We start from the raw sequence: 71,928 nt of genomic DNA, 5'->3' as shown, positions 1-71,928 counted from the left end.
CACTCTCAGTGCCATCACTGGGGCCCCAATTTCGAGGCAGCGTGGGCTCAAGGACCAGCTGCTTTGGGGAAAGTGCAGGGACCCCCTATGCAGCTGGGGCCCCTGGGCAGTGCCCAGGTGTGCCCTCTCATTAAGACAGCCCTGTATATAGACCCCTGACATCTCCCCTTTGAGACAGAGAAAGACTGAGGACACAGATTCCCCAGTCCCTTTCTCAGCACTGAAGATGAATGAAGAGGAGACAGAGGCTGTTCATTCATAAACTGAGCAGAGTCTGCTCAGTTATCACAGGACACAGGAGCGATCTCGTTCACTATGTCCAATTCCTGACAGATCCCCCGCAGCTGGTGGGAGAGCAGGGGGAGGGGGATCTGGCTGTGGGGGATGAGGGGGGCGGAGGAGGAGGACAGGAGGAGAACACGGGGGGCGGAGGGGAACAGGGGTAGGGCGGAGAAGGACACAGAGTGGGCCGAAGGAGAACAGGGGGTAGGAGAAGGACACAGAGGAGCACACAGAACAGCTGGGAATGATCGGTGCGGCGGAAGGGACAGCTGTGAACACAGATCTCCCTGTATAGCTTTTTAGCTGACAGCCGTTTCTCCTTCTCTCCCTCCGGCGGCTGTCATCTAATAAAACTATACAGGGAGATCGGTGCTCACAGCTGTCCCTCCCGCCGCACCGATCATTCCCAAGAGATTGGGAGGTGCTTGCAGGTGCCACAGCAGAAATGTTGGGGACTCCTGCACCTCGCGGGAGACTTGGGATGTCCGGGTTTACCATTACAGGCAGCCCATCAAAGACGATTGTAGCTTTGTTGGGATGCCCAGCCATCCGGCGGGCATGCAGGCTGGTTCGCTCGGGTCGCCCGGTGGGACATGAGACCCAGAGAGACCGCATTATGCGGCTGGGGGGGAATTACCCTTCCGCTGCTTGAATTAGCAATCGAGCAGCTGGTTAGGCTCCAAAAACTGGTACTGTGTCGAAGCTGCAGGCATCACCCTGGTACAATCGCTTGAAGCACGATGGCGTACCAGGTATGTGATTGTGCGGCAAGGACTTTAAAACTGAGAATAATGCAAACTAATATTTCTAACTTTAGCACAGATGTAACACAATGAGATTAATGCAATCAGCTACAATCACCTACTCCCCCTTGTGGGCTGCGGTGAACATAATAGCTTTATAATCATTGCACTCATTCATACTGCGTCTCCTCTGCACTGCGCAGTAATCGATGATTAACCCCAGCTTATCGAAGGCATTTTTTACAAAGTTCTCACTGTATTTAAAAGAATGAAACCGTTCCCCGCTGACAATCATGTAACTTTTATCTATTGACGAAAAAAGTAACAGTTGGCCTCCGGGTTTTAGCAGCTGTATGATCTTTTCCAGGTTCTTCATATATTCATCTTCATTTTTACAGATATTATCCAGTAGCAAACCACTGACAACGCAGTCAGCGAGCGGTAACTCCACCGGGGAGGTTATGTTTTCCTGTTCAAAGTTACATTTCAAAACCTGCCTGATGGACGACTTCAGGCGCATTTCTATGTTCTGATGTTGGTCTCTAAAAACATAATACAGGCATTACAGGGAGAGTTTCCAGTATGCTGCAAGTGAAAAACAATTTTTGTAGTTAATATAGCACAGCCTTTATCAAAGAAAGCCCCGACTACAATTATACAATTATATGAGAGGCCCCTGCTGTCCATAAGATCAGATTTATTCTCTGCTGAAAAGGTCTGCTCTGTAGAGGACACTGCTCCTTCCTCTATCCATCCAACTTTTTTTTCCTGAAATACTCTGCACTTCTGGAGGACTCTGCTATTTTTGCTTTCTATAGCTATATGATAAGCATAGCAATTTAACCACTTGACAACCGGGATAAAGCCGAATGACGGCTACAGCACGGCCAACTTGTTCTGGGAGGCCGTCATAGGATGGCCTCCCGTGCTCACGCAGCTAAGAGTGTCCGTGATGGCTGGGTCCTAGGGTAAGGTGACCAGATTTTTTAAATAAAATCCAGGGAGATTTTTTACTAGTAATGGCAGCAATCAGCGACTCATATAGGGACTGCAATATTGCGGTGGACAAATCGGACACTAATGACACTTTGTGGGAGCAAGTGACACTAATACAGTGATCAGTGCTAAAAATATGCACTGTCGCTGTACTAATAACACTGGCTGGGAAGGGGATAACATCTAGAGCAATCAAAGGGTTAAACGTGTGCCTAACAAGTGTTTTTTTCACTGTGGGGCGGTGCTTTTACTAAGGGAAGGCATAGATCCCTGTACCTGCTTTGCAGGAACACAGGATCAATGTATTCCATACTGACAGAACGGCAATCTGCCTTGTTTACATGGGCAGACCACAGTTCTGTCTTTGAACATAATGATCAGCGGGTACCGGTGGATATCGAGTCCGCCTGAGCCGCTGATTGGCTCCCATACCCAGAAATGCAGGATTACATATATACTGTACGTGATCCTGCGCATCGCGGCAGTCCTGTAGTAGTAAATCTGCTATCAGGCAATCAGCAACTGGTTAACATCATCAGCATTATGATAACTCACAGGCAGCAGGCACTCTATCTTAGCTCTGGCTGGCTCTGTCACTAGTGTGTCACTTAACATGGCTTCTGGATGCTGATACATATGACCAATAAGTTACCAAAATCAACACCCAGCAGACATGTTATGTGACACATATAGAAAACAAGCTGTGCAAATGAACGTGAAAATATCCAAGAAAAACAATATAACCAGGTAGGTGAATGCATATATGGTCGATATTCCTGATATCATAACACAAAACAGGTATCCCTATTTGCAATAAATTCTAATGTGTCCAAATAAAAAGTGAACAAGTGAATGTTCTATTTTTCAAAAAAACACATCAGATGACGATAAAAAAAAAAAAAGGCTAAAGATGTACAGTCCTCCCATAGGTAAGTTGGTGACTTCAAACCAGAGCAGACCAAGGAAAAGTGATGTAATAGGAAAGAAATCCTCCACCTTCTATATAACTGCCTCTTACCGAAGATGAAGATCCCAACTAGAGATATTCTGTAGATGTATGGCCTATAACCCGGCCTAAGGGTCTATGCGACTGGATGTTGTTTCTTCGGCAATTAATTGTTCCCCAACCACTCACAAGCAGTCATGTATGATCACAACCAGGTGAGGAAGGAAAGAAAGGCCAACATAGCGTAATCCAGTAAACATTTAATATAAAAATTGGTTAAAATTACACTTACAGTGTAAAGATGAAAAATTGCATGTCAAAATTGTATAGCTGGCCGACTAACACAGCCCGTTCCCTTCCGGGACTATCTTGTGTAGTGATGACGTCAGCACGTTGCTTCTCCCTACGCCGTTTCGTCAAAACTGCCCCAGGACGAAGTCAGTTTTGACGAAACGGCGTAGGGAGAAGCAGCGTGCTGACGTCATCACTACACAAGATAGTCCCGGAGTGAACAGGCTGTGTTAGCCGGCCATACAATTTTCACATGCGATTTTTTATCTTCACACTGTAAGTGTAATATTAACCAATTTTTATATTAAATGTTTACTGGATTACGCTATGTTGGCCTTTCTTTCCTTCCTCACCTGGCTGTGATCATACATGACTGCTTGTGAGTGGTTGGGGAACGATTTATTGCCGAAGAAACAACATCCAGTCGCATAGACCCTTAGGCCGGGTTATAGGCCATACATCTACAGAAGATCTCAAGTTGGGATCTTCATCTTCGGTAAGAGGCAGCTATATAGAAGGTGTAGGATTTCTTTCCTATTACATCACTTTTCCTTGGTCTGCTCTGGTTTGAAGTCACCAACTTACCTATAGGAGGACTGTACATCTTTAGCCTTTTTTTTTTTTTATCGTCATCTGATGTGTTTTTTTGAAAAATAGAACATTCACTTGTTCACTTTGTATTTGGACACATTAGAATTTATTGCAAATAAAGTTAGTCTGGAGAGTAATATAAGGAATAATGTTAGTCAATGAGGAAACTTGGCTCGCCGAGATCCTCGGCGGCTTCACAAGGAACTCGACGAGCAAAACAATGTGTTTTGCCCGTCGAGTTACTCGGACGTGTGTACGGGGCCTTAGATCTGACAGGCGACCATCATTGAGCCTCTCAGAGTATGGTGCATCCTTCGATGAAGTTTCCAGGCCTTCTCCCAAGATACCAGCCTCTTGCATGGTCCTCTCCAGGATAGGACCTCCCCTGGCTTCCTTCATGAAGTGGCTTCCTCCCGCAGGACGGACAGCACAGGATCACCTTGCAAATGCAGGCCCAGTCTGACTACTGGGCCTACTAAGCAAAGCCGCAACCCCGGACCAACGTGGTCCCGGAGTCAGGATTCAGGAACATGCACCCCAGGCCAGGCGGGCCATGAGGCGTGAACAACGGGCCTCCGCCAATGGCGTCTGTCCCTTAAGTACCCCTCACCAGCATGCACAGTGGGTCGACCACTCCCAGTCATTCGCCGCCGAGGGGGACACCCAATACACCCTGACTCTGCTGCTGCCACCCTTGGCCTGGGATAGTAACAACACCCCCAGGCGGGCAACGACTCAGACCCCCTCTAAATCTACAGCAGGCCGCTACACCTTTAAAACCAAACACATATTAATTACACATGTTCTGTGGCTGATTAACGTGGTAATTAAACTTAGTTGGTGCCTTATCTGCATTAAATTAGCCTCAGAATCTGTATAATTCATATGTGTTCAGATTTAAAGGGATGAGGTGGTAAAACCTTGACTCAGCTACCTGTTTCCCACCCTTCCTTTTCTGCAGGTGTGAGGGATCCTCTATAAATACACATGGCGTGGTTTAAAAAAAATAGACAAGTACTGAACAATAAAGCCAACAATTGTGGAACCATTAAGGGACATGTTACCTCTTATCTTCTAACTCAGCAACAACAGTTGATGCATGCTTCCAATCATATGCTCCGGTACGGTCATGTAGCCATCTGCTCAGTTCCATGATACATTTCTCATTGGATTTTAGTACAACCATTTCTTTGAAGAAATTGGATGCAGAATAGAGATGGTGGATGAAGGAACCAATGCTGAGGTCAATTAAAAAATTACCCATAGCTTGACCTGTAGGAATATTACAAAACCAGATGTTATGTAGATTATAATCACAATAATTCCATTCATCCAATTAACCCTGGTGCATGAGACTCTGGTGCCTAGCTGCATCTGGAGGGCAGAGGTGAACTTTCCAGCCCACCGGTTGGCAGCCATTTAAACTTTATGACAGTCTGACAACTGTTGTGACTAGACGGGGCTGGGAGGTGCATCCAGCAGTATGTACGTTTAGGGCTGTATGCATCCAGGGATAAATGCCCAGAAGCATACTACTCTAAATGAAAGTACTACTGAGTACACCACCCAGCCCTGTTCACAGTAGTGTATTTAGGTTTTGTGCTGCCCTAGGCCTGACTAAGCTTGTGCACCCCCTAATTTAAATATGACCCACCCCATCCTGTCAAGGTCACACCCCTGAAAATTTCGAGCTGGGACACTAGTTCTGAGGGCTTTGGGGGGGGGGGGCAATGGAGTCCTTTAATTTGCATAGATTTCCTCTCACTTCCTGTTTGGCTATGGGGCAGGAAGTAAAGGGAAATCTATGCAATGGGACAGGGATGGTAAAAAATAAACTGACTGGGGCTATAACCCCTTACTCTGTCCAAAATGGAAAAAAAAAGTGTTGCCTATAGTTCTACTTTAAGCACAAATTTGTGATAATTTGATGGAGAGGACTAAGAAGATATAACCATGTCAATGGTGCAGAAGAAAACACATAGCTCCCAACTGTCCCTGATTTGGAGCAATGTCCCTCTGTCCCTCATTCCTCCTCATTTTGGTCTGATCTATATAGATGTATATAAAATGCACCTTTTATCTGTTCAAAAAGAGAGGCACAGAGCAAACAGAGTTAGGGGAGGGCCGGCAAGACAGGGTGGACTGGCCGTAGGTGATAGGCTCTGCTAGTGGGGGAGGAGATAGGATGTTGCGTGGGGTGGGGGCAGCAGGAGTGGCTAGCCCGGAGGAAGTGACGTTTTGTCACTCCTCCATTTTTTACACAAGGGAAGAAGCTGCCCACCCACCCTCCCTGGTTTTAGGCTTTGTGTAGGCGGTTTTGGGTCCCTGTAAGACAGGAGAAGTCTGGAAGTTGGGTGTGAAAAAGGTTGTACCCATACGTGGTATGGGGGTTATTGGGTACCTTTCTGTTGACGTGGGTTAACCAGGAAGGGGTTAAAAGTGTTATGTCACTGAGGACGGTAATGCTGCCTCTGAGTCGGTGTCTCGCGACTAGGCCTAGTTAATAAATGTTGTCCCAGTGTCCAATCTGAGAGGTGTGGTCTTCAGACCACTAGGTGTTAAAATGTGTATATAGTTATTTAAAAGTTATTTATGTTAAAATTTTATATTTTAAATAAAGAGGCCTGAAGGCCAATTTTACTCCATAACGTGGGCCCTGGTATTATTGGGTTTGTGGGGTAAGGTGCAGAGGTGGTTTTTGGGGGGTATGGTAGATAGTGGGTAATGGTCACTAGGATCAGTCCTTCACATGTCAAGTGTTTTCCAGTGCTTAACCTTTAATCTTATTTCTAAATTGCTGCATTTGTAAATTCCAAAACCCAATATAAATGAATAGCACTGGTAAAAAAAGCACTTGTAGGTTTAACCAATCTTGGTTTTTTTTTGTACAATTCTACTTTAAGGGGGCGTAGCAAGGGATGTGTCCTATGCCTGCATACTTTTGCTGATAGGTGTCCCTCGCTCCCATCTCAAAAAGTTGGGAGTAAAATTAGAAGCACCACCCCCCCCCCCACCCCACAGTCTCAGAATGCCGGTCGCCTGCATAACGGAAGTAGTGCGGATGATTTATGGGGGTGGGTGCTAGACAAATTTGCCACTCTGCCCAGTCCACCCCATAAGACTGGCGCTACACTAACAGTTTAGCGCAAGAAGGCAGGGACTCTTTCCGTGCTGCCCCCCTGCAAAGTGCTGCCCTTTTTGGCCTAGGCCAGGATACAGCATTGCCCGTTCACACTATAATAGAGTTTGACAGACTGCTGGAAGTAGGGCTGGACAGTTCACCTTTGCCCTCCAGCCACAGCTACATACCAGAACCATGCATGCCAAGTGTGCATCATGCCTTAAAATTAACATGTTAAAGCAGAGTTTCACTGCCGGCTGTATCACAGGATTACGGGAGTGTGTGATGGGCTGGGGTATCACTTGAAAGACAAAACAGGCACCCCATAGCCTACATTCATTTATTTTTATTGTTATTTTTTGATATCCTGCTATTCTATAAAACAACCAGTAGATGGCAGAGAGGGTACCCGAACAGAGTCTATATAAGGCCACATGCACCATGTGACTTAGTGAAACTCATTTCACATCATAAAGAAGCATGGTCATATATTCTCCTGTTCGTGTATTTTTGTAGGTATGTACTTTAAACCTTTCTCATTCTTACTAAACTGTACTAGAACGATTCCTAAACATCTAGAGCAGATGCAGGAGAAAGTTTAAGTAGATTTTGTGCAATAGTTTGGCTGTAATTAGACTTTCAAAGCAACATGTGTTGAGAGCAGTGAAAATAGCGAAAAACCCTAGGACTATTGTATTGGTCGGAGCAACTGTTTATTGCAAGCACTAGACTGTTATATATGGGTATATTTCAACCTGATTTATGCAAAGTTATATATATTAGAAGCACATGGTAAAATGATATAGGATTAATAGCCACATGGACAGGTTATACACTGCTTGTACATTTATGCAAGATGCGCCATCTAGTGGTCAAAAGAGAGAATTGCTTCAGGATTTATATTTATAAGCAATGCAGTGTAATTCTCATTGTGACACAGCTAAAGTGTGCTATAGAGATAAAGATAAGTATCTATAACACAGAAAAAAAGGAAAATGGATGTTTATTAAAATATAATGGTATTCATTGTTGCAGCTATGTTTTAAAAGTATTTCAGTCCAATCTGTACTGTTGTTATGTTAGCGATTATAAACATGTAACTATAAAAAAACTGTATGTATTGTTATGTAAAAGTGAAACTCATTTCACATCATAAAGAAGCATGGTCATATATTCTCCTGTTCGTGTATTTTTGTAGTACCCGCCGAGATGATCACATCACATCAGTACGTCTACAATCATCGGTTCCCTTAATCTATATTTTGGGACCGGTAAAATTTTGGGGGCTCGTCCGGGATTCGTTGTGTACCAGTGAGAGGGAAACGCGAGACGAGTGTGAGTCGACTGCAGAGCTACAAGGAGAGTCGCGAGTGTCGTCTGCCGTGTGAGTGCAAGTTGTCAGAGTGCAACAGAGATGGCGTCCCCTCGTCGTGCGCTGATGTGGGATATCCGGAAACAAATTCATCTGCTGAGTAAAGAACAGCTGTATAGCTATTACGCTGGATGATGAAAGAGACGTGGACATTCCATCAGTGACTGGTGCAAGCGAAATGGAATTCGTTGAATTTATTGTAGACTACATGAGAAGTGATCAGCTGGCGAAGTTAGAAGATCAAGGCATGTCTTACCTGCTCATCATCCAAGACAAGATCGATGAACTAAAACTCAATAAGGAAAGTACACCAACTGTGAACATTGCAACCACTGCTAAAGAAATGAGTAGTGGGACTGCAAGGACTGAACAGGGATCGGAGGTGGTGAGATTAACTGATGTTGTTGCTTTATTGCCACGTAGGGAATTGAAAATGCATGGTGGTGTAATTTCAGATCATGGTTCGGACATGAGTTACAGTAGCGTGTGCCGTCAGATTGACGAGGGTCTAAGTGAACAATTCCCTGAATCTGAAATTATACGCACAGTGTTGAGGATAATCAAACCTGGTCATTTTAAAGATATGTTGACTGACAAAGAGGATTTTACTGTTGTTGAATTGAAAAAGTTTTTGAAGTCACATATGAGAGGACGAAGTGGTACTGAGTTATTTCAGGAACTTAGCAATGCTACACAGCAAGAAAAAGAGACAGCACAACAATTTGTTTACAGGCTAGCAGGGTTAAAACAAAAAATTCTGTCTACATCACAACATGATAGGCTAGAGTTTAACTATGACAAAAAGCTAGTACAAGGCGTATTCCTCCATACACTGTATCAGGGACTAAACGAGAAAAATTCTAATGTCAGACAAGATATCAAGCCTTACGTGTCTGATTTGACAGTAACCGATGACTTTGTCATAGAGCAGGTCACCAGATCAGTTGATGAAGAAACAGAAAGGCAAGGACGCTTAAACAGTGCACCTAAACATAAACATCTTACTGTTCATTCGTCACAGACACCAGGGAATAGTGAAAAAGAAACAGTGCAAAAGAGAGTTGAGGGAGATGCTAGAGCAAATCACACTGCACTAATGGAACTAACAACACAGGTTTCGGCTCTCACGAAGAACCTGGAGAAGATGATGAAGCAAACTCCTGTTGTGGAAAACCGAATGACTAAGCCACTAACCAATGTTCAAGTTCCAGATACAGCTCACTGCAAGCCCAGGTGTGATGATTGCATCAAACGAGAGAGTCAGAACTGCTACCATTGTTTCTACTGTGGTTGGACAGGACACAGAGCAGTTGATTGCTTGAAGAAAAGAAGGCAGTCGGGAAACGACAGACGGTCACTGGGAAAGGGACAACCAGTGACCACCTCAAAATATCTGTCCCATGCTAAGATAAATAGGGTATTCACCCACCAGTCAACTAGAACACTCCCAAAAGAGAATGGATGCTCCAAACAACGCGTAGCACAATTAATTGGAGGAAAATGCCTATTGTCTTGTCGGATGAATGGTGTTCCTGTTGACATGTTGATGGACACAGGAGCTCAGGTCAGCATTGTCGGGAAGGCATGGTTAGAAAAGTTTCTACCCGGTGTCTCTATTAGACACATACAAGATTTACTTTGTGATGACAACTTATCCATTACAGCTGCAAATGGTTCTATCATTCCATTCATTGGATGGATTGAAGTCCTCCTGGAATTCGAAAGTAGTGGACATGGAAACTCAGCCATCCATGTGCCAATACTGGTGAGCGACTGCTGTAACGACAATCCACTCCTTGGATTTAATGTTATCGAAGAATTGATTAGAGAAAACCGTGACCGATCAAACAGCACCCAAAACCTGACTATCTTGCTAAGTGAGGCCATGAAAGTAAGACAGAGTGTAGCGAATAACATTGTCAATGCTGTCAGTCAAGCAACTGAACCAGGAGAAATATCCGATAGTCGTGTGGTCAAAGTGGGGAAGAAAGGACTCCAGATCAAAGGAGGCGAGCTTGGTGAAGTCAAATGCAGAATTAGAGCATGGCCGAAAGGAGGAATCATGCCATTTGAACCACTTCCAGAATATCCAGTTGAAGAAGGACTTGAACTATTTCCTTCAGTGGTAGATGTACCAAACGGTTTCTCTAAACTAGTGAAGATACCCATACTAAACCGTGCTGAACATGATATCTACCTTCCGCCCAGAACAGTATTGGGTACCATTTCTCCAGCAGCTGAGATTCTACCGTTTTCTCCAAATAAAGACGATGAAAAGGGAATTGACCAGAAGGAAAGAATGTTTCATGTAAACCAGTTGAATCAAGTGAACGCTGAAAATCAGCTACCCACTAACGAATTTGTTAAGTGGCACCCACCTGTCAATTTGGATAATCTCGCAGAAGAAGAACAGGAGATAGCGAGACAAATGTTATATGACGAATCAGATGTCTTTGCTCGAGATGAGGGAGACATAGGAAGCATTCCAAACCTGAAACTGAAGATAAATCTGAAAGATGAAACTCCTGTCCAGAAACGCTACAATTCGATACCGAAACCCCTATATCAGGAAGTGAAAGAATATGTCCAAAACCTTCTTGACCAAGGTTGGGTAACGAAATCTTCTTCTGCATACTCGTCACCAGTTGTCTGTGTTCGGAAGAAGGACAGGAGCCTACGACTATGTGTGGACTTTAGGGAGTTAAACCGGAAGACTATTCCAGATCGACATCCACTACCTAGAATACAAGATCTGCTGGATAGCTTAGGAGGATTTACATGGTTCTCAATCCTGGACCAGGGTAGTGCGTATCATCAAGGCTTTGTGCACGAAGACTCCAGACACCTGACAGCTTTCAGCACCCCCTGGGGACTCCTGGAGTGGAATCGCATTCCGTTCGGATTAACTAATGCCCCAGCAGCTTTTCAGAGATGCATGGAGAATGTACTAGAGGGCATCAGAGACAAATGTTGTTCTCCATACCTGGATGACGTACTTTGCTACTCCAAAACTTTTCAGGAGCATGTCGATGATCTTAGGCAAGTGCTTAGTCGAATGCGCGAGCATGGTATCAAACTTAGACCGAAGAAGTGTGAACTCTTTAAACGACAGATTCGATACCTTGGGCGAATGGTGTCAGAAGAAGGCATAAAAATTGACCCAAGTGATCTTGAAGCAGTATTGCAGTTGAAAAGGAAAGAACCAAAAACAGTTGGAGAAGTCAGAACTTTGTTAGGATTCCTGAGCTACTACAGGTCCTTCATTCAAGATTTCTCTCGACTTGCTAAACCACTGTACGAACTTTTGCAGAACACTGAGAAAGAATCTGCTACATCCATCACCAAAAACCGGTGCGGGGAACCTACAAAGAGAGACGGGAATAAAACACAAGTGCCATCTAAAACACCGATCCAATGGACACCCAAACATCAAGCTGTGGTAGTCAGATTGGTGGACATGCTAACCAATCCACCGATACTAGCATACCCTGATTTTGACTTACCCTTCGTCTTACACACTGATGCTTCCAATGAAGGCCTAGGTGCTGTACTGTACCAACGACAAGGAGAACACCTTCGTGTTATTGGATTTGGCTCCAGAACATTGACCCCAGCGGAACGCAATTACCATCTCCACTCTGGTAAACTTGAGTTTTTAGCTCTGAAGTGGGCAATCTGTGACAAATTCAGAGATTACCTGTATTACGCTCCAACACTCACAGTCTATACAGACAACAACCCATTGACATACGTCTTGAGTACCGCCAAACTGAATGCTGTGGGTCATCGCTGGGTTGGTGAGCTGGCCGATTTCCACTTCGATATCAAGTACAGGCCAGGTAAACAGAATGCTGACGCGGATACACTGTCACGATTTCCGGTGGAACTCACTGAGAATCTGAGTGAGTACACAGAGCTTGTACCATTCGAGGTTGTGTCAGCTATGTGGCAAGGGAGCAAAGCTGTCAACGAAGAAGAGGCACCATGGGTGGCCTCATTGACTCTTCACTCAGAAAGTGATGTGGCAGAAGAATTGCTGAAAGGACGGACAATCTGCCCAATGACTCAGGAGAATATCAGAGCATTACAAGAAGACGATACCAACATTAGAGAAGTGGTCTGGCTTAAGGAGAACAATTGGACTCCAAACCACAAAGAAAAGGAGAGTATGACCAGTAAAACAAGACGTTTGATACACGAATGGAACAAACTCATAGTGGAGGAAGGAATCCTATATCGACACTCTGGAACCCGAAAACAGCTAGTTCTACCAGAAAAGCTAAAACCATTGGTCTTAAGAAGCCTTCACGATGACATGGGTCACATTGGCACTGACAAGGTAATCCACCTAGCACGTGAACGGTTTTACTGGCCATTTATGCAAAGAGACATTGATGAATATGTGCTGAAGACGTGTAACTGCATCAAACAAAAGCGTCCAAATATCCCAGAAAGAGCACCTATGGGTGGGATTACTACCAGTTCACCCTTGGAGCTAGTATCCATTGATTACCTCCACTTGGAGAGAAGCAAAGGAGGATATGAGTATATACTCGTAATGGTAGACCATTTCACACGCTTTGCACAAGCGTATCCAACTAAGAACAAATCTGGAAAAACGGCAGCAGAAAAGATTTTTCAAGATTTCATACCACGTTTTGGATATCCAGAGAAACTCCACCATGATCAAGGAAGAGAATTTGAAAACAACTTGTTTCAGACATTGCAACGATTGGCAGGGATTTCTCATTCAAGAACTACCCCATACCATCCACAGGGTAACCCAGTGGAGAGACTGAACCGTACTTTGTTACAGATGCTTCGTACCTTAGAGGAAGAGAAAAAGTCAGATTGGAAAGAACATCTTCCACACATGGTTCATGCATACAATTGCACCAGGCATGAAGCCACTGGATACTCGCCATTCTTTCTATTGTATGGGAGATCTCCTCGTTTGCCGATTGACCTAATGCTCAATCTAAATTTGGAAAAGGAATCAGAAAGTCAACCAACATTTACTCAGAAATGGGCATCCAGAATGCAAGAAGCTTACAAGATCGCATCCGAGAATAGCCAAAAATCATCTGCAAAAGGGAAGAAGTACTATGACAAGAAGATAAAAGGAGCACCTCTCCAACCGGGTGATCGGGTCTTAGTACGAAATCTCTCTGAAAGAGGAGGTCCTGGTAAACTTCGTTCATACTGGGAAGAATCAGTACACAAAGTAGTAGAAAGAATCAAAGATGGGCCTGTGTACAAAATTCAGCCTGAAAGTGGTAAAAAGACTATTCGAGTACTGCACAGAAATCTGTTACTACCAGTAAATGACCTACCCATTGAAAGACACATTCCAAGAGTACCGATGAATAAAAGACAATCAAGTAACAGGAAAGAGACTAGCATGGATCTGAACCAGGAGAAGGAAGGTTCCGATGATGAAAGATGGTATTATTCTTGTGTACCAGAGACTACAGAAAGTCATGATCACGTTGTGCCTCAACAAAACTCTCAGAACGTACAGAAACCGCCATTAAGAATTTCTGCTCCAGAGTTCTATCCTACAACTACCACACCCAATCTTGAACAAGAACAAAATGATGGAACAGTAGTTGGTGACCAAGTTTGGGCTTCAGACATGGTGGAACTAGACACTGCAGAATTACACCCATTAAGTCAAGACTTACCGGTGAGCCAAGATATGCTAAGAGAGAATGATGTTGATGGAGAAGACTCAACTCCTGTAAGAAGATCTACCAGGCAAACTAAGTCTAAAGAGATCTTTACATATGATACACTAGGTCAGCCAACCTACAGACCAAGTCAGATTCACACCGTACAAACTCCTACAATGCTAGCTACTCCCATGACATACCAGGTAGTTAACATAGCTCCGTGGTGGCAGCAAGTACCTATTTGGGTTTCTTAAATCACTCAATAGAGTTCAGAGTACAATTCAGTGTAATGTCAGGAGCCATTAACTAAAGGAGGGGAGAGTGTGACGGGCTGGGGTATCACTTGAAAGACAAAACAGGCACCCCATAGCCTACATTCATTTATTTTTATTGTTATTTTTTGATATCCTGCTATTCTATAAAACAACCAGTAGATGGCAGAGAGGGTACCCGAACAGAGTCTATATAAGGCCACATGCACCATGTGACTTAGTGAAACTCATTTCACATCATAAAGAAGCATGGTCATATATTCTCCTGTTCGTGTATTTTTGTAGGTATGTACTTTAAACCTTTCTCATTCTTACTAAACTGTACTAGAACGATTCCTAAACATCTAGAGCAGATGCAGGAGAAAGTTTAAGTAGATTTTGTGCAATAGTTTGGCTGTAATTAGACTTTCAAAGCAACATGTGTTGAGAGCAGTGAAAATAGCGAAAAACCCTAGGACTATTGTATTGGTCGGAGCAACTGTTTATTGCAAGCACTAGACTGTTATATATGGGTATATTTCAACCTGATTTATGCAAAGTTATATATATTAGAAGCACATGGTAAAATGATATAGGATTAATAGCCACATGGACAGGTTATACACTGCTTGTACATTTATGCAAGATGCGCCATCTAGTGGTCAAAAGAGAGAATTGCTTCAGGATTTATATTTATAAGCAATGCAGTGTAATTCTCATTGTGACACAGCTAAAGTGTGATAAAGATAAGTGTCTATAACACAGAAAAAAAGGAAAATGGATGTTTATTAAAATATAATGGTATTCATTGTTGCAGCTATGTTTTAAAAGTATTTCAGTCCAATCTGTACTGTTGTTATGTTAGCGATTATAAACATGTAACTATAAAAAAACTGTATGTATTGTTATGTAAAAGTGAAACTCATTTCACATCATAAAGAAGCATGGTCATATATTCTCCTGTTCGTGTATTTTTGTAGTACCCGCCGAGATGATCACATCACATCAGTACGTCTACAATCATCGGTTCCCTTAATCTATATTTTGGGACCGGTAACAAGTGCGCCCGCAAGCACTCAACACCATGCAAGCTCGCTCGCATTAAGGTGTTGAGTCCTTGCGGGGGGAGCCGAAACAGCCACCAAGGGACCCCAGAAGACCAGGTTCGGGCCACTCTGTGCAAAATGAGCTGCACAGTGGAGGTAAGTATAACATGTTTGTTATTTATGTAGCGCTCACCCCCGCAGGAGCCGCTGGTTAGATTGGGTCGGCATGTTATGTTACCTCTGTGATGTGTCTAGGGATGATGATGATGATGATGATGATGATGAGAGCAATGACAGAATGTCCAAACAGCAGGGTGTCGTTTTCTGTGCTTTTATTTTTGCCCAGCACGGCAAACAATTGACTTGAGGTTGATAGAGATAGGTTGGTGAAAGGAGAACTTGCAGATTCAGGCCTATGGATGACGGAAACAATCCTGCTTCCAATAGGACTCTAATTCCTCGTCGCCACTCCAGCCGTAGTGGGTATAGTGTACCTGGACAGGCCTCTCACACCGACCTGGCAGCCAGGGTATCACTCGGAACTTGAAAAGGAACAAGTCTCTGCCACAGACTTGGCTCAAATAGAAATAAGAGTGGAACCTCTGCCACAGGCCCGTGCTCTGGAGCGTAGATGATAGAGCGAATCCTTCTCAATAAATGCGAATTTGCCTGAATCTCCCTCAGGTAGTCTCTCAAATGGTCACCGACTGACAGGTTGCCATCAAACAAACTGTCAGTGTCCGGTCACCTCGATCCCCGATGGATTGTCTAGGCCCTGTTGGATCACCTGCCTCCGGGCTCACCTCAGACTGACTCCCCATCGAACAGCACAACTCACTTGGGATCTTCTTCAGAATTTTGGGGACCCAGTGGATGACTGGGGCCCCGCCACATCTTCAGTTGCTCTGGGCCATCGTGGTCCCAGAACCAAGGACACCGCGTAGCACGTGCGCCCCGGGTAGGCCATATCGCCGGGGCCAGTGATGTGCGCACACCCTGAAGGTGGGTGCAGCACCCGGAACCAGGAACAGAACACATACAAGATGGCGTTCGCTCTAGAAGTACCCTCCCCCACCATGCCCCGCGAGGGAGAAACTCCTCTGATTGGCTGCTGGCAAGAGGCGCTTCAGACTGAGCTCCACTGCTGCCACCTGTCGCCCAGAGATGGAACGGTATCTCTGGAACACAAAATGAACTGGAAGTACAGCCCAGCTAGAGTAGAGGCCTAATTTACATAAATTAGCTGGATGAGAGTAAACTAACTCTCTCATCCCCCTTTAAGATAGCACCTGGACTGAAAGTACACAGGCACTACATTTAAAAAAAAAAATACTTTATAACCCCTTTAACCTTTTGTGGACTCACATTAAGTCCCAGGTCCTTGTAAGGGAAACGCTTCCTTGCTATATGCAGCTGTGTGACACTGAGGCCCTGTACACACGAGGAGACATGTCCGATGAAAACGGTCCGCGGACCGTTTTCATCGGACATGTCTCCTGGGATATTTTGGTCTGATGTGTGTACACACCATCAGACCAAAATCCCCGCGGACAGAGAATGCGGTGACGTGGCGGTGACGGTGACGCAGCGACGTGCGTAAACCAGGAAGTTCAATGCTTCCACGCATGCGTCAAATCAATTTGACGCATGCGCGGGATTTCAGTCCGCTGGTTAGACGTACTAACCAGCGGACATGTCCAACGGACAGGTTTCCAGCGGACCAGTTTCTAAGCATGCTAAGAAACTTTTGTCCGCTGGAAACCTGTCTGCTAAGCCGTACACACGGTCGGACATGTCCGCGGAAACTGGTCCGGCGTATCTAAGGAAGTTGTGCTGGTGTGGTTGTGAGCATGCGCATAGGGGTGCAGTGCATGCGTTCGTGTCACTGCGCATGCGCTGTTCATGATACGCCGGGCGTAAAACATTGCACCACGCTCGGACCATCATTTGCATGGGGTCACACCCACTTCCACCTACGCCGGCCTGCGCCTTCGAAATCTACGCCACGCCGACGCAGCTTTGGGAGCACTGGCTTCCTGAATTCCATGCTTGCCTGTCTGCGCTGCGTCGGCGTAGCGTATATTGAGATGCGCTACGGCGGCATAAATGTGCGCCGCTGTCTGTGAATTTCGGGCCAATAACTTTACTAAGCTCTGTCTCTGTGAAATACTTATAGTGACTGAGGGAACATGGAATAACTTTGAGGGTCTTGCCAGGATTGAACAAACTAGCACTAAAACGGAGGGGAGGAAAGGGGGAGAACCCAAAATCACATAGTAAACACTTTTTGTAATGGCCCAAAAAACTTCAACATACTACAAAACAATAATAATCTGAGGCAGTTCAATACAACACAGAAAAAAAAAATACATACAAATGGGCCCTAACAGTAAAAGCCCAAACTTCAGTTTTTTCAATGATTAATTATAGTTTTATTCTACTTTAGCATTATGTTCTATTTTGTGTTCATTGGTGGTATACAAACTCAGTCAAATATATATTTTTTTTCTAGAGAAACAAATGAATTCTCTGATAAGAAATAGAGCATATTCTATTAACATTATTTACATTGGAGCTATGGGGACTTCCATTTCCAACTGGCTCCTCTAGGTAGCCACAATACCAGGCAGATGTACAAGTGTTTATGTATACGACTGATACTCTTATGCCGCGTACACACGACCGTTTTTTCATGACGAGAAAAATGCAATTTTTTTAATTGGTCGTGAAAAACAGTCGTGTGTAGGCTCCAGAGCATTTTTCTCTACGTTTTTCACATTGTCGTTTTTCTCGTCGTTAAAAAACGGTTGTGTCTACGCTTTAGCGAGGGGGAAAAAATGCTCAGATGCAAGTTCTTAGAAGTGAAATTTGCATAATCAGCCCAAAGGGTGGTGCCATTCGAATTCGAACGTGCCGTCGTACGTGTTGTACGTTACCGCGCTTTGCTCGAGCATTTCATTTATCACGATCGTGTGTATGCAAGGCAGGCTTGAGAGGAATCACGTCGAGAAAAACTTTGTTTTTTTCCATGACATGAATAACTGTCGTGTGTACGCGGCATTAGGGCTGGTTAAAATTGGTGGTCAAGGGAAGGGGGAAGGGCTTGAGAAGGTAAAAACAGGGGGTTGAGCTGCTATTTTACTGCCCCCTGTATGCCCACCTAAATACAGATATGCATTTGCTCAAGGCTGTACACATACCACGATCACAATGCTTTGCTTCACAGCCATGGCAACAATTAAACCCCCTAATGTTTTTTTTTGTCATTATGCACTTCAAGTAAATGTGGCTGCACCGCAACAGCCCTATAACCGCTTGCAATTAGGTAGATTCAGGTACGTTGGCGTAACTTTGCGGCGGCGTAGCTTAAGGAATTTAAGCTACGCCGCCGTAAGTTAGTGAGGCAAGTGCATGATTCACAATGTACTTGCCTGCTAAGTTACGTCGGCGTAGCCTGAATCGGCGGGCGTAAGGGCGCCTAATTCAAATGTGTTTAAGGGGGGCGTATTTTATGTTAATGGCGCTTGACCTCACGTTTTTTACGTTTTTTTTTACTGCGCATGCGCCGGGCGCCTACATTTCCCAGTGTGCATTGCGGCTAAGTACGCCGCACGGGCCTATTGATTTTGACGTGGACGTAAACGACGTAAATCCCGATTCACGGACGACTTATGCAAACGACGTAAAAAAATCGAATTTCAACGCGGGAACAGTGGCCATACTTGACATTATTATTCCAATAGGGCCTAGCTCTAACTTTACGCGGCCTATCTCTTACGTAAACGGCGTAAAAGTACTGCGTCGGCCGGGCGTACGTTCGTGAATCGGTGTATCTTCTCATTTACATATTCTACGCCGACCGCAATGGAAGCGCCACCTAGCGGCCATCCAAAATATTGCAATCTAAGATAGGACGGCGCAAGCCGTCGTATCTTAGATATGTTTAAGCATATCTCTGTTTGAGCATACGCTTAAACATAAGTCGGCGTAGATTCTGAGTTAGGTCGGCTTATCTACTGATAAGTCGGCCTAACTCTTACTGAATCTACCTAAATGTATGTGTTTGTGGCGCAATGAGTCCTCATTTTGAGGGTTAAAACAGGCAGTGAGGAGGTGACATATCACTTCCTCACTGCCTGTCAAATCCCCTCTGAAAAGCAGTCCAATGCAGAGGGGCAGCAATAATAGCCACATGTGTGAACAAGCCCCTATTTTTTTTAATATAAAGATGTCTTGTATATTTAATCTACTGATATAAATTATACATACCTCGGCAGAACCAGTAGTGGAGATTCATGATCGGAAATCTCAAAGAATCATCTGCAAAGGCCATGTCTTCTTTGTCAGAGTAATATATATCTAAATAATCTCTGGTATCCATTCCATGTATATGATAGAATTTAGGTGATGAGGAATCCATTGTCCTACAATGCTGAACAGACCTTATTTCACCTCTTTGGTATCTACTTTCTATTATACAATCCTAATGCTGACTTTCAATTTATAGTAATCTGGAATAAACCAGCATATTCATTAGCATGCCATTCAATATTATCAAATAACTGTTATTTATTTTCCCAGGCCAGAACAGTCATGTAGATGCACCTGACTGAGGGATGATCTCCACATGGGTTCAAATATGATTCTTTTCCAATATGTTTAATATGTTTATTTGTCAATATAATATCTGCAAGTTTAAAATGTTTGTAAGAATTAAAAAATAAATCAGTCAAAATAAAAATACAAGAGGAAAGACTAAAGTAAAAATGTGTTGACCAATGTAACTAGACACCACCTCAACCGAGGACTGTAGTCCCTGACCTGCATTCATGTCCTAAATAATAAAACAAAGACGAGGATGACAGGTAGATGTACCCACAATGATAGAAAGTTAGGTATGCAAGTTTGCAATGAGGCATAGAGACAAGGAACAGGTGAATGTAAAAGTCCTAATTATTATAACAACAGCACATTTTACAGATGTTCAGTGTCAATAAAACAAATTAGGGGAGGTAAAAGACACCAAAGGAAAAAGAGAAAGGTACATTAGGTCTAGGACTGTTCAACCTTAGTGGTAAAGAACTTACAACAAATTAAATTGCTGTCCTAGACAAGGGTCTCAAATTTGCTCCCCCGCACAAATTGAGCAAGTTTGACACCTTTATAGATGTTAAAAAATGTGTCCGGAAACTTAACCACTTACCCCCCGGACCATATTGCTGCCCAAAGACCAGAGTACTTTTTGCGATTCGGGACTCTGTCGCTTTAACAGACAATTGCGCGGTCGTGCGACGTGGCTCCCAAACAAAATTGGCGTCCTTTTTTTTCCACAAATAGAGCTTTCTTTTGGTGGTATTTGATCACCTCTGCGGTTTTTATTTTTTGCGCTATAAACAAAAATAGAGCGACAATTTTTAAAAAAATGAATATTTTTTACATTTTGCTATAATAAATATCCCCCAAAAATATATAAAAAAACATTTTTTTTCCTCAGTTTAGGCCGATACGTTTTCTTCTACATATTTTTCGTAAAAAAAAATCGCAATAAGCGTTTATTGATTGGTTTGCGCAAAAGTTATAGCGTTTACAAAATAGGGGGTAGTTTTATGTCATTTTTATTATATTTTTTTTACTAGTAATGGCGGCGATCAGCGATTTTTTTTTCGGTACTGCGACATTATGGCGGACATTTCGGACACTTTTGACACATTTTTGGGACCATTGGCATTTTTATAGCGATCAGTGCTATAAAAATGCATTGGATTACTATAAAAATGCCACTGGCAGTGAAGGGGTTAACACTAGGGGGCGGGGAAGGGGTTAAGTATGCCTGGGTGTGTTCTTACTGTGGGGGGGGGGTGGCCTCACTAGGGGAAACACTGATCCTCGGTTCATACAGTGTATGAACCAAAGATCAGCATTTCCCCTGCTGACAGGCCTGGGAGCTGTGTGTTTACACACACAGCTCCCGTTCCCCGCTCTGTACCGAGCGATCGCGTGTGCCCGGCGGCGATCGCTGGGAGAGAGGACGTCATATTACGTGCTCTCGCCCAGCAGAGCCACCTTGTGGACGTATTTCGACGGTGCGGCGACGGCAAGTGGTTAATATCCAGCGACATTTCATTTCAGACACAACACCCTATATGGAGCGAGCTGCAACATCAGGGACTGTGCATTCAGGTCTTTCTAACCCCTCACTGTTTAACCCTGCTGTTCCAGTTTCTTCCTCAGTCAATGTGTTTAAAGACTTGGTCCTCAAAGACTTGGAAGCTTTGTCTGTCAAAAAAGTTTATACACATCCTTTACCGAAGGAGGGTTTCCTTTCTTTGTGTAATCGTAAGGACCTTGTCGTGCGTCCTGCCGATAAAGGAGGAGGTATAGTTGTTATGAACAAAACTGACTACATTGCAGAGATGAATCGCATCTTAGGGGATTCAGAAACTTATCAGGTTTTACCCAATAATCCCACCAATACTTTTAAAAAGGAATTGGCAAATTTAGTATCCAGAGGCTACAGTTCATTTATTTTGAATAAAAAAGAAAAAGCCTTTTTGGTACCCATTGCTCCAAGAATCCCAACCATATACCATCTACCTAAGATCCACAAGGATCCATTGAATCCACCTGGCAGACCTATCGTGAGTGGAATCGATTCGATTACGTCACGTATAGGTCGATACATTGATTTCTACTTGCAACCTTTAGTCAAACTAACCCCTTCATATCTTAAGGATACAACCTCCACCATTAAACTCCTGGAGAGTAATGAGATAAAAGGCGACTCTCTTCTTGCGACTGCCGACGTGGCGTCCTTATACACTTGCATCCCCCAACACCTTGGGGTTGAAGCGGTTAAGCATTTTTTGAGTTGTGAACATTCTATTAGGGACGAGCAGAAATCTTTTATCCATGAGCTGCTTGAGTTCGCAACAACTCATAACTATTTTTGGTTTGACCAGAGATTCTTCCTTCAGAGGCGTGGCGTGGCTATGGGGGCTAAGTTTGCCCCCAGCCTCGCTAACCTCTTCATGGCCAAGTGGGAGGAGGACGTTGTCTATTGTGATAGACCTCCCTCCCTCGTTTTATGGGCTAGGTACATAGACAACGTCCTCCTCCTATGGGATGGCTGCACAGTATTTGTGCAGCGATTTTTCAAACACAATTTGTTTGGGAAAATACACTTTTTTAATTTTTAATGCACAAAAACATAATAGATTGTCCACTTGTTTGATAAAGTATAAAAAATTACCTTACGCTGAGAAAATTGATACCAAACAAGACATGCTTTACAATTGTACAGGAGAAACAGGAAGTGAGAAATCCAGACAAAGAAAAAAAATATTTAGAAGGCAAAGCGAAGGAAAAGGTAAGTGAACCAACAATGCACTAGCTTAAAGGAACCTATTTAGAAAATAAAAAACAAACCTTTACCAGCGTAACAGCATAACGTCATTATTTTCTTGTTCATAAAAGGGAAAACCATGCATTTTAAAACTGATTTGAAGAGCGTATTATATATACATAAGACAGATATAAAAGCACATAGGTCTATACTATATATCTTCCATTCTTGACTCCTCTCCAGACTCCCTCAGAGACTGCAGACATGATATAAGACAAGATGGTCAGAGGTTGCAGACATGATACAGGAGATGTCAGAGGCTGCGGGCATAGTACAGGAGATGTCAGAGGCTGCGGGCATGGTACAGGAGATGTCAGAGGCTGCGGGCATGGTACAGGAGATGTCGGAGGCTGCGGGCATGGTACAGGAGATGTCGGAGGCTGCGGGCATGTTTCAGGAGATCAATGCAGCCTCAACAGTGCCCATGAATGCAGCCTCACTGTGCCCATCAATGCAGCCTCTCTGCCAGTCCACGCAGTCTCACTGTGCCCATCAATGCAGCCTCACTGTGCCCATCAATGCAGCCTCACTGTGCCCATCATGGCAGCCTCACTGTGCCCATCATGGCAGCCTCACTGTGCCCATTATGGCAGCCTCACTGTGCCCATCATGGCAGCCTCACTGTGTCCATCATTGCAGCCTCACTGCCCATCATTGCAGCCTCACTGCCCATCAATGCAGCCTCTCTGTGCCCACCATTGCAGCCTCACTGTGCCCACCATTGCAGCCTTACTGTGCCCATCATTGCAGTCTCACTTTACCCATCAATGCAGTCTCACTGTGCCCATTATTGCAGCCTCACAATGCCCATCATTGCAGCCTTGCTGTGCCCATTATTGCAGCCCCACTGTGCCCATAATTGCAGCCTCACCATGTCCATCATTGCAGCCTGACCGTGCATCATCATTGCAGCCTCGCCGTGCCCATAATTGCAGCCTCGCCGTGCCCATAATTGCAGCCTCGCCGTACCCATAATTGCAGCAAAAAAAATTGGCAAAAAAATAAATAAATATTCCATAGTTTGTAGACACTATAACTTATGCGCAAACCAATTAATTTATGCTTTTTGTAATTTTGTTTACCAAAAATATGTAGCAGAATACATTATTGGCCTAAATTGATGAAGACATTTTTTGTTGTTATGTTTTATAGCAGAAAGTAAAGAATTATGTTTTTTTACAAAATTGTCGCTCTTTTTTTTGCTTATAGCGCAAAAAATAAAAACTGTAGTGGTGATCAAATACCACCAAAAGAAAGCTCAATTTGTGCAAAAAAAGGGCGTCAATTTTGTTTGGAAACAGAGTCGCACGATCGCTTAATTCCATTTTCTCCATCAGTTCATTCCCCAGTAATTACCTTTTGTATCACCTGAATGCATCCGCTTGTCAGAGCACCAGCAAACCCCCGCCCCCTCCCTCCCTGCACACAGACTCGCCCACCTATGGGCCAGATTCTCAAAGGCGTTACGACGGCGCAACACCATTAGCGCCGTCGTAACTCCTAATCTGGCCCAGGGTATCTATGCGACTGATTCTTAGAATCAGTTGCGCATAGATACCCATTAGATCTGACATGCGTAAGGCTGTTACGCTGTCAGATCTTAAAAGTATTTTTTTTTCCCGCCGCTAGGTGTCGCATCGTCGTTTTCCCCGTCATCTATGCAAATGAGGTAAGTACGCGAGATTCCCGAACCTACGCGCGTCCGACGCTGAGAATTTACGTAGTTTCCGTAGCGTACGCGACGCGTAAGGTTGCCCCTGCTATTAGCAGGGGCAACCAACGTTAACTATGGCCGTCGTTCCCGCGTCGAAGTTTAAAAAAAATACGTTGTTTGCGTAAGACGTCCGTGAATGGCGCTGGACGCCATTTACGTAAACGTCTAAGCAAATGACGTCGGGGCGACGTCATTTAGCGCAATGCACGTCGGGTAATTTACCCGACGGAGTATGCGCAGTACGCTCGGCGCGGGAGCGCGCCTAATTTAAATGGTGCCCGCCCGATTTGAATTGGGCGGGCTTGCGCCGAGCGAATTAACGATACACCGCCGCAAGTTTACAGGTAAGTGTTCTGAGAATCAGGATGTAAACCTGTAAACCTGCGGCGGTGTAGCGTACAGCACATACATTACGCTGCCCAGGAGCAACGTTAATGTATGAGAATCTGGCCCATTGTGTCTACACAGCCACCTTCACCTGCTTCCCATCACTGGAGTGCCCACATAGGCAGTGGCGGTGCTGCGCATGAATTGTATAATAATTGTCCTGTCTGCCCTCATTGGTGTAAAGTGCTGCGCAAACTGTTGATGAAATTATAAATCCTGTACAGTAAATAAAGTGATTGTTTAATAAAGTGTGTGTGCGGACACCCCACGTTCCTTTCATCGGTGTACTACACAGACAGTTGCGTTTGTCCTTAGCAAAATAAATCTATACATAAATAAATAAAAAGAAATACATACAAAAATAAATAAATAAATACACACATAAATAAATAAAAGTCACACATAAATAAATCCAAATAAATACATACAAAAATAAATAAATACACACATAAATATATAATAATAAAATAAAAAAAATAAAAATATCTCATGAACAAGCCAATCTCTGAACGACTTGCACTTGCACTTCCACCTTTGGCAAGTAAATATTGCCCCCTAATTAAGAATAATAATTAGTAAATAAATAATCTAAAATCCCATGCAATTTCCATGCACTAAGTGCATGACAAAATACAACATCAAAAATGTGCAGCACTAAGGTGCATGATATTTGTGCTAATCAGGTGCATCCATACATTGAAAATAAATTCAAGCAAACGGCACTGGATGTGCAAAATGAGTCCAATATAAACAATAAAAATAAATATCTTCATGCAATTGTGCAAAAACGCATTAAAGGTGCAAAATTCCAAAATTCCGGATCAATTAAATAAGTGCTAATCAGGTGCATCCATACATTGAAACTAAATTCAGCAAACGGCACTGGATGTGCAAAATGAGTCCAATATAAACAATAAAAATAAATATCTTCATGCAATTGTGCAAAAACGCATTGAAAGTGCAAAAAAAAAAAGGGATCAAAAATCCAAACATGCAAAAAAAGATGCAAAAAGTCCACAACGTTTTCCAAATGTGCAGTGCTCAGAACTAGCTCAGAAAGTGCTTCACTCCCCAAGTGCCCAGTCTCACCAGCCTCTTACCTCTAAGAGGCTTAAAATAAGCCTTATGTGAATTTCCAATGGCAGCTCCTCTTTCCCTCCAAATGCAGCAGCGTTGCAGATCAACTTCACTCCACAAAGGCAGCGCTTAGCCAGTGTACAAGTCCCTCTTCATTTGAATCAATGACTCCCCATAAGGCACATATGGAAGGAATAACGCTCACAATAGTGTAAAAACGTCAGCATAATTTTAATATAGACATAGTAAACACTCACATTTCAGTTAAGGATCTCAAACATCAGACATCAAACACAGTAGTATCTCCACTCCCAGCCGAGAGCAGAGACGACGTCACCAACGGCTCACTTCCCTCACGCGTATCGTGGCTGTGCACGCCACTTAATCATACCCTATGATTAAGTGGCGTGCACAGCCACGATACGATACGATATAGGTTTTGTTTTCTTTGTCTGAATTGTTCACTTCCTGTTCCTCCTCAGTAAGCTGTTCTGGCTGACTAACCCCCAGCCAGAACGGCTCAGATGATGGGGCAAGCTTACTGAGGAGAAACAGGAAGTGAGAAATTCAGACAAAGAAAAAAAACATTTAGAAGGAAAATCGAAAGAAAAGGTAAGTGAACCAACAATGCATTAGCTTAAAGGAACCTATTTAGAAAATTAAAAACAAACATTTACAACCCCTTTAATAGAGGTAAGTTTGCCATTGCAATGAAAGAAACCAGATACCTGGGGAATGAGAGGCTAGTCATGATTGGCACCATCACATCACAAAGAAACAGGTTTGAGAATTCCTGGGTATAGTTAGGTACTACTGTCTGTGCCCCTGTTACTGATAGGGGTTATAACCCTTTGTTACTATACTGTTGACATAACATTTGTACATATTCATGAGCTGTGGGTCCCCCCACCACCATTTTGCTGCCACTTTATTGAACTTTTATTTGAAATTAAATAATCTTAACTGCCCCAAATCCCCCCATTTAAAAATAAAAAGACAGAGGGAGTAGACTTTTTTTATTGCAAGCAAATTACAAAGTTTATTGAGCAACATTTACATTTAAGATATTTGTTTGCTATCAACAAAATCAATTTCATTGAAATACTCTGCTCATCTCTAGTATTGTGTATGTATAATTAGGTAATACAAATAAGTAACATACAAATAGTAATTTATCGGTTGTACTATTGTAAAACAAAAAGTCATCCATTTTGTTTTTTCTACACAAAATTATTCAATTAACTGTATGTTATTATTATCTCCTTATAAACTACTAGGAATTTTTATGCATTGAATCATATGTTATTTTTTAATGTGTAATACATATATTAAATCTGATGTTAATTGTTATAATTTAATTATTTTTATTTATCTCAAGAAGGGAAAACAGTAATAGATGTGCTCACACAGGAGCCACAGTGTCAGATAGAGCAGGGGTTCACGACCCCTGGGCCATGGCCCACTGCCGATCCGAAGCCTGTTGGGGCAGGGGGATGGCGGAAGCTCGATCTCTATTGGTGGCCGCTTTAATTGCTGCCCAGGGCTACGTCTCTTGTTGGTCGGCAACAGGGGACCTGTATGTGTTTGCTTTTCCTCTGGGGCATCAAAAGAAGGAGAGCAGCAGCCATTTACTAGAAGGGGCGGAGCTTCACTCCCTTACCTGCCGCTCATTCCCTGCTGTGTGGCAATTGTATATAATAGCCCTTCATTGTAGCCGCACAGCAGGGGATGAGCGGCGGGCAGGCAAGTGAAGCTCCGCCCCCTGTCAATAAGTGTCAGGTGCTCTCCTCCTTCTGACGCCCCAGGACACAGCAAACACATGGATGCATGAGCCTGGTGATCTGATGTGCTCAGTGAGCTCTGTGCAGTGATCCACTCACTGATAGTGTTTCCATAGGAGTCTCTGTGCAGTCAAACCTCTCTGCTAATGATCTGTAAATACTGTACATCATACATACAATTTGACTGCACAGAAATTCCTGTTAAAACCCTACCAGTGAGTGGCAACAATATCACCCAGCCCCTATCATCACCAACCACAGTCGCCCCCCAAACCCTCCCCGGGTCCCTGGAAAATTTGGCCACACAATACCAGTCCCCGGCAGTGAAAAGGTTGGAGACCGCTGATGATAGAGCATATAAACATTTCTAAGAGTAAAAACGCACAGATATGAAAATCATAATCCACTCCCAAAGCAGTATATTATGGTAAAGGACTTCTGGGTCACCAATTGTCAGCTCAAAATTCAGGAATAGGTTCATAAGTTGAAGACAATTAAAAAAGTCTAGGAAGAAGAACAAAATGGACTGAGAGAGAGGAGGGGGAAAAAGGGGGTAAAATTCCCACCAATGCCATATTTTAATACCATCTTAATCCATGGTCCTCATGAAGAGGACCCCGCAAATGCTTCAATGAGCATTGGCTATAGATAGATGCATACATGTGTTTGATCCTTAAAGTGTAAGTTCAGCTTTACAGAAAAGCACAGCAGCAGTTGGGACCTGCACCCAGGGCCGGATTCCAGACAAGGCCAACAAGGCCAGACCTCGGGGCGGCAGTGGGTGCAGGGGCGGCACTGCAGCTGACAGGAGAGGACACTTTCATTTCCCCCCCTGTAATGTCACAGATGGTGAGAGGAAAGAAAACAGAGGGAAGAGGATGTGAGATGGTTTTCAATGTAATTTTCAGCAGCAGCACCCCCCCCAATGATCAATGTAATTTTTGGCAGCAACATCCCCCCTCCAGTTCTCAATGTCATTTTCGGCAGCAGCATCCCCCCTGCTTCCCAGTGTCCTGCCGAAAAAGTCCCCCGGCGGATAATGTCCCCCCCCTGTACTGCGCAGGCGGGGGCGGCATTGAAGGACCCGGCCTTGGGGCGGCAAAGGGAGTAAATCCGGGCCTGCCTGCACCCCCTAAGTGGCATAGGAGGGAGCGCTGTCCCATTTATTGGGCCACACATGAGCACTGTGTACTCTTTCCTGATGCAGCTGCAAAGCTCATTATAGGAGAGAGGAGACCAGTGGCGGCTGGTGCACCATTTTATGGTGGAGGGGGCAATCAAACCCTTCCCCCAACAGGTGTGCACTTACCCAGTGGTGACTGTCTCACGGGAGATGGATGGCAGCAACTCCCCCCTCCCCCCCGCGAGACAGACGTGAATGTGCCAATCAGATGCCCTACCTTAGGAGGTCACTCTGACCACTTCTCCCGGCCAGCCTTCAAAGACATCGTCTGCCTTGTGGGGTGTCTGTGCATGATGCAGCACACACAGAGACATTCTCCTCCTGGCTGAACAGGAAATGTGACCAGGCCAATTGGGGATTCCTGATTGGCCAGGAGGAGAATCAGGAAGACAATAGTGAAAAAGTGCAGAAGAGGGATTTGGGGGTCTTATAGATCCCAGATCTCTCCATAAAGAATACCAGTGACATACCTATTGCTGTCACAAGGATGCTTACTTTGCTTGTGACAGCAAAAAAAAAAATGAAAGCAACAGTGTAGAGAAAAAAGAAATTAAAGTGCCCCCCTCCTCCCGTGCCGGTCCTACACGCACGCAAACAGTGGTCGCCCCACACATGTGAGGTATCACTGCGAACGTCAGATCATGGGCAGTAATTCTATATATGATACTTGGACGAATCATGTCTCGGGGTCTAAAAAAAAAAGCCACAGTTGTTCACTGTGAATGGCTGGCTGCAGCTTCCTCATCAGACCCTGAGACAAGAACGGTACACATCGGCTGGGGTGGGACAACTATAGTCTTGCCTAGGGCAGCACAAAATCAAATACACCACTGCCCATGGCTCCTGCACCCCCCCTCCCTGCAGTCTAGGTGTCTTGTCAGGTGGACTGTTCCTGATGTCATCACGACCCATAGACCTGCTCTGGACGTGAAGACATCAGGAAAAGCCCACTGCATTTGAAGGGTGCTGGTAGGCTGCATTGATGGGGACTGGTAGGATGCATTGATGGGCGCTTGTGAGGCTGCATTGATGGGCGTTTTGTTAAAGAGGTGGGGTAAACATGGACAAGGCAAAGAGGGTGGAGTCAGGGGTGGAGCCAGGGGGGGCGGCAAAATGAGGTTTCGCCTAGGGTGTCAAAAATCCTTGCACCAGCCCTGGTTACCTGCAGATACTGTAGTATAATGAGATGAATGCTGTCGACTACTATCAGCTACTCCCCCTTGTGGGCTGCGATGAACATAACAGCTTTATAATTGGTGAGATCGCTCACATTGCGTCTCTTCTGCCAGGAAAAGTAATCGATGGCTAACCCCAGCTTATCCAAGCTGTTCCTTACAAGGCTCTCATCATGTTTTAAAAAATTGAACCGTTCCCCCCCAACAGTCATGTAAGTTTTATTTATTACTGAAAGAAGTAACAGGTGGCCTCCGGGTTTCAGAAGCTTTACGATCTTTTCCATGTTCTTCATATATTCCTCTTCATTTTTACTTATAGCATCCAGTAGGAAACAACTGACCACACAGTCAGCGAGCGGTAACTCCACCGGGGAGGTTATGTTTTCCTGTTCAAAGTTACATTTCAAAACCTGCTTCATGGACGACTTTAGGCGCATTTCTATGTCCTCATGTTGGTCGCTAAAAAACAAAATACGGGCATTACAGGGAGAGTTTCCAGTATGCTGCAGACATAGAACTATTTTCTTAGCTCATATAGCACAGCCTTCATCGAAGAAAGCCCAGACTACAATTATCCAATTATATGAAAAGCCCCTGCTGTGCTGCCCATAAAATTAGCACTTTTCTCTTCTGAAATACTTTGCACTCCTGGAAGACAGCTACTTCCACTAACTCTCCTCTCCTGAAATACTCTGCTCTGCTGGAGGACTCTGCTCCTTCCTCTATCCAACTCTCCTCTCCTGAAATACTCTGCACTGTTGGATGACTTTGCTCTTCCTCTTCCTCTATCTACCTCTTCTCTCTTGAAATACTGTACTCTGCTCTGCTGGAGGACTCTGCTCCTTCCTCTATCTAACTCTCCTCTCTTGAAATACTCTGCTCCAGGGGCGCACTGACCATTCGAGCACTCGGGCACCGACCCAAGGGCCCCATGTCACTAGGGGGCCCCATCAGGGTTGCCAGCCTCAGTAAAACCAGGGACAGTATGTAAAAATCTATGGTCTAAAAATCCCAAGATTAAAGCTGCCCCGCCTCTCCAGTACCTTTTCAGTGTGTGCATGTGTATTCTGTGTGTGTGTGTATACTGTGTGTGTATATTGTGTGTCTGTGTGTGAATACTGTGTGTGTATACTGTCTGTGTGTGTGTGTATTCTGTGTGGCCCCATAATCTATTACCTGGGGGCCCCATAATCTCCTATTCCCCGGGGGCCCCATGAGTTGTCAGTCCGCCCCTGCTCTGCTCCTTTCTCTATCTAACTCCCCTCTCCTGAATTAGTAGAATCCCTCGATCAAGCATGTAAGCATGTTGAATTTTTATGATGCTTTCATTGCCAGTTAGGGTGACCACGTGTCCCGGATTGCCCGGGACAGTCCCGCATTTTGCAGGTCTGTCCCGGGCACCTTCATTCCAGAACAATACAGTGTCCCGGAATGAAACTGACACGACTACCCCCCGGGCCAATCTGATGCCCCCAAAAAAGGCCGCCACATCACCGCTTTACTCACTGACAGTACTTGTCCTGGCCAGGAATGCCTGGAGGAGCACAATCCCCGTCCCCTGCTTGTGATTGGAGAAATCATAAATCCCACCTCTTGTGTCCAATCACTGTGCTGTGATTCGTTACAGCACAAGCTGATTTTTGGAAAGGGGGGTGTCCCTGAATGGTAGTTTAAAAATGTGGTCACCCTATTGCCAGTGTCTGTAGCCCCTAATCACTGTGCTCTCCAGAGTACCATACAAGTACTTAAAACGAACGGCGCATGCGCCGTCCCGTGGACGTATCCCAGTGCGCATGCTCAGAATCACGTTGGAACTACTCCCTAAGATACGATGGATCACTGCCTACGACGTGAACGTAACCTACGCCAGCCCTATTCACGTACTACGTAAACGACATAAAATACGACGGCTGTGTTCCCTGGTCCATACCTTAGCATGAGTTGCGCCTCATATATGGGGAATAACTTTACGCCGGACGTACGACTTACGCAAACCGCATATATTATGCGCCGGGCGCAAGTACGTTCGTGAATCGACGTATCTCCCTCATTTCCATATTTGAATAGGAAATAAATGGGAGCGCCACTTGCGGCCAGCGTAACTATGCGCCCGCGATACGCCAGCGTAGGAAAGTTACGTCGGTGGGATGAAGCCTATTTTCAGGCGTATCTCAGTTTATGGGCATGGCGCATAGATACGACGGCGCATATTTACACTTAGGCCCCGTACACACGAGAGGATTTATCCGCAGATACGGTCCAGCGGACCGTTTCCACTGATAAATCCTCTCAAAGATTTCCGCTGATTTCGATGGGATGGAGTGTACACACCATCGCATTGAAATCCGCGCGGAAATCCTCTGCCGATGACGTGTCGCGCCGTCGCCGCGATTATGACGCGGCGACGGGCGCGACGCTGTCATATAAGGAATTCCACGCATGCGTCAAATCATTACGACGCGTGCGGGGAATCCCTTTGGACGAATGGATCCGGTAAGTCTGTACAGACGAGCGGATCCATCCGTTGGAATGGATTCCAGCAGATGGATTTGTTGTGCAGCACAGCAAATATCCGATCTGCTGGAATCCATCCCAGAGGAGATTTCTCCGCGGAAACAGATCCGCTGGCGTGTACACACCATAGGATCTATCCGCAGAAACCCATTTGCTGGGATTTATCTGCGGATGGATTCTATCGTGTGTACGGGGCCTTACGCGCCGTATCTCGAGAAATCCGGGCCTAAGTGTGTACGTTTTCTACTCATTTTTGGTGGTTTTCTATTTTTTTTTTTTTTTTTTAATGATGACAATTACACGTATTAGACTCGGGGGTCTATTTATAAATGTATTCATGCAACTTTCACAACTGTTTTTTTTTTTATTGTCAAATAGCAATTTTATATTGTGGGACCGTGTTGCAACTACAAGCCAAGCATTTAGCTCATGGTTGAGGTGCAGCCCCATTAATAGCATAGGGCGAGTATGACAGATGGCGCAACCTGTGAAACTCTGAATTAAAATGGTCACAGCCATGAATCAAAGCATCAAGTTATGCGGCATGTGTACAGCTCTATCAGGCTGTAATGCTAAAATTCCATTAGGTTATTGGGGCGCGGTAAACCGCGTAGCACAGCCTCATGTTTTTACCGCCACAGCTGCCAATGTGAAAGAACCCTTATTGCCCGTTCACACTACCGCGACTTGGGATCCGACTTGTGTTGCCCCAAGTCGCGGGACATGAGAAATTACATTAAAGTGAATGAGAGCCGTCTTAATGTACACTACTAAAGTCGCTCCGACTTCAGAAAAGGTTCCTGTACTACTTCAAGGCGACTTCTAGGCAGGGCTGGACTGGGACAAAAATTTGGCCCTGGACTTCATCCAGACTGGCCCACTTTGACAGGTCTCTCCCATGGCGGCCAGACAACTCCCGCACCCCCCCTCCCCCGGGCCACCCAAGCCCCCTCTCCCCCTTCACTAGCCACTAGCCGTTCTATTTATTAGAATAGAACGGCTGGTACTGGTACTCTTATAGGCAGTACCAGTGGGGAAGCTAGACATTATTTCACCCGGGGCAAGGAATCAGTTCGGTGCCCCCCCTTATGGGACAAGATTAGGCAGAAGTAAGAAACTCCCAGGCCATAGCTGTTGAGTCAGCTGTCTGTCCCCTCCCCCATGCTCCTCTGTTGTCCCCCCTGCTCCTCTGGTCCTCCCCCTGCTTCTCTGTTCCCCCCAGGTGAGTGCTGCGGGGAGGGAGAGGAGGTGAGCGCTGCGGGAAGGGAGAGATAGAGGAGCGGAGGGGGGGGGCGGCGGTCCGCTGTCACTGAAGCCGGCCCACTGAGCCATCGGCCCACCGGGAAACTCCCTGTAGTTCCAATGGCCAGTCCATCCCTGCTTCTAGGCAACTTGTACCCATTGATTTCAATGGAAGTTGCCTCCAAAGTCGGATCAGTGTCTTAACTGAAGCAACTTTACAAGAAAGAGAAAATAGTTTTCTCAGGCAAACCCCTCTCCAGTCTCCAACAGAGCTGATTATTGTTTAATTGGCCACTGGCAAAGTCACCTGCCCTGGAGGCGACTTGAAGTTGCCTCGAAGTTGCCTCAAGTTGCCTCACAAAGTCGTGCCGACTTTCATGTCGCTGTAATGTGAACCGGTACTTATGAATAGAAAAAAAATAAACAGACAAGAGCTGACAAATAAAGCCAACAAGTGTAGAACCATTAAAGGACACGTCACCTCTTTCCTTCTAACCCGGCAACGAAACCTGAGGCATGCTTCCAATCAAACGCTCCGGTGCAGTTGTGTAGCCATCTGCTCACTTCCATGATACATTGCTCATTGAATTTTAATATAGCAATTTCTTTGAAGAATTCGGACACAGAATAGAGATGGTGGACGATGGAACCAAGGCTGGCGTCAATCAAAAGATTACCCCTAATGTGATCTGCAAGGATATTACAGAATTGAGTATCATGTACATTCTAATTAAAATAATTCCATTAAGGCTTCATGCACACTGAACAGTTTAAAAAAAAAAAAAAAACTTTAACCCTTTTCCCCTTTTTTCGCTACCAGAGCTGTTTTTGCATTTTTTGCAGACATGTTTAAAAAAATCACTTTCGGCCTGAAGATTACATAAAACCCCCCAAACATATACATTTTCTGACAGCAGATACCCTAGAAAATAAAATAGTGGTAGTCACATGATACTACCACAAAGGTCTAGGAAACGTAAAATTTCTGTAAAAAACACACTTAAGTGAATTTAAAGGGAAACAAATGCAGTAAATGACCCACATTATTGGTAAAATATAAAAGATGAATGAATAGATACCCAACATGTCAAACCCTAAATGTGTGTGCGCCCATGAAATTGCGACAAACTTCAGTACCCTGTATTTTCTATAGGTGACACTTCAAAGGCCCCCTATAGGTCATCAGTTAAGTGTTAGGAAGGAGGTCTGGTGCTAGAAATATTGCTCTCATTCAGGCGATATGTAACATGTATCGCAATTCACGTTTTCAAGTGTATGCACCCCTGATCAGTGTGTTTGCATTCATACATGCGTATATGTGGGGGGTAAGGGTTCCTCTAAGAAAAAATGTGCTTTTGTGTAACTTAAAGGTTTCTTTAAAATAATAATAGCACCTCCACTGTGCTGTTTGTTTTGCACAGAGTGGCCCCGATCCACGTCTTCTGGGGTCCCTCGGCGGCTGTCTCTGGTCCTCCTCGCAAGAACTCATCACATTCATGCGAGAGAGCTCGCATGGTGATGAGTCTTTGCAGGCGCGCTCCCGTGATACAGCAAGTGGCCATTGCCGCTCACTGTATCACTCGGCCCCGCCCCTCGGCGCGTCACTGGATGTGATTGACAGCAGCGCCCATCGCCTCAGGATGAGCGGCGAAGAGGTTCTCGGGACCGAGTGCGGGACTTTCGAGGGGTCAGGTAAGTAAAACGGGGGCTGGGGGGGGGGGGCGGCATCATCAGATGTTTTTTAACTCCTTTAATTTTTTTGCATTTTTTTTTCTTTTTTCTTTGTCGGAAAGCTACACTTGTCTGCCTCCTGGTTTTGACAGGCACTCACATCCACTTCTGGCTGAGTTCGCCTCAAACCCCACCCCACCCCCCGCGCAGCTGGCCCATTATTTAGATTGTAAGCTCTAATGAGCAGGGCCCTCTGATTCCTCTTGTACCAAACTGCAATGTAACTGTAATGTCTCCCTTTATTTTGTTAAGCGATGCGCAAACTGTTGGCGCTATATAAAACCTGTATAATAATAAATACAGAACGGAGATGCTGTTCACTACATGTGTTATTTTATCCAATGGGCTGTTGCTGAATTAACAAAGAGAGAGTTAATTCCACCCAGGAGTGATCAGCAGGTGCTGTACATAGTGAACCAAGTTTGTGCAGGAGGAGGCTGGGTTCACACTGGTCCGACAAACGCTCCGACATTGGGAGCTCATGTCGCATGACGTGTGAAAATCAATGTTTCCCTATGAGAGCCGTCTTAACTGGTCCGACACAAGTCGGTCCGACATTGAAAATGCTCCCTGTACTACTTTGGTCTGACTTTGATCCTACTTTAGCCCATTGAATATCATTGAAGTCGGATCAAAGTAGGATCCTTGTCTTAACCATCCGACTTTGGACATCCGACATGGTGATTACAGCAGCAGTAAAAGGAATTTATTTCACACTGGGATTGTTTTGATTGGTCAAAGGACAAGTTAGACTATCACAAAGTTGGATCAGAGTAGTATCCTGTTCATGAAAGTCGGATGGAAGTAGGACCGATGTAGGACTGATGTCGCAGAGCAAAGTAGGATGAAAGTCGTATAACTGTCGTGTCGTATCATTGTGAACCCAGCCTGGACGGAAGAAGATAATTTCTTTGTAAATAGGGAGGAAGTTGTCCCCTGTTTTGTTCTATGTTCTGAACATTTTCAAGTTGGACATCCCATAATTCTGTAGCGCCGGGTTACTTTCAAAGTAACCGGTGCTGTCAAAATTTAAGGGGTAAGCAGAGTGTAAGGACTCTGAGTTCAATTTGCAGTGTTTAGGTGGGGTCTCTGTTTCGGCTTGACTGTGCTGTGGGCTCATTCTGTTGTTGTTGGGGTGTTATCCCACCCCGGTACGACAGGTGGCACCGGTGGAGTTGAGGTTTGGGCGCTTTCTTCCAGCAGCCAATCAGGAGGGAGTGCTCTCGCTGGGCATGCTGGGAGAGGGTACTTCTGGAACAGAAGCCATTGAGGCAGGGTCTTTTTCCCAGTGCGGCACCTATCTTTAGGGTGACTGCACCACGGCCCCCCGGCGTTATGGCCTACCTTGCCGGGGTGCGCGTGCCACGCGGTGCTCCTGGTTCTGGGACCACGTTGGTTCGGAGCCGTGGCTGGGCCCCAGTGATCCACTGGGTCCCCAATCCTGAGAAGATCCCAAGCCTTTGTTCCTTTGAGAGGAGGCTGTTCGGTGGGGAGTCCACCTGAGGAGAGCCAAGAGAGGCTGGCGATCCAATAGGGTTTCGACGATCCACCAGGGATCAAGGTAACCGGACACTGAGAGACTGGACGTTGGTCACCTATCAGTCGGTAACCTAGCTGCAAACTACCTGAAGGAGATCCAGGCACAAAAATCTATTAAGGAGGATTGTCTCTGTGATCTAAATTCTAGGGAGGGTCTGTGGCAGAGACTTTCTTCCCTTAGAGTTCCGAGTGATACTCTGGCTGCCAGGTCGGTGGGAGAGGCCTGTCCAGGTACACTAAACCCACTCTGGCGGGAGTGGCGAAGAAAACAAAGGGCTCGATTGAGGTAAGGGCGCGCATTTTAACGGCGGCGCAGCGTATCGTATTTATGCTACGCCGCCGCAACTTACAGGAGCAAGTGCAGTATTCACAAAGCACTTGCTATGTAAGTTGCGGCGGCGTAGCGTAAATGGGGCCGGCGTAAGCGCTCGTAATTCAAATGTGGAAGGGGGGCGTGTTTTATGTTAATGTGTGATGACCTGACGTGATTGACGTTTTTTACAAAAGGCCGTCCGTGTACATTTCCCAGTTTGCATTGCTCCCAAGTACGCCGCAACAACGTATTGGTTTCGACGTGAACGTAAATTACGTCCAGCCCTATTCGCGAACGACTTACGCAAACGACGTAAAAAATTCAAAAATCGAAGCGGGAACGACGTCCATACTTAACATTGCGTGCGCCTCATAGAAGCAGGAGCAACGTTACGCCGAAAAAGCCTTACGCAAACGACGTAAAAAACTACCGCCGGGCGCACGTACGTTTGTGAATCGGCGTAACTATGTAATTTGCATACTCTAAGCCGAAAACAACGGAAGCACCCCTAGCGGCCAGCGTAAAAATGCACACAATTATACGCCGCCGCATTCAAGTTACGTCGGCGGAGGCAGCCTATTTTTTCGACGTATCTGCCTTGGAGAATCGACGTAAAGATACGCCAGCGCAGATTTGAAATTACGGCGGCGTATCTGGAGATACGCCGCCGTAACTGCTACCTGAATCTAGCCCAGTATGTTGTTGGAAGCGAGACTGTTTCCTTATTGTTACGCCTGAATCTGCTGTTTTTCCTCCTACTGCATCTTTGCTCTTCACCGCAAGTTTTATTGTTTCTACCTCGTTGGGTAAATAAAAGCACAAGAAAAAGACACCTGCTGTGTGGACATTCCATTACTACGGCTCTCATCAACTATCCTAGACGGCGGAGTCACAGAGGTAACATGCCGCCCAAAAAAAAAACAACCAGTAGCTCCTTCGCTGGTGAGTGCTACAATTCTCTACCCCACCCAAATTATCATTCCCTAATAAAACAACAAAAACAAACCAAGGACTGTTTACTGCGTTTGCATGAATGAAGGAAATGCTGTTTGACTGGGTGTGCAGCAGTGGGAACCCGGAAATCAGCGACCCCCTACTGGGGTAGTGCTACATATACACTATATTACCAAAAGTATTGGGACGCTTGCCTTTACACGCACATGAACTTCAATGGCATCCCAGTCTAAGGCCCCATACACACCATAGAATCCATCCGCTGAAAAATCCCAGCAAATGGGTTTCAGCGGATAGATCCTATGGTGTGTACACTCCAGCGGATCTGTTTCCGCAGATATTTCTCCCCTGGGATGGATTCCAGCAGATCGGATATTCGCTGACATGCCAAACAAATCCATCTGCTGGAATCCATCCCAACGGATGGATCCGCTGGTCTGTATAGACTCACCGGATCCATCCGTCCGAAGGGATCCCCCGCATGCGTCGTAATGATTCGACGCATGCGTGGAATTCCTTATTTGACAGCGTCGCGCACGTCGGCGCGACACATCATCGCCAGGGGATTTTGGCGCGGATTTCAATGCGATGGTGTGTACACGCCATCGCATAGAAATCCGCGGAAATCCTCGAGAGGATTTATCCGTGGAAACGGTCCGCTGGACCGTATCCGCGGATAAATCCTCCCGTGTGTATGGGGCCTTAGTCTGTAGGGTTCAATATTGAGTTGGCCCACCCTTTGTAGCTTTAACAGCTTCAACTCTTCTGTGAAGGCTTTCCACAAGGTTTAGGGGTGTGTCTATGGGAATGTTTGACTATTCTTCCATAAGCGCATTTGTGAGGTCAGGCACTGATGTGGATAAGAAGGCCTTTTTTTGCAGTCTCCACCAGCGGCTTCTGAGGGGGTAGCGCTACAGTGTTATATATTAGATCTACTGATAAATATTATACATACCGCTGATCAAACAATAGTGAAGATTCGCCATTGGAAATTTCAAGCAATCATCTCCAAAGACCATGTCCTCCTTGCCAGAGAAAAATGAATCCAAGTGATTTCTGGAGTGCATTCCATCTATGTGATACAATTTGTGTGTCGAGGAATCCATCTTTCTACTGACTAGGCCTCACTTCAGCTCTTTGACTTCCACCTTCCACTGTACTTCACTATGATCAGAGTTCCATTTATATTCATCTGGGATGAGCTCGGTAAATTCATTAGCATGCAATTCAATATTCGCAAATAACTGCTGTTTATTTTCCCAGAACAGTCATGAGGATGCACCTGACTGAGAGATAATATCCACATGGGTTCAAATATGATTCTTTTCCAATATAATATCTGTATGATTTTTTTTAAAGCAGAACTCTGGGATTTTCAGAAAATCCCCCATTAGTACACCCCCCCCTCCTCCACACACGCACAACACTAAACAGTTATTACATTTGTGAAAGTGTTTCAGCTAGGGTGGAGGCTTTGCTGGATGCCGAAAAAGCCGTTGACTCGGTGGAGTGGGAATATTAGTCAGAAGTTTGGTCTAGGGCCTAACTTTATCTCCCGGCTTCGGATGCTTTATTCGGCCATCTCAGACAGCGTTCGGATGAATGGTACGCTTTTGGCCCCCTTCCCTCTCCACCTAGGCACCAGGCACAGCTATCCCCTCTAACAATTTTGCTTTGAGAATCATTTCACAAGGCAGGTCATTTGTTTCCAGGTTATTCGCTCTCCTGCCCCTGTACCAGGACAGAGATTCGGGTGTGAGTTTGCAAGCCCATGCACGAGCTGATCTGCTCATGTGGGACCAGTTTCTGTGCAATTGGAATGGTATTTCCATGTTTATCCATCTACCTACTGCCATGTCCCCCAGAATTTTGTCAGATGCCACAGCCTCAGTTGTTTTTTGCAGCAATATTTGGGTGTCAGTGGCTGGCTAGTCCGTGGCCCACAGAAGTGTTTAACATACCTAGGTTTGCTCAGATTTCTGCATTTTTTTTGATAGTTGCAGCAGCAGTCACATGGGATCCCATTTGGTCTGGTCACACAGTCCTTTTCTTTACTGATAATTCAGCTGAAATTATTAATAAAGGAACATCCGGGTCCCTCCTCATGTCTTTTATGCGTAGGTTGAGCCTTATGTATAAATTTAATTTCCAGGGCCAGTTTATCAGTGGTGACAACAATGTGGCAGAAGATGCCCTGTCTCGTCTTGATTGTTCATGTTTTTTCTTACAGCACCCAGAAGCAGATTCGGTGGGCAAGCACGGTCCACTGTACTTGGACTCTCTGCTGATAATAGACTAGATGCACTCAGGGCACAAGCTGCTTACCGGGTGAATTCTTCATTATCTAGAAATATTCTCAAAACGTTCAATACAGCTTGGAAGTGTTTTGGTAGATTCATGACCCTCTATCCCTGTAATAGTGTTGGGGATATCAAATACATGATGGTTTTCGCTGCCTATTGCTCTAGCGAATTGTCCCTTTCCTTTAACACCATCAAGTTATATTTCTCAAGTATTCAGCACTTCATGTTATTTCAAGATCCTAATAGACCATCCTATTTTGTTGCTTATCCTATCAAAGCCGTTTTGAAGGGCATACAGAAGATTTAGGGTGAGTCATGTTTGACACGTTTACCGATCACCGTTCAAATGTTCGGCGGGATTTCAGATTTGTTGTCCCTTTCACCTTTTGGCACGAGTCCCAGCCGTGTCCTCAAAGCAGCCATCTATTTAAGTTTCTTTGGTTTCCTCAGAACTGGGGAGGTATCTTAAGCCAGCCATAATGCACCGGTATTGCTCAAAGGCAGTCTCCCTAAAAACAAAAAACAGACAGACAGGCCAGGCTTTTGTGTTTAACTATTAAAAGACCAATAATAGTGTCCAATTGAGGTTTTGGGTGTCAGAATTTATTTTGCTAATTTAGGGTTTAATGATAAACTAATTTTTCATGTTATTCCATCAGGATTGGGGCTGCGTCTGCAGCATCCGAACAAGGGTTCCCATCTTACATCATTAAATACATGGGGCATTGGAATTCATCCTGTTATAGTCAATATATTCCAGATCCCCCATGATGAAGTTGTTCGAGTCTTATGATGAAAAGTTATCATTTATTGACAAACATTGCATAAGTAAATCTTAAAATTCTCTAAATTAAAGCGTAGTTCCACCCAAAAATTGAACTTTCGTTTTTCCAGTTCCTCCCCCCTCCGGTGTTACATTTGGCACCTTTTCAGGGGAGAGGGGGGAGAAGATATCTGTCTAATACAGGTATTTGCTCCCACTTCCGTCAATAGATCGTTGCAGATTCCGCAGCGATCTATGCCATGCCTGGCCCCTCCTCCGTCTCCCCGCTGTCTTCTGGGAACTGTGAGGACACACAGCGTGGCCCGCACATGTGCAGTAGGGAACCAGGCTGTGAAGCCTCAAGGCTTCACTTCCTAAATTCCCTTACTGAAGATGCCGACGCCTCCACCAACGCTGTATCCTGGCCTAGGCCAACAAGGCCCCAGGCCTAGGGCAGAACTTTGCAGGAGGGCAGCACGAAAAGTGGCCGCACTGCTTCCGGTATGCGGATGGCTGGCGTTCCGCAACTGTGTGGGGGGGGCGCTGCTTCTAATTTTGACTGTCCTATCATCCTGGACCACAAACCTTCCTCACTGTGCTATATGTTTCTGCTGCACCATTGGCATGGTTATATCTTCTTAGTCCTCTCCATAAAATGATCAGAAATGTATGCTTAAAATAGAACTATAGGCAACATTTTTTTTTTCATTTTGGATAGAGTAAGGGAGGGTTATAGCCCCTGTCAGTTTATTTTTTACCATCCAGGAAGTGAAGGATACCAAGCGCCCAGAGGCGATTCAGTTTGCATGTGTTGCGCTATATAAGTTTCTCACTCACTCAATTGGACTACCTAAATATCAGATTTTACGTCTACAAGTCGTCCAGAACACGGCAGCCAGACTGGTAACGGGGAAAAAACCCTGGGAATCCATCATCCCTTCACTGAGGACCCTTCATTGGCTAACCGTAAAGGATAGGGTCACATTCAAGACCCTCTGTCTTACCCACAAGTGCACACAAGGAAAAGCTCCTCAATACTCGTGCGAGAAAATAAAGCATTACACCCCCAATCGCATTCTCCGATCAACCAGCCAAAACTTCCTCCACATCCCCAAGTCCCGCTACAAATCAAAGGGAGAACGAAGATTTGCAGTCCAAGGACCACGGCTATGGTACGCTCTACCCACAAACATCCGCATGGAAGAAAACCATCGGGCCTTCAGGAAAAAACTTAAGACTCATCTCTTCTGAAGGATCAGGACGACACTGGATGGAAATAAGCGCCTTGAGGCGATTTAGTTCGCATTTGCAGCGCTATACAAGTTATTCACTCACTCACATATAGAATGATTTATTTTTAAATAAATGATAATATGACTAACATTTTTGAACTTTAAGATGTTAAAAAATGTTAGTCTTATTATCATTTTTTTTTTAACTTTGGGACCGTCACACATTCACATAGGAATGGAAAACTGCCAGATCGCTTTTTGTCCCGTATAGTGTTTTGTTTCACCTTTTGGAAATTTAGTGCTGCTTCTCAGTTTGACCTCTATATTGCTTATCAGAACATATAGCAAGTAGTTCTGTCTCCTGTTTTTCTACTGTGATTGTGATCTTTATTTGTTTTTTTGTTTTTTATGATTTCATTTTCACCTGATTAAGGGACCACTAGCCAACTGCTCAGACATAGAAGGGTTTATGAGTGGTTCCGTGCAAATGGCTCGATGTAATAGGAACAGCGGGCCCTACAAATACAACAACCTGGGTGGAGTATAAGATAATATGTTTAGAAAGGTGTAGGTGTGGCGCTGTTCTTATGTTCTGGGGTATGGGTGCTCCTAACTCGCTCTTTAATCAGTACATTTAAACAGGCTTGGCTGCATTAATTATAAAGTGGCTCATATGCATACAAACCAATGCCAATCTGAAGGGAAGGCAGCTGAGGTCAGCGATTTGTTGTGGGAAAATATCGGAGGCATATTAATGAACAGAATTATCAGCACATATGGAAAACCCACAATCCAGGTGGGAGGCACAAATGAACACACATAAAGAGCAAACCAAGCCGGGGAACTGGATACTGCTGCACAAACACTGTGAATGTGCAATACTTCTTCGAGGGGTGAGTATGTCTAATGAGTGCCTTACCTCTAGGGGGCACAGTAAGGAGCACTAGCACAAAGGATATATGATTGAACAGCACCTGTCACTTCTGGAATACTTATACACCTGTAATATTTTTATATACTTTTATATATTTTACAAGGACTGTACTGTATATATTAATTTTAAGCACTGGGGTGACATATGATTGCAGAACATTTGTCACTTTGGATTCTTATTTTAATTTTTTTTTGTTTCATACATTTTATTAAGTGAACAAAGAGTAGAATAGAACATTCTATTGTAACAGTGAAACACTAGAATAAGATTATATTGATTATTGGAATACATTTTCCAACTGGGAAATACATTCTTAGTAGACATGTGCATTTGATTATTGTGACTTCTCAATTATTGAATTTGTGACTTCTCAATTCATATATTATCCACCACTGTGCAAATTGTGTCTTCAACAGATAATGTGCCCACCTTCACCAGCCATTAGGCTCCATTCACACTAATGAGTTTGTTGATGCATTTTGCAGAAATGCAGGGACATTTTTTAACATGGTTTCCTATGGAACATGTTCACATCAATGCTTTTTAGTGCCTCTGCGTTTTTGGAAAGGGTCAGGAACTTTTTTCCAGCAAAAAGCAGCGTTTTGCATGTAATAGAATTCAATGGACCCACATCCAAAACGCAAGTACCGCGTTTTTGCCGCGAATTGCGGTTTGCGTTTTTTTTTTACCTGTTTATAGCTGTATATGTAAAATGGAGTTGATCCGCGCTATCCCCAAATGGGAGGTGTATTGTAGTGCCACAAAGTGCATATAAATTCCACCAAAAATATGTTCCTACTAGAACACAATGATATAATGTGACAAAAGAATATATATGACAAGGTGCTGCAATTATATATTAGTTAGAATAGTAAACTAAAGATAAATGTGATAAGGTAAAAAATAATGCGCAACCTGAAAGGTCGCATGAATCAGCGACTAAAAATCGCATAATCCGCGACTAAAAAAGGTGTGTGAATATATATGTGTGTGAATATAAAAACGTAATCATATAAAAATTGTTCATGTGGATATGATCTAAATATTAATATATAGTGAAGGCAAGCAGCAATGTGAATAAAAAATTACAAATGCCGCACCCCTTCAGCAATGATCCTGTATGGTCATTTCAGTCCAAACAGAAAAAAAGTCAGGAGTCCAAAAAGTAACAAGTAACAACTTGGAAGTCCATAAGGTAGCAAAAAGATGTAGCAAAAAAAACTGCAGGTATTCAATCAAACACAGGAGCAGGGATATGAATCTTCAGTATTATGCTTCCATCAAATAAGGTGGATAAATGGCCGCTTACCGACTCAGATGGACCTCTATTACGGAGATCATACGAGGTCAGCACACAGGGATTGGTTCACCAGGCTCCGGACATTGAAGTTGATCGTTGATCCACAGCAGAAGATCCTTTTCACCTCTCCATGGGACACCGAACACTTCCTAGTATCAGCTGGATCTTTGTCTTAGCGCATATCCACCGTCTCCTCTCAGGACAGTGAAAGGGGCATTCAGTAAGCAGTTTGGGTCAAAATAAAAGAGGAAAACTTCATGGTGCAGTATGAAAAAACAGATTCCCTTTATTTGAATAAAGCGGGTTACTGACATCCAAAAAAGATAACAAATCTAAAAACAGACTACCAGCGGCGGCTCACGCCAGACCAGCTGGAGTGTGATGACGTCACAGTCCTTGGCTCCACCCGACGCTGCGTTTCTCCGTACAAGGCGTCCACTGGGAAAGCTGGGACATTTTTTAACATGGTTTCCTATGGAACATGTTTACATCAATGCTTTTTTGTGCCTCTGGGTTTTTGGAAAGGGTTGGACTTTTTTTCCCGCAAAAAGCAGCGCTTTGCATGTAATAGAATTCAATGAACCCGCATCCAAAACGCAAGTACAGTGTTTTTACCGCGATTTGCATTTTTTATTATTATTATTTAGTTTAACCTGTTTATAGCTGGTTGTTAAAGGAAATGTAAAAAAAATTTAATTGCCGGCTAAAAAAACAAATTAATAAAAAAAACTAAGGGCCAGATCCACAACGAGCGGCCGTAACTTAACTTTTCCTATTTAAGTTACACTGCCGCAAAATCTCTACCTAAGTGCCCGATCCACAAAGCACTTACCTAGAAATTTTCAGCGGTGTAACTTAAATCCGTCCGGCGCAAGGCGGGCCCAATCTAATGGGGCGAGTCCCATTTAAATTAGGCGCGCTCCCACGCCGGACGTACTACGCATGCTCCCGACGCGATTTTCCCGACGTGCTTTGCACGAAGTTACGTTGCGCCGAGTTTTGTGAATCGCGCCGGGTAAAAAAAGTTGCGTCGGGAAAAAAGAGATGCAGCGGGAAAAAAACAATTTAAAAAAAATTTGACAGTGTCGCGGGAAAGAAGGGTATACTTTTACAAGGTGTACTAACTTTACACTTTGTAAAAGGTACCCTATCTTTGCGTTTGCAAACTAACAATTTACGGAGACTTCACGAAGGGAAACCGCTTTGTGGATCTCTGTAAGTGCTAATTTGCATACCTGAAGCGGAATTTCGACGAGAAATGCCCCCAGCGGCGGCCGCGGTACTGCATCCTAAGATCCGACAGTGTAAAACTATTACACCTGCCGGATCTTAGGAATATCTATGCGTAACTGATTCTGTGAATCAGTCGCATAGATAGAAACAGGGATACGACGGCGTATCAGTAGATACGCCGGCGTATCCCTTTTGTGGATCTGGCCCTAAAAACTGCTAAATCGCGGTAAAATCGCAGTAAAAAGGCATGTCGAAAACCGCAGCAAGCACCGCAAAAATGTTTAAAAGCAACATGCATAGGTGTGAATCGAGCCTTGGGCTCGATTCACACCTATGCATGTTGCTTTTTAGCATAAGGGTTGTAAAGGTAAATAGCTTCCTTTACCTTAGTGCAGTCCTCCTTCACTTACCCCATCCTTCGATATTTCTTTTAAATGTCCTTATTTCTTATGAGAAATCCTCACTTCCTATTCTTCTGTCTGTAACTCCACACAGTAATGCAAGGCTTTCTCCCTGGTGTGGAGAAAGCCTCTTGAGGGGGGAGGGGGCGAGCAGGCGGGTCAGGACACTCTCTACTTTGCAGATAGAGAAAGGAGCTGTGTGTTAGATGAGATAAGTGAAGGAGGATTGCACTAAGGTAAAGGAAGCTATTTAGGGAAAAACACTTTTACCTTTACAACCTCTTTAAAGTGAAACGATAAAAGTGAAATATTCCTTTTTTTTACTACTAATGATTTTTTTTTCGTGACCGCGGCATTATGGCGGACACATCGGACACATTTTTGGGACCATTGTCATTTTCACAGCAAAAAATGCTATAACAATGCATTGTTTACTGTGAAAATGACAATTGCAGTTTAGGAGTTAACCACTAGGGGGCGCTGGTCACGAAGCTTCGGACCGCGGCGCATGCGCGCGACCCACGCCTGGGCACTTAAAGGGGCCCAGCCGTGCCATTCTGCCGACGTAAATGTGCAGGAGGCGGTCCTTAAGTGGTTAAAAAACTGCCATTTTAAAAACTTTTTTTTTTTGCATTGATACATGTCCCCTGGGGCAGGACCCAGGTCCCCAAACACGTTTTAGGACAATAACTTGCATATAAGCCTTTAAAATTAACACTTTAGATTTCTCCCATAGACTTTTACAGGGTGTTCCGCGGCTTTTCGAATTTGCCGCAAAAACACCCCAAATTGTTTGCTGTTCGCCGGACAGGCAATGTTCAAGTCGAACATGAGTTTGACTCAAACTCGAAGCTCATCCCTTACAAGGATACTGTGTAAGATTCAGTTTGTATCTGAAGGTTCTGTGCTAAAAAAAAATTACAGGGTGCTAAATATCCCAAGGCTGGTCCTGTTCATCTTGATGTATTTTTTTTATTATTATTTATTTTCCATAAGGCTTTAATTGGAAATAAAAGACAACAAGCAAGATGGGGTGTATTACAAATTGATGTTTTTATTTGTCTTAGGCCCCATTCACACCTAGGCGTTTTTACGCCTGAAGCGCACTGCTCACAAACGCCAGAGGGGAGAATTAACATTATTCCCTATGGTGACTGTTCACGCCTGAACGCCCAAACGCCTGTCGCGCGAAGCTCAAACAAGTCCCGGACCTTTTTTTGTCGCGGGAATCGCGCGACAGAGGCGTTTGAGCGGTTTTTTTTTTCCCATAGAAAGTAATGGGAAACGCGCGTATTGAGCGTATCGCGCGACAACGGGCGTTTGCTATGGGCGTTTCGTCGCTTTAATCAATAGAACTTGTCGCCCATGCAGAAGATTAAAAAAAATCTACCAACATAGCAACAAGTGATGAAAAGATGATAATTTTTCCTATTGGCTAAAATAAGAAACGCCCGAAGTACAAAAACGTCGCACGACGCTGTATGCAAACGCGCAAATAAGCATGAATATGCGCAAAAAAAAACGCCCGAAAAAACGACCGAACGCCCTACGCTCAGGTGTGAATGCAGCCTTAGCTACCAAATACCACAATATTGACATAAGAAGTGTGATATTGGCATTGAACGGAAACCTTTATATTCCACAGATATATAAACGGTGACATTTGAAGCAGTAGGACACCTCCACCGCGAAGATCCAGTGTAGAAAATGTCTGCAACCAATTCCAAACAAGATTTTGATGGCAAGGAGTTTAATACTCTTTTTTCCCATGGGAAGAGCTGTAAAATCGAAGAAAGCATGTGCTTTTCTACAAGGACCATCAATGAGATGGCTTCCACAGGTAATGTAATGATCATCCATGAGATGGCTTCTACAGGTCATGTAATGATCATCCATGAGATGGCTTCTACAGGTCATGTAATGATCATCCATGAGATGGCTTCTACAGGTCATGTAATGATCATCCATAAGATGGCTTCTACAGTCATGTAATGATCATCCATGACATGGCTTCTACAGGTCATGTAATGATCATCCATGAGTTGGCTTCTACAGGTCATGTAATGATCATCCATGAGTTGGCTTCTACACGTAATGTAATGATCATCCATAAGTTGGCTTCTACAGGTCATGTAATTGTAGTGATCTCATAGAAGTGTGTCCAATACATGTAGTGATATAGATGTATAGTCCTCCGGTTAGATAATAGATGTTTAGATGTTAGTATGATGACTATAAATTAAGTTGTTTCGCAGCAACACACAGGCTCTCCAGAGAACGCAAATTTAATTAACTTCCATCCAAAGTCCACAGACGATACAAATCCAACAGAGTAATTCAAAATCCCATATTTTCCCAGACCTGTGCTATATTCATCATAGAGTGACAAGACTGAATGCCAGCTTTACTTTCTCAAATACTGGTCTCACACTGGAGGGAGTGGTTCTTCCAGGTCAACCAACTGTTTCCCTGAATAGGAATAATTCCCCAAGTCTAATTACCATCAATAAATACTTGTATGTAAGGAAGTACCAGGCCATCTCACACACCTAGTCTTAGATAAGATTAACACATCAAAGGGTCCTCAGCTGTTCCTTTGATCTGTGTTTGACCACTAACCCTTTTGGTCAGCAAACACCTTTTGATGTGTAACCTTGAATGCCTGTATGTAACACAGATATACCATGCCATACACATAACACAATATTTAAATACCTACACATCTATATTAATATTGCAACAGTAATGATCATCCATGAGATGGCTTCTACATGTAATGTAATGATCATTCATGAGTTGGCTTCTACACGTAATGTAATGATCATCCATAAGTTGGCTTCTACAGGTCATGTAATGATCATCCATGAGATGGCTTCTACAAGTCATGTAATGATCATCCATGAGATGGCTTCCACAGGTAACGTAATGATCATCAATGAGATGGCTTCCACAGGTCTTGTAATGATCATCCATGAGTTGGCTTCCACAGGTAATTTAATGATCATCCATGAGTTGGCTTCTACCGGTAACGTAATGATCATCAATGCGATGGCTTCCACAGGTAATGTAATGATCATCCATGAGTTGGCTTCTACAGGTCATGTAATGATCATCCATGAGATGGCTTCCACAGGTCATGTAATGATCATCCATGAGATGGCTTCTACAGGTCATGTAATGATCATCCATGAGTTGGCTTCTACACGTAATGTAATGATCATCCATAAGTTGGCTTCTACAGGTCATGTAATGATCATCCATGAGTTGGCTTCTACATGTAATGTAATGATCATCCATGAGTTGGCTTCTACAGGTCATGTAATGATCATCCATGAGATGACTTCTACATGTAATGTAATGATCATCCATGAGTTGGCTTCTACAAGTCATGTAATGATCATCCATGAGTTGACTTCTACAGGTCATGTAATGATCATCCATGAGATGGCTTCCACAGGTAATGTAATGTATAGACTACCAATGCATAAAAGCTCAGCTAAGGAAGCACAGTGGCCAAATGGTCATCGCTGAGGGTTCCCAACCATCCACAGTTTCATAGAAAGCTTGTAAAAATAGCTATAAATTGGCAAAATTGATAGGAAAAAAACAACGAGATTTTCTAAACATGTTTTTGTTATTTCTTTTTGTTGGCTCTCTGCATCTCTGGTGGTTCCTCTTCCATACTTGACTGTTGTAGAAAAGTCAATATTGATGTAATGGAAGACCAGCCAATAGAGAAATAAAGCTGGACTATATTTGGATGTCTTATAGACTTTAACCACTTGCTTACTGGGCACTTAAACCCCCCTCCTGTCCAGACCAATTTTCAGCTTTCAGCGCTGATGCACTTTGAATGACAATTGCACGGTCATACAACATTATACCCGAATGACATTTTTATCATTTTTACCCACAAATAGAGCTTTCTTTCGTTGGTATTTGATCACCTCTGCGGTTTTTATTTTTTGTTGAAAAAATTTAAAAAGACCAAATTTAAAAAAAAATATATATATATATTTCTTTATATTTTGTTATAACATTTTGCAAACAGGTAATTTTTCTCCTTCATTGATGTACGCTGATGAGACTGCATGGATGGGCACCGATAAGACAGCAAGGATGGGCACCAAAAAGGTGGCACTGGTGGGCACTGAGAGGTGGCACTGATGAGTGGCACTGAAGGGCATTGATAGGTGGCACTGGTGGGCACTGGGTGGCACTGATCAGCACTGGTAGGCTACATGTGGCAAACCCCCCTTTTTTTTTTTTTAATTAAAGGGCCCAGAGGTCCCCAGGGCCCTGAATGGCAACCCCCCCCTTTTTTTATAAATGTTCATTTATTTATTTTATATATTTTTATTTTTTCATTTTTCATTTTTATTAATAATTTGTAAAGGGCCCCCCTCCGCTTCTCAATTCGCGGCAGCCCCCCCCCCTCCCGCTTCTCAATTTCAATTTCAGATGGCAGCCCCCCCCCCCCCCCCCGGGGTTCTCTGCTCCAGGTGCCTACCAATGCCGCCAATCCCGTAACGTGCTGCAGAGACAGTTTCAAGGTGGGGCCAGGGGTGGAGCTAAAGGAGGGACCAGGGGCGGGACCAGGGGTGGAGCTGAAGGGGGCCCCGTCAGGTAGGCTGTACGGGGCCCCATGATTTCAATCAGCGGCCCTGTGTTAAATTGTATATATAAATAAATAAATACAGAACTGCATGAATTTGTGTTTTTATTAAATCTGCTTAGAGTTCAGCTGTAATGAAAGAATTTTGGTTTTATTGTTGTTTTTCCCCACAGGGCAGCTGAAAAGAGACAAGTTACTTGATATCAGTGTTGGGCCCCTAATCTACCAACTCTTTGCACTCAGCGATATTTTCAAAGAGATCTATGTTGTGCAGATGAATGATGCCAGCTTCACACACTTCAAGCAATGGATGGACAAGGACGACAAAGCCACTGATTTGTCACATGCTCCCAAACGAGTCTGCCATCTTGAGGGTAACAGGTATGCTTTACATTAGGGGAACATAAGAGAAGAATACAATTTGGTCACCAAGTCCCACCAAGCGCCCAGAGGCGAATCAGTTCGCATGCGCCGCGCTATATACGTTTTTCATTCATTCATTCATTTAATTGGGAAGAGCTGTATATTTTTTCCATACGCTAATCCCTTTTAGGTGTGTTAGATGGCTGCCTTCCCTGACAAGTCTTGTGGTTCCATCTGCCAGCCCCTACTTCACTACCCCTACATCACTACTGTGCGCTGTACCTTTAACCACTTCAGCCCCGGGACATTTTTTTGCGATTTGGCACTGACAATTGCGCGGTCGTGCGACGTGGCTCCCAAACAAAATTGACATCCCTTTTTCCCCCACAAATAGAGCTTTCTTTTGGTGGTATTTGATTACCTCTGCATTTTATTTTTTTTGCACTATAAACAAAAAAGAGCGACAATTTTTTTTTTAAAAAAAGCAATATTTTGAAATACACTTTTTTGACTTAAAAAAATAAGACAACAGTAAAGTTAGCCAAATTTGTTATATTGTACAAAATAATGTTATGCCGAGTAAATTGATACCCAACATGTCACGCTTCAAAATTGCACCCGCTAGTGGAATGGCGACAATTTTTACACTTAAAAATCTCCATAGGTGACGTTTAAAAAATTTAACAGGTTACATGTTTAGAGTTACAGAGAAGGTCTAGTGCTAGAATTATTGCTCTCACTCTAACGATCGTGGTGATACCTCATATGTGTAGTTTAAACACCGTTTTCATATGCAGGCGCATATGACTTACATATGCGTTCGTTCTGCGCGCAAGCTCGGCAGGTAGTAAGATCATTACTAATAGCAGGAACAGTAACCATAGTGCTACAAAAATATTATTATATGATCTGTAGTAGTAGTAGGAGAAGAAGCAATATTATTATCACCTTTATGAATAGTAGTATTCACAGCAGCATAACCATTAGAAATTACAGTAATGAAACGGTATAGTGGAATTGTAATTGTAGTAATATTGCTGGCAATAGTAGTTGGATCAATATTATTATTATTAGAATAATTGTAGTAATACAAAATATACATATTTCCCAGTGTAGTAGGATTTTTTTTTATTATCTTTACTTCTATTAGTAATCAACCTTTAGGACTAATGACGATAGTAGAAAATGAAAAGTAACATAATATTTGTACTAATATGGATGGCATTTCTAGTTATATTGCAATTAATAGTAGTAGAAGTAATTGTAATAATAAAAAGTTGCTATATTATATCATAGTAAAAGGAGAGGGAGAAGCAATTCTATTACTACTAGTAGTAATTACAGAAGCAAAACCAATAGTAATAATAGTGGCACTAATGTGGTCATATAGTTTTATTAGTAGCATTACTGGCATTAATTGTAGAATAATTTCTAACAGTAGCACAAGTAATTGTAGAAATAAAAAATGATTATATTATCTGTAATAGCAGTAGGAGGAGAAGCAATTCTATTGTCAACTTACTACTAGTAGCGATTACAGTTGAATATCCTTTACAAATAGTAAAGTTGTAGTGGTATACTATTGTTAGTAGTATTGCCAGCTTAAAGGGGAGTTCCAGCCAATTTTTATGTTTATTAAAAGTCAGCAGCTACAAAAAGTAGCTGCTGGCTTTTAATAAACATACACTTACCTGCTCCAGCGTTCCAGCGACGGCCGGGGCTCTGCTCCTCTCCCCCCCTCCCCGGCCGGTGTCTTCATTTCAACTCTGGGCACCCGGTCGTGACAGCTTTCGGGTTCACGCCCGGGCACCCACTGCGCATGTGCGAGCGGCACTGCGCACGCGGCGCGGCCCGGCGCTGCGCCGTCTGATTGGACAGGAGATCGCCTAGGACCTGTGACGTGTCCTAGGCGATCGCCTACAGGGAGGGGCTGCTGTAGGCGATTAAGCTTAATCGCCTAACCAGCCTCTCGGCGGAAGGAGGAAGTGGGACAGGAAGTCCCACTCCTCCTGAAGCCCCCACTCCCCCCCAAAAAAAATTGCATGCCAAATGTGGCATGTAAGGGGGTGAGGAGTGGGATAAGCGAAAGTTCCAATTTTGGATGGAACTCCGCTTTAAGTAGTAATATCATTATTAATAGTAATAGTAAAAAAAAAGCTAAAGATATCTATTGTAGTGTAGCACTACCCATGAAGGAGCTGCTGGTTTAGATTTGGGCCTGCCGTTACCTTACTGTTCACCACACTCGTCCTAGGGGTCCCTCTTGAAGAGTTATTCACAAATGTCCGCACCAACACTTGGTTTCTTTTCTTCAAAAGATTTTATCAAACATGTTCCAACCAATGGGTGGTGGGATAGGGGAGATTCAGTTACCATCACAGGGATAATCTTGGATCCAAAGGACAAATCGTTTCCATACTGGATTCAGCAACAACCGGATAGGCCTCTCTCACTGACCTAGCAGCCGGTGCGAAGCTCGTTCAAAGTCTCTGCCACAGACTTGATGAGTGTTGTCGAGTCATTATACAGCCCTCTGCCACAAGATCGTGTAACCACACACACTTAGCGAAATTCCAAAGAAAGTACACAGCTCACGGTGCCAGGATCTTTCAGCCAGGCCGGCAGCACAGTGAGGTAAATTGGCCAGGATACGTCCTCCAATTGAGTCCCCAATTGTTCGGCTTCTTCCCGCAGGCAAGACAGCACAGGACCACTCCTGGGTCTACTCTCAGTTGCGGGGCCTCAGCCAGCAGGCCCCCGAGACCGGAAAACACTGCTGATGCATCCCTAAGGCCAGGAGGGCCATCCGGTCAGGATTGAAGACCCAACCATAATGGTGTCTGTCCCTTAGGGACCCTCTCCCAGAATGCACAGCGGGTAGACCACGCCCACTGGGCTGCATCTGGGAAAAAGGCACTCAATACACCCAGCCCGTTGCATTTCCAACCACAGTCAAGTGGAAGATGCGCAACGCAGCTGAACTAGAAAAGAAACCCATAACTCGGCATAATCTTCTGAGCTAAACTATAGCTCAGATAACTAAATTTACAAATAGCGCCTACTTAAAGTGGAGGTTCACCCAAAAAAAATCAATTTTTAACATTAGATTGAGGCTAATTTTACTAAGCAGAATCGGGTGTTTTTTTTTTAAATCAATGCAGTACTTAGAGATAGATGTTCTCCACGTCTTCCGGGTATGGGCTGCGGGACTGGGCGTTCCTATTTGATTGACAGCTCTTCCGACCGTCGCATACAGCGCGTCACGAGTTCCCGAAAGTAGCCGAACGTCGGTGCGCAGGCGCCGTATAGAGCCGCACCGGCAACTGGTGACGCGCTGTATGCGTCCATCGGAAGGCTGTCAATCAAATAGGAACGCCCAGTCCCGAAGATCATACCCGGAAGCCACGGAGAACATCTATCTCTAAAACGGTAAGTACTGCATTGATTTAAAAAAAAAACACCCAATTCTGCTTAGTAAAATTAGCCTCAATCTAATGTTAAAAAAAATTTCGGGTGAACCCTAGCTTTAACCACTTCCCGCCCAAGGACGTCATATGACGTCCTGGACTTTCAGTGGGGATATCTGAATGATGCCTGCAGCTACAGGCATCATTCAGATATCCATCTCTTCAGCCGACGAATCCCTGCACCATAACAATGATCATAGCGGCGGTTCCGCCGCTTGATCGTTCTTGTAGCGGGTGGGAGGGGACGCCCCCCTCCCGCCGCCATCCGGTGCTTCTCCGGGCTCTTCTTTGCCATTGGAGACCCAGAGAAACGATCCGCCGGCGTCCGATGGAAACCATAGAGTAGACTGGTGACCAGATGGTCACAAGTCATCTCTGTGATCGTCGGAGGCCCGGGCACGATGTTATGACGTCACGCCCGGGTCCTGGAATGTAAACACAGCCGCAATCGCGGCTGAAAACATTAGATCGGTGAATTTTTTTTCACGATCTAATGCTTTCCAGCCTGGAGGAGAGATGTGGGGTCTTATTGACCCCGCATCTCTCCATAAAGAGGACCTGTCACAAACCATTCCTATTACAAGGGATGTTTACATTCCTTGTAATAGGAATAAAAGTGATCAAAAAAAAAAAAAAATTACAAAAAAAGTGTAAAAATAAAAGAAATTGAGTAAAATAAAAAATAAAATAATAAAAAAATAAAATTTAAACGCCCCTATCCCCGGTAGCTCGCGTTTAGAAGCGAACACACACATAAGTCCCGCCCACATATGTAAACGCAAACCACACATGTGAGGTATCGCCGCGTGTGTTAGAGCGCCAGCAACAATTCTAGCACTAGACCTACTCTGTAACTCTAAATTTGTAACTTGTAAAAAAAAAATAAGCGAGGCCTATGGAGATTTTCAAGTACTGACGTTTGCCGCCATTCCATGAGTGTGTGCAATTTTAAAGCGTGACATGTTAGGTATCTATTTACTCGGCGCAACTTCATCTTTCACATTATACAAAAAAATTGGGCTAACTTTACTGTTTTGTTATTTTTTATTTCACAAAACAGTTTTTTCCCCAAAAAAGGCGTTTGAAAAATGATTGCGCAAATACTGTGCGAGATAAAAAGTTGCAATGGCCGGCATTTTATTCCCTAGGGTGTCTGCTAAAAAAACATATATAGTGTTTGGGGGTTCTGAGTAATTTTCTAACAAAAAAAATATGATTTATGCATGTAGGAGAGAAGTTCCAAAATAGGCTCGGTATGGAAGTGGTTAACAGGAGCAGGGCGCTACAGTAGTATCTCTGTTAGTAGTAAAACCAGCAGTTATAGTACAAACGATTCCTATTGCTATTATCAGACATGATTTCTTGTTCCAGACAAGAATGGAAGGAGAAGGAAGACCAGGTGAGAAAAACAATAAAAGGGGTTTATAAGTGGGAAAACCATGAAACCACAGGCCTGGATCCTGAGGTGGTGCCACAGGTGGATGCTGTCCTCAGTCATTGGACATTAAATGTCATCAGTAAAAATGAAGAAGACTACCAGAGGAACCTGAAGGGAGCCACGTCTAGACTGAAACTTGGAGGCCAGCTGCTGCTGTTTACGCCCCTGAACATGACCTTCTACGATGTGGGCAACGATCGCTATTCCTCCCTCTCCATGAACGAGACAGAAGTGCATGATCACGTGAAAAAAGCCGGTTTCCACATTGAAAAGTCATCTGTCATTAAATCTGTGGAGCCCAGTGATAATGTTGACTACAGCCATTTGGGTTTTGTCCTTGCTCGCAAAGTAGAATAAGCCTGAAAACCAAAGCCTAGAGATCTCCTCTCACCGTGGTGAACCAAACATTATTAAAATGTATAATACATTTTGCCATTTCCTGAAACGTTGTATTTTTTTTTTTTCTCTGGGAGAAAGGTACAAGCATTTATTTAAAGCCAACTGTTCTCTCCTATAGGGAAACGAGCAAGGAAAAAAAAATGTTGCTGTCCATGCCTTCCTATCCCTGTGACAACCATACTACCCCATTTCTTGTACAAGTTTCACAGGGACAGGAACTGTGGGAATCTCTGCAATGGACAGTAGACACAGAGGGGGAGATTCAGATAGAGATACGACGGCGTATCTCCTGATACGCCGTCGTATCTCTGAGATCCGACGGTCGGATCTATGCGACCGATTCATAAGAATCAGTTCCGCATAGATCTCCCTAAGATCCGCCACGTGTAAGTGACTTACACCGTCGGATCTTAGGCTGCAATCTACCGCTGGCCGCTAGGTGGCGTTTCGTGTTTTACTCTTGACGAATATGCAAATGAGGAGATCCGCCGATTCAGAAACGAACGCCCGCCCGTCGCTTTTTTTTTACGTCGTTTGCGTTCGGCTTTTTCCGGCGGATAGTTACCCCTGCTATATGCGGCGTATCCTATGTTAAGTATGGCCGTCGTTCCCACGCCGAGTTTTGAATTTTTACGTCGTTTGCGTAAGTCATTCGCGAATACGGATGGACGTAATTTACGTTCACGTCGAAACCAGCGACGTCATTTGGAGCAATGCACACCGGGAAAATTCGCGGACGGCGCATGCGCAGTTAAATCGACGCGGGGACGCGCCTGATTTAAATACTACACTCCCCCTAGCCGCGGAATTTGAATTCCGCCAGGGGATTTACGATACGCCGCCGCAAGTTTTGAGGTAAGTGCTTTCTGAATACAGCACTAGCCTCTCAAACTTGCGCTGGCGGATCGTAAATCTGAATCTACCCCAGAGAGTTATAAAATCCTGATATTAAAGTATGTGACATAATTATTTGTCTTTTTATCAAGTGAAATTTTTGTACTGTATACCTAACTTTGTAGTTTAATAGCCAGATTCAGGTAGCTTTACGCCGGCGTATCAGTAGATACGCCGACGTAACTCTGAATCTACGCCGTCCTAAATTTAAGCGTATTCTGGAAACCAGATACGCTTAAATTAGGCTAAGATACGAGCGGCGTAAGTCTCCTACGCCGTCGTATCTTAGGGTGCAATTTTTCCGCTGGCCGCTAGGTGGTGCTCCTGTTGAGTTTGGCGTAGAATATGCAAATGATTAGATACGCCCATTCACGAACGTACGTGCGCCCGTCACAGTAAAGATACGCCGTTTCCGTAAGAGGTACGCATAAAGATAAAGCTGCCCCCTAGGTGGCGTAGCCAATGTTAAGTATGGCTGTCGTTCCCACGACTAAATTTGAAAATTTGACGTCGTTTGCGTAAGTCATCCGTGAATGGGGCTGGACGTAATTTACGTTCACATCGAAACCAATACGTCTTTGCGGCGTACTTTGGAGCAATGCACACTGGGATATGTACACGGACGGCGCATGCGCCGTTCGTAAAAAACGTCAATCAAGTCGGGTCACGAGTAATTAACAAAAAACACACCCCCCCATCCTCATTTGAATTAGGCGCGCTTACGCCGGCCGCATTTACGATACGCCACCGTAAGTTAGGAGGCAAGTACTTTGTGAATACAGTACTTGCCTCTCTGACTTAAGGCGGCGTAGCGTAAATACGGTACGCTATGCCGCCTTAAAGTTGCGGCGGCGTCTTTGAATCTAGGAATGTAAGTTTAAAAAAATCGGCTGGGGTGACGACACTGCTGGATTCATGGTGGACATGTAGGAGTCCTAATAATAAAATTCAGCATCAGCAGCTACAGTATATGTAGCTGCTGACTTATTTTTTTCTGAGGGAGCCTGAAGCGCCTCTTGAACACCTAAACTGTAGATATTAGAGTTTATCTATTTTATATGTGGCATATACACTATCTAGTGGCCAAAATGTAGTATAGTTTTCTGAAACTCCTGAATGAGAAAATATACCACTTTTTGTCCACTAGATGGAGCCGATAATCATACAAATTCAAATATTAAAGAAAATACAGGCAAGATTCATTGAGCATACATAAACCGGTGCAACATTTATCCAACAACAAAGGTTTTTATAAAAAGAGCTCCTGGTGTTTTGAAAATTTCATCCTGTTTTCACACCATGTGATTTTTCTGTATAGTTGCTGAGACTTACCATGTAACATGCCCACCCAAGAATTTAATGGACTATCTCGGTACCGATAATAACAGAATACAGGATAATAAAAAACTTTATTAGTAATAAAAAACAAATATACAGTTGACATAAATTAAAATGAGAAAAACAGAGACTCGGGGATCGCCCAAGAGACATCTGTAATTATCAGTGGATAGATTGGTCAGGGTCTCGACTAGTTTCGCGGTAAACCGCTTCCTCAGGAGAGCCAACGTATAAAGCAGATACTACAGTAAGGACATATAAGGACAATAATTCAGAATAACTACAGCATGTAATACATAAGTAAGATAGGTAGTATATGGCATATACCAGGGTGGGCCAAAAAAAAAAAAAGCATGTATTTTTTTTTAAAAAAGTCTTAAAAAAAAGCCTTTTTTAAAAAAAAAAAAGATGCCAATCAGTGCCCACAAATGGGCACTGACTGGCAACATGGGTAGATCAGTGCTGCCCCACAATGTCCATCAGTGCCACCCCAAGTGTCCATCAGTGCCACCCCACAGTGTCCATCAGTGCCACCCCACAGTGCCCATCCATGCCCAGTGCCCACCTATCAGTGCCCATCTGTGCCACCCATAAGTATCCATCAGTGCCGCCCATGAGTGCCCAGTGCCACCCATGAGTGCCCATCAGTGCCGCCCATGAGTGCCCATCAGTGCCGCCTATGTGTGCCCATCAGTGCGGCCTATGTGTGCCCATCAGTGCCACATACCAGCGCCGCCAATCAGTGCCACCTCATCTGTGCCCGTCAGTACTACCTCATCGATGTCCATCAGTGCCATCTCATCGGTGCCCATCAGTGCCGCCCCACAGTGTCCATCAGTGCCACCCCACAGTGCCCATCCATGCCCAGTGCCCACCTATCAGTGCCCATCTGTGCCACCCATAAGTATCCATCAGTGCCGCCCATGAGTGCCCATCTGTGCCGCCTATGAGTGCCCAGTGCCGCCCATGAGTGCCCATCAGTGCCGCCCATGAGTGCCCATCAGTGCCGCCTATGTGTGCCCATCAGTGCCGCCTATGTGTGCCCATCAGTGCCACATACCAGCGCCGCCAATCAGTGCCACCTCATCTGTGCCCGTCAGTACTACCTCATCGATGTCCATCAGTGCCATCTCATCGGTGCCCATCAGTGCCGCCATATCAGTGCCCGTAATTGAAAGAGAAAACTTACTTATTTACAAAAAAAATTACAGAAAAAAATAAAAACGTATTTTTTTTTTTAAAATGTTCACTCTTTTTTTAGTTGTTGCGCAAAAAAAAAAATCGCAGAGGTGATCAAATACCACCAAAAGAAAGCTCTATTTGAGGGGAAAAAAGGACACCAATTTTGTTTGGGAGCCACGTCGCAGGACCGCGCAATTGTCATTCAAAGTGCGACAGTGCTGAAAGCTGAAAATTGGCTTGGGCGGGAAGGTGCATAAGTGCCTGGTATGGAAGTGGTTAAATGTTCACCGGCCAGCCACAGTATATAAGGGTACGTTGCGTTGTATGGTCACATCCTCAGATTATGTGGTGGATGACGAAACGCGTCAGCATGGGGCCATACCACGAATAGTATGGACGCCAGCATGTCGCTCTGAGAGACGGCAGTGACTACCGCTGGGGAGATAAGCTCAGTGGGGTAGGAGATGCCGTAACGATTCCCGATCGTTCTCGCTGACTAAATGTGATTAAATGCCTGCTTCTTTTCTAACATTTGTAAGTGCAAGTCTTACAGGGGGAGTGTTGATGTTTAATTCAAATAAATAGTTTCAGTGGGATTACGCTATGGTGTTTCCTCCTTTTGTTTTTTAATGACCCTTTGATTGTGAGATTCAGCTGTCTGGTATTAAAGAGACTTGGAGAGGAAATATCTTGGGATAGATTCTCCATGTAATACTCTGATATTTATGCGTATTGTTCCAGTGCTTTCTGGTAAGATTTTTATACGCAGGGGAAATCTGTACCCCCCCCCCCCCCCCCCGCTTTTCTACTCATGTGGAGGTGTTGGTGAAGCGGGGGTTCGCCCAAAAATACGTTTTTAACATTACATTCAGCCGAGTTGTCATAATGACAATCGGCTGGTTTTTTTTAAAATGTTTTCCCTGTACATACCGTATTTTCACTGTCGCTTCTGGGTATGTCTTCTTCGGGACTGGGCGTACCTAATTGATTGACAGGCTTCCGACCGTCGCATACTGCGCGTCACGAGTTGCCGAAAGAAGCCAAACGTCGGTGCTGCTCTATACGGCGCCTGCGCACCGACGTTCGGCTTCTTTCGGCAACTCGTGACGCGCAGTATGCGACGGTCGGAAGCCTTTCAATCAATTAGGAACGCCCAGTCCCGCAGAAGACATACCCGGAAGCGGCGGTGAAAATACGGTATGTACGGGGATAAAATTAAAAAAAACAGCCGATTGTCATTATGACAACTTGGCTGAATGTAATGTTAAAATTGAATTTTTGGGTGAACCTCCACTTTAAGGGGGTTTTTGTATAGCGCTGCCTTTTTTCTGTTTTTGTTTTATGTGTATCACTTGCCATTTGGCAGGTTATATGGTAGCAGCTGTAGCCTTAATTGACTCTTCCTTTACCCATTAAGGGTATTCATTTATTTCACTGTCACATAAGCGCTTGTCTTGTAGGAAAGGGCCACGCTTTTCTTGTTTTATATGATGGGCACAGTTGTCTGCATTTGCTGGGCACAGTGGCTGCATATGACAGCCATGGTTGGCAGACAAACCGATCGTGTGTGGGCCCCATCGGTTTGTTTTCCATTGGTCAAGTCGACGCATGCTCGGAAGCATTGAACTTCATTTTTCTCAGCACGTCGTAGTATTTTACGTCACCACGTTGGACACGGTCGGATTTTTGACCGATGGTGTGTAGGCAAGACTGATGAAATTCAGCTTCATCGGATTTCTGACGAAAAAATCTATTCCATCAGATATCCGATTGTGTGTACAGGGCTTAAAGGGGTTGTAAAGGACATTTTATTTTTTTCATAATAAGCATCCTTTACCTGCAGACATTCCTCTTTTCACTTCCTCATTGTTCGTTTTTGCTCAGAAGTTGCTCTATTTCTTCTCTGTTCTGTTCACTTCCTGCTTGTCTGATTTTACTGACCACCGTGATGGGAGGCTTTACTGCAGTGGTCAGTGACGTGCTCGCCCCCTCCTGGGAACTACATCTGTGTGGCAGGACGCTCTCTACGTGTTAGAGACTTCAAGGAGGTGTGAATTACTAGGCGTGCCGCAATTCATACTGGGAAATGTAGTTGTTACATGAACGAGCGCCGCAAACCAGGAAGTGAATGAGAGAACATAAACTAGAATGCCGGAGGTGATATAGATGAAGGGATTTAATAGGTATTTACTCGTTTTTTAACAGAATCATTACACTATTCTGTCTGTCTACCTTGCAGACATTAATTTTAGACAAAACAATGTTTTCCTTTACAACTCCTTTAACCACTACCCGACGCCCGTACGACTTTATACGGCCGCGGGGTGGTTCTGAATAAGTAAAAAGACGGCCTGCGCGCGCATCCAGCGGCGCGCGCATGCTCGCCGCATCGCTGAGATGCCAATGCGAGTGCCTGGCGGCCGTGATGTCCACCAGGGACTCAGGATCGGCGGCTACAGGGACAAGATGTGGAGCTCTGTGTGTAAACACAGAGATCCATGTCCTGTCAGGGGAGAGAGGAGACCAATCTGTGTCCCTTGTACATAGGGACATAGATCGGTCACCTCCCCCAGTCACCCCCCCTCCACCTACAGTTAGAACACAATTTAGGGTACACATTTAACCCCTTCCTCACCCCCTAGTGTTAACCCCTTCAATGTCAGTCACATTTATACAGTAATTAGTGCATATTTATAGCACTGATCACTGTATAAATGTGAATGGCGCCAAAAATGTGTCAAAAGTGTCCGATGTATCCGCCATTATGTCGCAGTCACGAAAAAAATGCTGATCGCCGCCATTAGTAGTAAAAAAAATAAAATAAAAAATAATAATAATTCTGTCCCCTATTTTGTAAGCGCAATAACTTTTGCGCAAACCAGACGCTTCTTGCGATTTTTTTTATTTTTTTTCCCCAAAAATATGTAGAAGAATACGTATCGCCTAGACTGAGAAAACATTTTTTTTTTTAAAAATAGGGCTATTTATTACAGCAACAAGTAAAAAATATTGTTTTTTTTTCAAAATTGTCGCTCTATTTTTGTTCATAGCGCAAAAAATAAAAACCGCAGAGGCGATCAAATACCACCAAAAGAAATCTCTATTTGTGGGGAAAAAAGGACGCCAATTTTGTTTGGGAGCCACGTCGCACGACCGCGCAATTGTCAGTTAAAGTGACGCAGTGCCACAAGCTGAAATTTCACTTGGTCAGGAAGGGGTATATGTGCCCAGTAAGGAAGTGGTTAAGAGGTCCCCAACGTGGCTTGTCTATAAATGATACTCGCCACATTAACTTTTTTTTAAAAGTGGAATATTACTTGAAATAAAGAAAAAACAAGATGAAAGGTTCCGTAATTTCGTTTCATGTAGAACTCGGCTTCATATCCCTGCCATGTGAGTTGGAATGCTACAAGCAGGATGTGGTTCCTAATTTACATGTAAACTCCAGCTGAGAGTCTCATGATGAAAAGTTATAAATTATTGATAAGTTAGTGGTGAGAAAAACAAACAGTACATACATAAACCTTTAAACTCTCTAAATTAACATTATGTCAGTTAGGTTTACACTGGTGATTTATTTTGTGCAGAAAATAAAACACATGACTAGGATAACCTCAAGAAAACTTTTTATAAATCGTGTTTGTCAGATAAGCTTCATAATATTTGTCACCCAAAGCAGAACGTCAGCCAAACATAACAAGAATTAAAAGCTTGCTAAAAGAAAAAAAAAATGAATGGGCTAAAATTAATGGGGCAGATCCACAAAGAGAGTACACCGGCGTATCTACTGATACGCCGGCGTACTTTCAAATTTCCCGCGTCGTATCTTTGGTTTGAATCCTCAAACCAAGATACGACGGCATCTGGGTTAGATCCGACAGGCGTATGGCTTCGTACGCTTTCGGATCTTGGATGCAATACTTCGGCGTCCGCTGGGTGAAGTTCTCGTCGTTTTCCGCGTCGAGTATGCAAATTAGCTAATTCCGACGATCCACGAACGTACGCGTCGCATTCTCTTACGTTGCCTCTATTCGGCTTTTTCCGGCGTATAGTTAAAGCTGGTGTTTTGCGGCGTATAGTTAGACTTGCCATGTTAAGTATGGCCGTCGTTCCCGCGTTTATTTTGAATTTTTTTCTTTTTTTTGCGTAGGTCATCCGTGAACCGGGATGGACGTAATTCACGTCTATGTTAAAAAATATGACGTCCTTGCGCAATGCACGGCGGGAAATTTAGGGATGGCGCATGCGCAGTTCATTCGGCGCAGGGACGCGCTTCATTTAAATGAAACACGCCCCCTACTCGCCGATTTGAATTAGGCGCCCTTACGCCGCGAGAGATAGACTACGCCGGCGTAACTTACGGCGCAAATTCTTTGGGGATTCGAAGTTTAAAAAAGTAAGTTACAGCGGCGTAGCGTATCTCCCATACGCTGCGCCGGTGCAGATCTCTGTGGATCTGCCCCATAGTCTGCAAGGTAGACAGAAAGAATAGTGTAACGATTCTGTTAAAAAAACAAGTAAATACCTATTAAATTCCTTCATCTATATCACCTCCGGCGTTCTAGTTTCTGTTCTCTCATTCACTTCCTGGTTTGCAGCGCTCGTTCATGTAAGAACTACATTTCCCAGTATGCATTGCAGCACGCCCAGTAATTCACACCTCCTTGAAGTCTCTAACACGTAGAGAGCGTCCTGCCGCACAGATGTAGTTCCCAGGAGGGGGCGAGCACGTTACTGACCACCGCAGTAAAGCCTCCCATCACGGTGGTCAGTAAAATCAGACAAGCAGGAAGTGAACAGAACAGAGAAGAAATAGAGCAACTTCTGAGCAAAAACGAACAATGAGGAAGTGAAAAGAGGAATGTCTGCAGGTAAAGGATGCTTATTATGAAAAAAAAAAATTCCTTTACAACTCCTTTAATCCAAAAAAATGTCCCCACAGTAATTTTCTGCGTCTAGATGTCCTCAGTCTGATGGTCAGCATCATTTGATTTAATTCCTATGAGCCCAGGTCATCCTAGACCCTCCACTAGCCTGTGACTGGGCAGTCAAAGCAGATGAGTTCATCTCTTTGTTACTCTAATTCAGAACATAGAACAATTTTTAAATAAATAATAGAATGACTAACATTTTTTAACTTTAAGATGTTAAAAAATATGTTAGTCTTATTATAATTAAAAAAAAAAAATGGTTCCATGATTAGCTTTTCTATTTTTCAAAACTTTGGGGGGGGGGGGGGGCGGTACAGTTTTTTTTTTTCAAATCCACAAAGAATTTGCGCCGTAAGTTACGGCGACGTAGTGTATCTTTTGCGGCGTAATGGTGCGGAATTCAAATGGAAGTGATGGGGGCGTGTTTTATGTAAATACGTTGTGACCCGACATAAACGTAGTTTTTTTTAACTGCGCATGCGCCGTCCGTGGGGGTATCCCAGTGCGCATGCTCGAAATTAACCCGGAACAAGCCAATGCCTCCGACGGTGACGTCATTCTACGCAAATCTCTATTCGCGAACGACTTACGCAAAAAATTACGCCGGCGTATCAATATTCAGGCCTTTCAGGAAAGTATCCAGGCCTTTCTTAAAGCAATCTACTGAGCTGGCCAGAACCACCTCTGGAGGGAGTCTGTTCCACATTTTCACAGCTCTTACTGTGAAGAAACCTTTCTGTATTTGGAGATGAAATCTCTTTTCCTCTAGATGTAAAGAGTGCCCCCTTGTCCTTTGTGTTGACCGTAAAGTGAATAACTCAACACCAAGTTCACTATATAGACCCCTTATATATTTGTACATGTGAATCATATCCCCCCTTATTCTCCTCTTCTCAAGAGAGAATAAATTCAGTTCCTCTAATCTTTCCTCATAGCTGAGCTCCTCCATGCCTCTTATCAGTTTGGTTGCCCTTCTCCGCACTTTCTCCAGTTCCCCGATATCCTTTTTGAGAACTGGAGCCCAAAACTGAACTGCATATTCCAGATGAGGTCTTACTAATGATTAGTAAAAAGGTTTTACATAAATAAATGAAAGCGAATCACTGTGAGCACCCCTGTCAGTGGTAAATGGTTTGTTTCAACCCTGCACCTGCTACATCTGCAAGAGAGTTTTTTTCTTTTGAAAAACAACAGACGTATTGGTCAGTTCACCAGGTTTAGCACACTAAAAGAGGGATACGCTAACCCTGACTTTAACCCTAAACTTTGAGCCAATGAGATTACCATGTCAGTGCTAATATAGTGCCTGATGTGTGAAAAATACTGGACTGATAGAAGTGAAAGCAGGTTTTGATGGATCTAACATAAAGTGATTTTTCTTTCAAAGAAGCAGATAGATTGTTAAAACATAGTATAGTGGACACTGTTATGGTCCTAGGCTGCTACCTTTCTGATAGTGACAAAGAAAGTGCTTGCCAGATTGAAAAATACTTGTAGGAGCACCGGGTACAAAAGTTCATCTCCCTTGAAGTACTTTTTTGAACATTTAGCCTGGATTCACTCTGATGCAAGTATGAAATCGTGTCGGTTCAACTGAACTCGTACGATTTCAAACCAGCATTTCAGTCCGACTTTGGGGGCGATTTCAGAGACTGTCTATTGAAATCGCTTCCGAAGTCGCCAAAAAGAGTGCAGGAACTACTTTTGGCAATCAAAGTTCGGACGGGGGCCGATTCGGACGGTGCCGTTGCTGGCAATAGATACATCTTCTCTGCCGCTTCCGGGTATGGGCTGCGGGACTGGGCGTTTCTTCTTGATTGACAGTCTTCCGACAGGCTTCCGACGGTCGCATCTATCGCGTCACGATTTTCCGAAAGTAGCCGAACGTCGGTGCGCAGGCGCCGTATAGAGCCGCACCGACGTTCGGCTTCTTTCGGCTGAAAGTATAAATAATAATGATAAGCGCTAAAGTAAAGTGCAAAACACAATATAATAAAGTGGCCAACACACTGTGACCTTGGTGATATGGGCTAGAACAGCCAAAATAATAAAAGTGACAGTCCCACTGGGGGTGATATACTGAAAAGAGTCTATCAATGGAGTGAAAAGTGGGTCTTCCTAGGAGCAAAACCAATAAGGTGAATCATCTGGACATGGTATTGAATCCTTTCACTAATCTCCTATTGCCCTTACCTCCAACCAGTGGTATTTGCGCATAGGGCAGGGGATCTCTCCTTCCGTTCAGTGCCGCCTCTCCTGGATCGGTTCCAATGGTGTGGAGATAGAGGGTCCCGGGATCCGTGTGTCCGTCAATCACAAGGATGGAGCCAAGAGATACAGTAAGGAGATAGCTGCCACAATAGTGAAGAGCGTTGTGGATGATGGTAAAAAGATTTATTCAAAATCTTCTATAGAAGCAGATTTAAAAACAGCGGTTCGCGCTACAGCGCTGCAGCATGGGACGCGGCTGATAGGACAAGCCGACTAGTTCCGTTGGCCTCCTAGTTCCGTTGGCTGATTGTGTGGGTCTCACTTCGGCTGAAAGACCGGGCTTTCCCAGTGACGTACGAGGGTGCGTCAGAGGGTGCGGGGTCACGTGACGGGTGGGTGCTTCCCCTATATAAGAAATGTCACAGCTCCAGCACGTCATTCCGCTGGGCTATGTCCAGCGGAGAGTGTAGCTCCCCTGCTGCGCTCTGGACGGATGGATCTTCTGCATCGCTGGACCGGACCGCTGATCATCCGTCGCTGGAGAGATCATCAATCGCTGGATAGGAGACAGTGGATTCACATCGCTGGATTATTTTTTTTTTTATTAACCTCCTGGGCGGTGTTCCCGAGTCTGACTCGGGGTGAGATTTTTGGGCTAGGATCGGTAACCCCGAGTCAGACTCGGGCTCGCCTCGCTGGATGTACAGGGAGTTTTACTTACCTTGTCCCTGGATCCAGCGATGCCACCGCGCTGTGTGAGCGAGCAGGACCTCGCTCGATTCACACAGTGCCTCCGTGTGACGCCGATCTCCGTTCCCTGCGACGTTACGACGCACGGGGACGGAGAACGGCGCCAAATTCAAAAAAGTAAACAAACACTATACATACAGTATACTGTAATCTTATAGATTACAGTACTGTATGGAAAAAAAACACACACCCCCTTGTCCCTAGTGGTCTGTCCTGTGTCATGCATGTCATTTTATATAATAAAAACGTTTCTTTCTCCCTGCAAACTGTAGATTGTCCATAGCAACCAAAAGTGTCCCTTTATGTCAAAAATAGTTTTAGATCAGCTAAAAAACAGCGATAATAAATTATAATCACTTGCAGAATTGTGCGATAGCGATTTGTGGGGAAATTCGTCATAAAAAAAAAAAATAATGACAGCAACAATTCTGCAACTGAGCAAATTTCAGTGATTTTGATTTGATTACATTATTGAATAATTTTTATTATAATTATATTATTATTTGTTATAATTATTTATAATTATTTATTATATTATAATTTATAATTTTGTTTTTAAAAAAATGTCATACCCGGGATGCCTATTAGAAGCTTGTTTGGTCAGATTTAAGTGAGTTATTTCTAAAAATGACAGACCTACAATATAAAACGCCAAATTTCCTTGCAAATAATGGTACCGCTTTCAGCATGTTTTTTCTGAAAGAATCATACCGCCAGGGAGGTTAATAAAGGATTTTTTTCTACGGTGTCTGTGTGTTTTTTTTTTAACTATTTACACTTCCTTCCTGAAATGGTAGAGGTACAGTGTACCCCATTACCAATTCACATAGGGGGGGGCCAGGATCTGGAGGTCCCCTTTGTTAAAGGGGTCTTCCAGATTCTCATAAGCCCCCCGCCCGCAGACCCCCACAACCACTGGGCAAGGGTTGTGGGGATGAGGCCCTTGTCCCCATCAACATGGGGACAAGGGCCCATGTTGGCCCATGTTGAGGGCATGTGGCCTGTGGCCTGGTGCGGTTCAGGAGAGGGGGGGGCCGCACTCTGTCCCCCCCTCTTTTCTGCGGCCGGCCAGGTTAACGTGCTCGGATAAGGGTCTGGTGTGGATTTTTAGGGAGACTCCACGCCATTTTTTTTTAAATTTGGGGTGGAGTTCCCCTTAAAATCCACACCAGACCTGAAGGGCCTGGTATGGATATTTGCGGGGAACCCTATGTCATTTTTTTTTTTTTTACGGCGGGGTTCCCCTTAATATCCATTCCAGACCTGAAGGGCCTGGTAATTTAATTTGGGGGAACCCCCACACATTTTTTTTTTTTTATAAATAATTCATCTCTAATTGCCAGAGCCGACAATTCATTAGAGCTGCAAAGTCGGTTTTAAATGCCTTTTTTTCTTTCAGAAATGACACTTTGTGCAGGGACAGTTCTATGTACGGGAAACATGCGCTTTTTCACATGCTGACTTTACACCCCCCCTAGGTACGAAATTTGAAGTAATATTACACTTTTATTGTTTCCCTTTTAGCATTATTAAATTCACTGCTCCTGAAAAAACAGACGTTTTAAAAAAAAAAAAATTGCATTGATACATGTCCCCTGGGACAGGACCCAGGTCCCCAAACACTTTTTAGGACAATAACTTGCATATTAGCCTTTAAAATTAACACTTTAGATTTCAAATGTTCGAGTCCCATAGACTTTAACGGGGTTCTAAAGTTCACACGAACATTTGGTGTGTTCGCAAGTTCTGATGCGAACCGAACAGGGGGGTGTTCGGCTCATCCTTACTAGTGACATAGGACATATTGCTTGGAAGAGCACAAAGATTTGACCTTATGCCCCAAAAGAGCTGACAACCCAATGTTCCTACTACTCTCATCAGTAGACTGGTGCCATTTGGGTGGAATGGTGGGATTCTATGCACTATAAAACTTGTTTTTCAATTGTAATGATTACAAGGAGACTGTGCAAGATTCAATTTATATGCTGGAGGTTCTGTGCTAAAGTTTTTACAGGGTGCTAAATATCCCAAGGCTGGTCCTGTTCATCTTGACGTTTTTATTTGTCTTAGCTGTCAAATACCACAATATTGACATAAGAAGTGTGATATTGGCATTGAACTGAGACCTATATATGTCACAGATATATAAAGGGTGACAATCATTTGAAGGAGTAGGATACCGACACAGCGAAGATCCAGAGTAGAAAATGTCTGAGACCATTCACAAGCATTATCACGATGATGATTTTGATGCCAAGGAGCTTGTTAATACTCATTTTTCCCATGGAAAGATCAGTATAATTGAAGAAAGCATGGGCTTTCCTACAAGGATCATCCATGAGTTGGCTTCTACAGGTAATGTAATGATCATCCATGAGTTGGCTTCTACAGGTAATGTAATGATCATCCATGAGTTGGCTTCTACAGGTAATGTAATGATCATCCATGAGTTGGCTTCTACAGGTAATGTAATGATCATCCATGAGTTGGCTTCTACAGGTAATGTAATGATCATCCATGAGTTGGCTTCTACAGGTAATGTAATGATCATCCATGAGTTGGCTTCTACAGGTCATGTAATGATCATCGATGAGTTGGCTTCTATAGGTCATGTAATGATCATCCATGAGATGGCTTCTACAAGTAATGTAATGATCATCCATAAGATGGCTTCTACAGGTAATGTAATGATCATCCATGAGATGGTTTCTACATGTAATGTAATAATCATCCATGAGTTGGCTTCTACAGGTCATGTAATGATCATCCATAAGATGGCTTCTACAGGTCATGTAATGATCATCCATGAGTTGGCTTCTACAGGTAATGTAATGATCATCCATGAGATGGCTTTTACAGGGCATGTAATGATCATCCATGAGATGGCTTCTACAGGTGATGTAATGATCATCCATGAGATGGCTTCTACAGGTCATGTAATGATCATCCATGAGATGGCTTCTACAGGTCATGTAATGATCATCCATGAGATGGCTTCTACAGGTAATGTAATGATCATCCATGAGATGGCTTCTACAGGGCATGTAATGATCATCCATGAGATGGCTTCTACAGGGCATGTAATGATCATCCATGAGATGGCTTCTATAGGGCATGTAATGATCATCCATGAGTTGGCTTTTACAGGTCATGTAATGATCATCCATGAGATGGCTTCTACAGGTGATGTAATGATCATCCATGAGATGGCTTTTACAGGTCATGTAATGATCATCCATGAGATGGCTTCTACAGGTCATGTAATGATCATCCATGAGATGGCTTCCACAGATAATGTAATGTATAGACTACTGGTGCACATAAGCTCAGCTAAGGAGGCACAGTGGCCAAATGGTCATCACTGAGGGTTGCCAACCAGAAAGCCTGTAAAATGAGCTGCGAATTACTGAAAACAAAATAAAGAATTTGCTCTTCTAAACACCTTTTTTCTTATTTCTTTCTGTTGGCTCTCTGCATCTCTGGTGGTTCCTCTTCCATACTTGACTGTTGTAGAAGAGTCATTAGAAATGTAGTGGAAGGAGACCAGCCAACAGAGGAATAGACCTGGCTATATTTAGATGTCTTATAGACTTTAAATAATTATTCTAAATTATAGAACATTGCATGCCTTCTCTATAGTCATATATGTGAAAAATGAATCAACCTAAGGGAAATAAATCTGCATAAATCAGTGATAGAGTAGTCCTTTGGTGTCCTGGTGGATCATCCACATGGTAAGTGCTCTTTACTGTAAAGGCTCAAAAAATAGTCTTTCACATGAGCTGATTCTTATTATTGAACTGATTAAAAAAAGACCTAAGTGTGCTTCTAAACATACCAAATTTTCTAAT

General features: G+C 44.0%; 5 protein-coding genes across 6 annotated transcripts in view; 3 read left to right on the top strand and 2 right to left on the bottom strand.

Annotated features, from left to right (window-relative positions):
• Window positions 1-1,143: 1,143 nt before the first annotated feature.
• LOC120915860 (nicotinamide N-methyltransferase-like) lies at window positions 1,144-6,225 on the bottom strand. The gene is made up of 3 exons (XM_040326670.1): window positions 6,135-6,225; window positions 4,914-5,121; window positions 1,144-1,567 (listed from the first exon to the last, which is right to left on the bottom strand). The coding sequence occupies exons 1-3, from the start codon at window positions 6,223-6,225 to the stop codon at window positions 1,144-1,146; spliced, it is 723 nt and encodes a 240-aa protein (XP_040182604.1).
• A 22,496-nt stretch (window positions 6,226-28,721) lies between these two features.
• LOC120916098 (nicotinamide N-methyltransferase-like) lies at window positions 28,722-39,497 on the bottom strand. The gene is made up of 3 exons (XM_040326918.1): window positions 39,279-39,497; window positions 34,268-34,475; window positions 28,722-30,489 (listed from the first exon to the last, which is right to left on the bottom strand). Exons 1-3 carry the CDS (start codon window positions 39,427-39,429, stop codon window positions 30,066-30,068), a joined length of 783 nt encoding a protein of 260 aa, XP_040182852.1. The 5' UTR covers window positions 39,430-39,497; the 3' UTR covers window positions 28,722-30,065.
• Window positions 39,498-43,375: 3,878 nt separating this feature from the next.
• LOC120915525 (indolethylamine N-methyltransferase-like) lies at window positions 43,376-56,817 on the top strand. Its single transcript, XM_040326098.1, has 4 exons — window positions 43,376-43,514; window positions 48,135-48,329; window positions 51,278-51,485; window positions 56,306-56,817. Exons 2-4 carry the CDS (start codon window positions 48,197-48,199, stop codon window positions 56,727-56,729), a joined length of 765 nt encoding a protein of 254 aa, XP_040182032.1. The 5' UTR covers window positions 43,376-43,514; window positions 48,135-48,196; the 3' UTR covers window positions 56,730-56,817.
• Window positions 56,818-70,227: 13,410 nt separating this feature from the next.
• The window catches only part of LOC120915524 (indolethylamine N-methyltransferase-like), a 5,689-nt gene continuing 3,988 nt past the window's right edge, over window positions 70,228-71,928 (top strand). Inside the window, exon 1 of one of the 2 annotated variants that reach the window (XM_040326096.1) lies at window positions 70,228-70,432. In XM_040326096.1, the coding sequence (XP_040182030.1) occupies window positions 70,285-70,432 (148 nt within the window). In that variant the 5' untranslated portion in view covers window positions 70,228-70,284. The other variant, XM_040326095.1, reaches the window with a different exon arrangement.
• The window catches only part of LOC120915526, a 1,314-nt gene continuing 292 nt past the window's right edge, over window positions 70,907-71,928 (top strand). Inside the window, exons 1-2 of the mRNA XM_040326099.1 lie at window positions 70,907-71,332; window positions 71,369-71,928. The exon at window positions 71,369-71,928 is cut by the window's right edge and continues 292 nt beyond it. Coding sequence (XP_040182033.1) covers window positions 70,909-71,332; window positions 71,369-71,442 — 498 coding nt within the window. The 5' untranslated portion in view covers window positions 70,907-70,908 and the 3' untranslated portion in view covers window positions 71,443-71,928. The remainder of the gene's footprint in view (window positions 71,333-71,368) is intronic.

Source organism: Rana temporaria, chromosome 10 (genome assembly GCF_905171775.1).
Source record: "Rana temporaria chromosome 10, aRanTem1.1, whole genome shotgun sequence".
Taxonomy (NCBI): Eukaryota; Metazoa; Chordata; class Amphibia; order Anura; family Ranidae; genus Rana; species Rana temporaria.
The sequence above is the reverse complement of the archived record's forward strand: the minus strand, read 5'-3'. Positions and strand labels throughout refer to the sequence as shown.

Coding starts and splice junctions, on each gene's coding strand:
- LOC120915860 (XM_040326670.1), bottom strand. CDS start 6,225: ATGGGTACAACCTTTTTCACACCCAACTTCCAGACTTCTCCTGTCTTA. Junction 5,122..6,134: donor AAAGCCTAAAACCAGGGAGG/GTGGGTGGGCAG, acceptor ATATTCCTACAG/GTCAAGCTATGGGTAATTTT. Junction 1,568..4,913: donor GCTGAGTTAGAAGATAAGAG/GTAACATGTCCC, acceptor TTATGTTTTTAG/AGACCAACATCAGAACATAG.
- LOC120916098 (XM_040326918.1), bottom strand. CDS start 39,429: ATGGATTCCTCGACACACAAATTGTATCACATAGATGGAATGCACTCC. Junction 34,476..39,278: donor TCACTATTGTTTGATCAGCG/GTATGTATAATA, acceptor ATATCCTTGCAG/ATCACATTAGGGGTAATCTT. Junction 30,490..34,267: donor GCCGGGTTAGAAGGAAAGAG/GTGACGTGTCCT, acceptor TTTGTTTTTTAG/CGACCAACATGAGGACATAG.
- LOC120915525 (XM_040326098.1), top strand. CDS start 48,197: ATGTCTGCAACCAATTCCAAACAAGATTTTGATGGCAAGGAGTTTAAT. Junction 48,330..51,277: donor CAATGAGATGGCTTCCACAG/GTAATGTAATGA, acceptor TTTTCCCCACAG/GGCAGCTGAAAAGAGACAAG. Junction 51,486..56,305: donor TGCCATCTTGAGGGTAACAG/GTATGCTTTACA, acceptor TTCTTGTTCCAG/ACAAGAATGGAAGGAGAAGG.